The sequence below is a fragment of the Solanum stenotomum genome, chromosome 7 (genome assembly GCF_019186545.1).
Source record: "Solanum stenotomum isolate F172 chromosome 7, ASM1918654v1, whole genome shotgun sequence".
Taxonomy (NCBI): Eukaryota; Viridiplantae; Streptophyta; class Magnoliopsida; order Solanales; family Solanaceae; genus Solanum; species Solanum stenotomum.
In genome coordinates this window covers 53,526,168-53,586,606 of record NC_064288.1, presented here as the reverse complement: position 1 = coordinate 53,586,606, position 60,439 = coordinate 53,526,168, and the positions used below count along the sequence as shown (strand labels likewise).

The 60,439-nt window shown below is 32.9% G+C and overlaps 7 protein-coding genes across 10 annotated transcripts; 3 read left to right on the top strand and 4 right to left on the bottom strand.

Annotated features, from left to right (window-relative positions):
- The first annotated feature begins 2,261 nt into the window (after positions 1-2,261).
- LOC125870944 (uncharacterized) lies at positions 2,262-3,178 on the top strand. Its single transcript, XM_049551492.1, has one exon. It carries the CDS (start codon positions 2,280-2,282, stop codon positions 2,943-2,945), a length of 666 nt encoding a protein of 221 aa, XP_049407449.1. The 5' UTR covers positions 2,262-2,279; the 3' UTR covers positions 2,946-3,178.
- Positions 3,179-7,304: 4,126 nt separating this feature from the next.
- LOC125871698 (GTP-binding protein At2g22870) lies at positions 7,305-12,522 on the bottom strand. 3 transcript variants are annotated; one of them, XM_049552346.1, is made up of 5 exons: positions 11,989-12,522; positions 10,864-10,933; positions 8,507-8,669; positions 8,084-8,327; positions 7,305-7,764 (listed from the first exon to the last, which is right to left on the bottom strand). In XM_049552346.1, the coding sequence occupies exons 1-4, from the start codon at positions 12,443-12,445 to the stop codon at positions 8,115-8,117; spliced, it is 903 nt and encodes a 300-aa protein (XP_049408303.1). In that variant the 5' UTR covers positions 12,446-12,522; the 3' UTR covers positions 7,305-7,764; positions 8,084-8,114. The 3 variants fall into 3 exon arrangements, with proteins under 3 accessions (XP_049408303.1, XP_049408302.1, XP_049408301.1); XM_049552345.1 differs by having other exon boundaries at positions 7,305-7,767; positions 11,989-12,521; XM_049552344.1 differs by having other exon boundaries at positions 7,314-7,732; positions 11,989-12,521.
- Positions 12,523-16,146: 3,624 nt separating this feature from the next.
- On the bottom strand, positions 16,147-20,229 carry LOC125871782 (probable glycosyltransferase At5g03795). The gene is made up of 5 exons (XM_049552450.1): positions 19,944-20,229; positions 19,684-19,859; positions 18,630-18,883; positions 17,175-17,523; positions 16,147-17,071 (listed from the first exon to the last, which is right to left on the bottom strand). Exons 1-5 carry the CDS (start codon positions 20,089-20,091, stop codon positions 16,397-16,399), a joined length of 1,602 nt encoding a protein of 533 aa, XP_049408407.1. The 5' UTR covers positions 20,092-20,229; the 3' UTR covers positions 16,147-16,396.
- Positions 20,230-26,968: 6,739 nt separating this feature from the next.
- On the top strand, positions 26,969-46,978 carry LOC125870039 (E3 ubiquitin-protein ligase UPL7-like). The gene is made up of 18 exons (XM_049550405.1): positions 26,969-27,073; positions 27,220-27,378; positions 29,965-30,031; positions 32,480-32,671; positions 33,676-33,758; positions 33,857-34,368; positions 35,691-35,988; positions 37,061-38,032; positions 38,160-38,494; positions 39,451-39,729; positions 39,827-40,079; positions 41,967-42,137; positions 42,218-42,310; positions 43,191-43,298; positions 43,548-43,664; positions 45,203-45,292; positions 45,452-45,546; positions 46,506-46,978. The coding sequence occupies exons 1-17, from the start codon at positions 27,050-27,052 to the stop codon at positions 45,533-45,535; spliced, it is 3,837 nt and encodes a 1,278-aa protein (XP_049406362.1). The 5' UTR covers positions 26,969-27,049; the 3' UTR covers positions 45,536-45,546; positions 46,506-46,978.
- Positions 46,004-48,026, bottom strand: LOC125870500 (GDSL esterase/lipase At5g03820-like). The gene is made up of 5 exons (XM_049550946.1): positions 47,762-48,026; positions 47,540-47,670; positions 47,224-47,457; positions 46,494-46,749; positions 46,004-46,225 (listed from the first exon to the last, which is right to left on the bottom strand). Exons 1-5 carry the CDS (start codon positions 47,997-47,999, stop codon positions 46,032-46,034), a joined length of 1,053 nt encoding a protein of 350 aa, XP_049406903.1. The 5' UTR covers positions 48,000-48,026; the 3' UTR covers positions 46,004-46,031.
- Positions 48,027-49,489: 1,463 nt separating this feature from the next.
- On the top strand, positions 49,490-53,482 carry LOC125870872 (uncharacterized). Of its 2 annotated transcripts, XM_049551421.1 has the most exons (7): positions 49,490-49,705; positions 50,161-50,228; positions 50,331-50,471; positions 51,453-51,494; positions 52,584-52,723; positions 52,914-53,015; positions 53,088-53,482. In XM_049551421.1, the coding sequence occupies exons 1-7, from the start codon at positions 49,629-49,631 to the stop codon at positions 53,214-53,216; spliced, it is 699 nt and encodes a 232-aa protein (XP_049407378.1). In that variant the 5' UTR covers positions 49,490-49,628; the 3' UTR covers positions 53,217-53,482. The 2 variants fall into 2 exon arrangements, with proteins under 2 accessions (XP_049407378.1, XP_049407379.1); XM_049551422.1 differs by lacking the exon at positions 50,331-50,471 and having other exon boundaries at positions 51,450-51,494.
- An 873-nt stretch (positions 53,483-54,355) lies between these two features.
- Positions 54,356-59,589, bottom strand: LOC125871259 (threonine dehydratase biosynthetic, chloroplastic). The gene is made up of 9 exons (XM_049551855.1): positions 59,137-59,589; positions 58,366-58,545; positions 58,066-58,213; positions 57,322-57,647; positions 56,397-56,645; positions 55,549-55,622; positions 55,328-55,445; positions 55,075-55,209; positions 54,356-54,654 (listed from the first exon to the last, which is right to left on the bottom strand). Exons 1-9 carry the CDS (start codon positions 59,551-59,553, stop codon positions 54,511-54,513), a joined length of 1,791 nt encoding a protein of 596 aa, XP_049407812.1. The 5' UTR covers positions 59,554-59,589; the 3' UTR covers positions 54,356-54,510.
- Positions 59,590-60,439: the final 850 nt, after the last annotated feature.

The following is a 60,439-nucleotide window of genomic DNA, read 5'->3' as shown; positions in this document are numbered from 1 at the left end:
GGCTGGGGAGGGGGATTGGTGGTCGAGGATCACGATGAAAAAATAAAAATTTGAAGTTGAAAATATTTTTTAAAAACAAACTTGAATTTTTTTCTTTTTGAAAGGGGTTGGGAGGTAAAAAATAAAAAATTGAAATTAGAAACATCTTTTAAAAACAACTTTTAATTTTTTTTTGGGAGGGGGTGGTGGTACGGGGTGGGGGTGAGGGGGGGGTAATAAAATTAAATTTAAAAACAAGCTTTAAATTATTTTAATTTTTTGGAGGTGGTTGGGGGGGCTGGTTTGAGGGTAGGGACAAAATAAATTATTTTTTTCAACAAAAAAATAATTGTAATTTGAAGTTGGAAGAGAGTTTTGGAAAATATTTTCCTTAAGTTTTGAAGGTAAGTCATTTTCCTTAAGTTTGAGGAAAATGAGTTGATTTGAAAAACATTTTCCAAAACATTTAACCCAACCAAACATGAGAAAATTGGAAAACATTTTCCGAAAAATGTTTTCCTTCATACCAAACACACCCTAAGGGTATAAGTTGGTTAAACTAGATTATATGCATTTTTTTAAAACTTATTTATGTGTTTTATAAACATAAAAAATGTTTAAAAGTGAAGGGTATATAAACTAAGTCAAAAGTCATAAGTTGGTCTCATCAATCACTGTTCTTCGGATGAGCACTCTGCGGTTGAGGACTTTGTGCGCACTGGCTAAATCCCCGTTGTGTAATAGCTTGCGAACCACATATGAGATGTAAACTGCACTAGGCAAGCCCTATGCGATAGACTCGACTCAAAAGATATTGAGGGGGGATCAATCCCGAATCATCCATATGGATAATCACCCTCCAAATCAACTAAGCCATTCGAAGGACAACATTTCTATTTATTGATTTCAACACTTTTATTCAAATACGTAATTGATATTTATAAATCAACTTCAGCACCTACGAGTATTTTTGAGGACTTCATGCTTATTATGTTTAATTAGCTCATTTAAACAAGCTCTAAATATGCATATGTATGAACCAAAGCACACATCACCAACAAGAAAAGTGGTAAAATGAATGTGATCACTTTGTTTTTTAATCATAAGTCTTTGATTTGAACTTCGAAACTAAATTTTTAAAAAATAATTAATGAGCATTTCTCTCTAAAATAAGTCCAACGTAACATAATTTTAAATTAGTCGATCAGTGAATTTGATTATCGTATGACATTTAAAAAAAAAAGGGGGGGGGGGGGGGGGGGAGGGAGGTAGAAGATAGCTATTCAAAGGGACTATAAATGTAAGAAATAAACAATAATGGAGGCAATTTTATAATAGAAGTCAAATATGAACAATAGTACCAGACAAACATGGCAAGTTGTAATGTAATATTTAATTATGTAACCTTAACATACTCTTTTAATACAGATCACAGATATATGGAACAAAGCACCAACAAGGGATGATGTGGGATGGACGTGATCATTTTAATTTGTCCTTAATTAGAGATATCATATTTAAATTTCGGAAATAAAAATCTCCTATTAACATTAGAGACTAATTACCCTTAAATAAGCTTCACACCATACAAATACCATATGGGACGGAACATAGCTATAATTTTGCATAGCTATTAAATTCAATAAAATGAAGTCTTGAAGCAATGATAAAATTATTTTCATGTGACCTATAAATCATCGATTTGAATCGTAAAAACAGTCATTTATACTTGCAGACTATCTACACACACCTATGCGAGTGCGAACCTTTTCTCAAACTCTGCATAAACACGAAATATTTTGTGCATCGATCTGTCTATATTCAAAGGGACTATGGGCCTGTTTGGATTGGCTCTTGGCTTATGACTTATAAGCCAAAGCCATAAGTTAGAAATAACTTAGCCATTTTTGTTATTTTGGCTTTTAAATAAGTACTTATAAGCACTTTTTAATTTTACCCAAACACTTCAAAACTATTTAAAAGTTATTTTGACTTAAAAACATCTAAAATAAGTCAATCTAAACGGACACTATATGTATGTAAAAAACAATAATGGAGGCAATTTTAAATAGAGGTCAAATATATATATGTGTGTTCAATTATCTTATATATATTCAACCAAAGCCGACGCTAAAAGACAAATTCTTTAATTATTTTAATCACTTCCATCTTTTTCAAGTTTCCTTTTAATAATTAATCTCCTTTCTCTCTATATATAACCAAAATGCAAAAGCAACAAAAATGTACATTCTTACTAAAGTTTCTTGCTAAGACGTATTAACTTACAACAAAAAATTAATATGGATATTTTTTCATATGCTATTTCTTCTTCATCTTCCTCCTCTAATTCTTCTTCAACATATCCACAACAAGAACAAAAGAAAAATAAAAAATTAGCCTCTTATCATTCCTCACTTCATGGAGTTAGAAAACTCCCAACAAAACCAATGACTAAACTACCAATTGCACCTATGCCACCAACACCTCCTAAAATATATAGAGTTGAACCTAATAATTTCAAGGATGTTGTCCAAATGCTCACTTCATCTCCCGAGTTTCAATCTGTCTCCAATAATTCTACCACTAGCTCTGATATTGGTTCTGGCTCTGGCTCTAGTTCTTTCAACTCAAGGCGTTTACAAGATATTGCTCCTCCACCACTTGATCTCTCACCGATTTCTTTAGAAAGAAGTAATGATAATATTGTTGCACAATGGTGCGAGTTCCTTCGTCCTTCTTTTTCCTCTAACATTAACCAAGTAGTTGAATCAATTGAAACATGCATTGACTCAACAAATAATGAAGCACAAGAAAGATCACATGTAACGCCTCGGATTCCATCAGAAAATTATTTTGGATCGTGTAGTCCATTGGCTAATTTCCCTCTATCGCCGGCTTCTTTTGCATGGTGTTCTTCTATTCTTCTAAGCCCGGGTACTCTTACTTCACCAAGCGCGGTTCTTTAGTTCCCGTTGTCATTGCCTCAACCAAGAAAAACAGGATTTTCACTGAAGAGGATTCAACATCTACTATATATATACATAAGACAAAAATTCTAGCTCCGTCGCTAGCCTCAACTCATTTGAGAGTTTGTAACTTATCACAATTCAAACACTTGAAGTTTGTTTTTTTTTTTCATTTTCACTTTTACTTAATTTCTACTGCAAAATATCAAATATTTGGTATTATTATTCCACAAGTATGGTCTTTAATTTGTAGCATTGACATTTTACTATTTATTGCTTACCAAAAATAGTCAAACTCATAACAGAGTTTTTAAGCAAAAAACGTATAGAGAAATTCGGACAAAAATTATTCGATAATTTTATGTTATCTCTAAAGTAACATATGAAGTAGTCGTCATATGTAGATTGTCGATGTTATAATAGGTAAAACTATATTATGGCATAATTGGTTATTTGAGCAAACAACCTTCCTTCAAGAAGAATTGTGACTCCCACCCCTATCTCGATCAATCTTTATAGAGCGAAAGAGCTGCAAGGTAATTCCTATGTTTCTAGCACGTCTAGTCGTTAATTCTTATACCTGATTACAATTTTATTTTGAGTTAAGGATTTAAAAAACACACTTAAAACTATCTCACTTTATTGAGTTTTATACCTGAACTATTGGGAGTGAGTTTCCTACCTAAAACGCTAAACTATCAGCCAAAGGTTAGCGAAACACCTCTAGACGTTGCCTAGACCAAACATTTGTCTTGAAATGTTTATAGGCGCATTTTTTCATAAAATATCCGTCCACCTGACATATATAACGACTCTATTAGCTAACACGTTAACTTTTTAAATATATTTTTAATTGATTTTTTTAAAATCCTAAACTCTCTCCTTCCAAGTCGGAGATATCAACGCCGCAACAGAGATGAGGTCACGGCTAAGAAGGTGGAGAAGAGGATAGTGAATGTCACGATCGGAATAAATTAATTTATACGATAATAGTTTTAACCTTTAGCCTAATATTAATTTATTTAGATTTGTCATGTGGAATTGTTTTTCCACATGGAGTGTTACATGACAAAAAATTTAAATAAAAGAGAGTGTAGTACACACATCATAAAAAATTAGTCAAGTTATGTTTCGCTAACTAAGAAACTCAGGCTTTCAATAATATAGGTATGAAACTCAAAAAACTGAAATAATTTAAAAGCGTTTTGACCTTTTTAACTCATCTATTTTACACTAATAAATAGGTTTGAAGTTTCAATATACTACTAAAATCAATTTCCTCTTACAATACAAATTTTTGTCCTACAACTCAAAGACAATCTCTGGCCCAAAAGAAATTTAAAAAGAAAATTAATGTCTTGCCAACACACAAAACCATTTGTTTAATTTATCATCAATATTCAACTAATTTGAATGAAGAACTATTTTTAATTAAACATCCATATATATATATATATATATTCAACTTTGAATCAAGAAGCAAAACAAGGAACATTATATGACTTATTCTTTAAAAGAGAACAAAATTTGTCCTTGTGTTATAGAGTTAGTGAGGTGTTTGCTCTTGATTTCTAACCTATAGACTCTAGTTATTTTTGCCTCTACCCTACAGAAAGGTAGAATAAAATTTGTGTATATTTTATCTTTCTCAAGCCTCAGTATTTGTAAAACTATATTGAATATGTTATTGTTGTTTACTGTTTCTCCAATGAGGAAAATATATGAAAAAATAATTGTCAACTAACTAGTTGCAAAGTTAGGTATTTTATTTATGTCAAGAGTAATTTTGACGTCACAATTAGAATATCGATAAAATTAAAGTATTTCGTAAGGGGACAAATCATCTCAACCTCAACTAATGTGGGATTCAAACATTTCCACCATCAAGAATCGATTCCTCCGTCCTTAATTAAAAAATTTAACTTCGGGCTTTGAAAGTAAAGAAAACCTCAATAAAAAATGATTTCCCCTTCAATATATCCTACGTAAGCACGAATGTGAATAATTTGAACTAACGGAATTTCAAATATCGAATGATTATATTGAAAAAAGGGCACAAGACTTCCATTTTTATAAATTATAATCTTCAATATCCAGTTGTCATTTGAAAGTTGAAAGTCTTGTGGGCGTGCACACCATATACAATAGTCTAAAAATGACTTTTGAATAAATCCTACGTGATGGTGTCGTATTATTAATTAACAAGCCATATCATTTGACCGACCGATCAAGGTTACGATAGAGTAGTAACTAATTTTTTATTTTTTATTAAAGGTTTCAAAGTTGAATCTCGAGTGCAAAATCATTTTTGCTAGGAAATAATTTACTCTAATATAAGATTTTCCAGAATGTCAAACCTCAATACGAGTATCAGATATCGAACCATCAGAAAAAAAATCGTTTGACTGCAATAGTATACTATATGGTTTGAGCATGTCTTAAGGTTGGAAAGTAATTAGTATAATGTATATCATAATTACCAATTCTGAAGGTCCTATTATTCCTTTTCCACTCCTCCTACCTTTTATGATTATTTTTTAAAAGAAAGGAAAGAACTTCTATTTATAAACTGGTTGCAAAATTCTCAAAAATGGGGTTTAGTATATATTAATGAAGTTTGTTGACATAATTATTTAAGTAATTTCATTAGGTAAATAGTTTCTCTGCTATAAGCAAAGATGAAAAAAAATATTCCAAATTAGGAGAACCATCAATATTTATATTGGACGAGAGGGAGTTGCTCGGATGGTAAGCACCCTCACTTTCAACCCGAAGGTTGCGAGTTCGAGTCACCAAGGGAGCAGAAGGGGTGGGAGCTCCTAGGGAAGGGTAAAAAAAAAATTATATTGAGACATATTTGGCATCTATCACTTTCTCATCATCTCTGGTAAAATCAAGTCCATCGCGAAAATATAAATTTTATTAAAAATAGATACAACAAAGAAACTAAGGGACAAACCAATAACCTCTTGATCTGGTCGCGAAGTTATTCATAAACAACTCTATCACAATTTAATAGTACATTCAAAAGAGACCTAGATCACCCGTCAATGGTCTAAGACGATCGCTCATTGATGAAGGAGGTAGTGGTATAGAGACACCACTTCACTTGTAACTATGTGTTTAGTGCATCAAGATAAGTTAGAAGATTAATTATCTAGACAAACCCTATGTATTAAAAAGTTAATTAAATACGTAGAAATATTAAATTTAAAATTTGATATTATTATCCTAAAGTATTGAATCTATAAAGTTTAAATCCTTATTTTGCATATGCAAGCATTACAACAATATGATGTATTTCATAATGGAAACATATTATTTCAGGACAAAAGAAGAGTCCCAAAGAAGACAAATTTTAAAAAGGATAATGACCCCCCACCCCACCCCACCCCACCCCACCCCCAGGCTGGCAAGTCCATCTATATTCAGGTCAATCTGGGACAACAGAATACAAACCAAATATAGATCATGCACCAGAAGTAGGCCCATTTCATGTTTTGACCAGACAAAACAGGTAACAACTTCACCTGCAACATAGCCTGAGCTCGAAGTCGTTTTTGTTAGAGAATACTTTATCCATTCCAAAACACAATGTGGAACTTTTTCAACTTGAATTCGAATTTAATTAGGCCCCAAATGCCTAAGACTGAGTTGGAAACCAAAATGAAAAAACTCTCCCAACTTCCATATTAACCACATAACAACTCTTCCAATTTATACATCATGAACGTCTCGAGAAACACTTGGTAATTTCTTTTCATCGATTCAAGTTTTGATGGAAAAATTACATGATAGTTGTTGGTAGTGAGAGGTGACAAATATCTCGTTGAATTAATAGTTGTTTGTAGTAGGTGGCGGCAAATACCTCATGAAGTCTAAATGCGTGAATTGGCTCAGACAACACGATTATAAAAAATAAAAAAGTTTTGACTTTATTCCACTAATAATTTTATTTATACAATTTTCAAGAATTTAAATACATGTTTAACATTTTGGTATGACATTTGTCAAACCAACTTCTCATTTGTTACTTTGATGTGTTTTTTCCCCTACTACAACAATAGTCAAATCAAATTAGCATCTTTACTCCTCCAATCAAAAGGTGTCGATGGAAGAAAAGTGCTCCATCGGTTTTTACTTATATTGCACAGTTTGATTTGACACAACTTTTTAAAAAAGAAACTTTTAAAAGTTGTGAATCCAAAATACTCCTTCGACCACATGTGTGATTATAAATCTTTAATTTCAAGATTAAATTTGTTTCTAATTATAAATATGTGACATTTTCTTTATGACAAACTAGAAAGAAAAGTGTCACATAAATTGAAATAGATGAAATAATACTTAATAGAAACACGCTAAGATATACTCGTGTGAAGATAGACTATCTACATTACATGCCCTCGAGCTCGAGTTGCTTTGTGCACCAAGCTACCTTCTTTGTCTTTATCCACAAATCAGGTATCATCATTAGAACATCACACAAGTACTGTTTTGGCCTTCTATTCCCAAGTGTTGAATAATAACAAAAAGTAGCTATGCTTTAACTGACCAAATTACTCCACAAAGGCAATTTAACAAATGACTAGGTATGAACCAATTTCATCATCAAACAGATATTTAAGATAAATTTTCAAAATCTATACCCAAACGCTAGCTAAATATTTGCAAAAACTCCTTTGTGGATTCTACTTGTAATGTTTCCAGCATCTTCTCTAGAGTATCCTTCCTTCCACGTTTTCATTTTTGGAGATAATCGTTGTGTTTGGACCAGGTTGAATATCCTTCCATCGAGGAGTACGAAAACTTAACCCGTCTTCTGAAATGAATAGAAGAAACTATCAGAATGTTCTATATAGCACACCATTACATTATGTTGCACTAGGTTCAACATCATAGGCAACATTGACAACTAAAGGAACGACCATAAAATCAGGCACGAAAATTATAAAAAGTTCTTTTTTTTGAGAAGGTAACAAGCAAGGCTGGTAATACATTTTATCATTATGCATGGGAGAATTTACGTTCCATCATGAAGTAGCGTTACGAGTTCTATGTGGCTATGTTCATCACCTCTAAGGGGCCAAAAAGATCAATATCATGGTAAATATCAAGATCCCAGATAAGGGGCTTACCTCATAAAATAAGACTGATGTTTTAGTTGAGCTACTCATTGTTCCAATAGTTTCGCAACTGTGACATATGTAGAAGTAGCTCATCCCTGCCCAAACCAGAGACACTACTAGTCATTATCCATGGAGGTTGATGATTGTAATTCTGCCTGATTAGCTCTTGGAAATCTCTAATATTCTGATCGGGCCTTTTTGCCTTCCCTCCCTTCATTTTGTCACACTTCGTGAAAACGAATGTAATTGGTATCTGCAAATGTGTTGCATGAAAGTCAGTTATCAGGAAAAAAGAGAAACATGTCGTATGAAAGTCCACCATGGTACGAAATGACTTACTTATAAGGAGTAAACGGCATAAATGATAATAACCACGTGAAAAGAACGAAAATACTAACAAAGACCACGAAGATCAGCAAATCAGAAGCATACCGTATTGCGTCCAAGCCAATTAGCACAATCAAGGTCAATCTTCTGAGGGGGTACACTAGCATCAATTAAAAGCAGAACCGACACCAAGGTATCTCGATTCAAAAAGTAACCTTTAGTGAAGGAGGACCAATCCATTCTAGCAGCTTCAGATGCATTAGCAAAACTGAAACAAGTTACAAGAAATAACTTAGAAGTAGTCAAAATAGTCGATTTCCGCATTAATGCAAAATGTACAAAGAACTATCAATAAGTGATGGAAAAGCATAGCTAAAAAACTAGCGAACAGAGCAAATATAAGAGAATACAAACTCACTACAAAAGGAGAGCTTCTACAACTATGCTTAAGTCAGGGAAGGGGAAGATAAAGGAGAAGGAATCAGATTCAATTACTTTGATGAATGATACACTTCTGGCTATTTTATAGAAGTTGAAATTGAATAAGGTCAGGTTCTATAGACTTGTAATTCATAAACAGTGGGAAGCCTATCGAGATCTATAAAAGAACAAAAAATGAAGCAAATATAGCCTTGGTCAACATTTGGCTGGTAGATTTGTAACTTCACACAACATTTTATTTTACTCCAATACATCTTCAAATAAACATCACAACAGAATAATCTAGACTGTTTTATCAAGATGTGCACAAGAATGGACATGTCTGATTTATGGTTTAGCATTTACAACACTTCCACTGAATTAGGTTGAAGCCAGGTGAACTGATTTGTCTAGCCTACTGTATACTAACTGTAAACTGAGTTCTGCTCTTTGGATCTTATCAAATATGCTAATTTCTCCCTGAGGCACTGTCTGCAACCATCTATTTCTGCGGTCTAGAGGCAGTAGACGTTATGTTTGACAGCAGTTTCCTCCTTCCTTTTACATATTTAGAGTTGTTTCTGATAGCAATTTATGTGTGGTTCCTGCTCTTGAAAATGTGAAAAGCTATCGGAAGTGAAAGAAGCCATGCCTCTCACAAAGGTAACGAGGGAAAGTTATTTGAATGACCAGGTTTTTTGCTGCAGCAACAAGGTATACTCAATGGTTTAGTGGAATAATATCACATGGTCCGAGAGAAGACATTACAGCTTCTTGAATTGAAAACTTTAAGAAAACGTAATTGGGCATTCGCACTGTGACGCTTTTATTGGGAAGAATGAAGGATACTATTTCCAGGTAAGGTTGGAACCGTGATGCTTTTATTTGGAACAGTAGTAAAAGCAGTAACATTCAAATAATAGTAGCATGTAAGCAATGCAAAAGAGAAGAACGTGGATCTTCTTTGGATTGCAAATCTATTTTTCATCTTGGAGAAGGCTGCAATGTGCTTTATGAGTGCCAGAACAGGTATATCTGAAAGTAAAGATATGACATTCAATGTTTGACCACAGTAAGTTTTCTGAAATTTTAATAGTTTGTGGTTGTAACTCCAAGATGATGGCAAACACAAAATTAGATGACTGTGATCAAGATGAGGTGTTTTCTCATTTGAAGCTTTTTATAAAGATTCTCAAATTGAAAAAAAAAAAGGACAGCCCTATGCACTAGAGCTCCCTCTATGTGCAGGGTACGGGCAACGGTCCATTGTACGCAGCCTTACCCTGCATTTCTGCAAGAGGCTGTTTCCATGGCTTGAGACAAAGATTCTCAAATTCCTGGTGGAAAACACTCTCTTTTCAAAATCCATCAAGGTAGTTCTGTTGTAGGAAAAGTAGTTGTTTCTCTTCCCTCTTTTTCTTTTAATGTGCTGCCTGTAATATCATCACCCTGCTCCCCATACAAACTAAAAGTTCATTAAAAACACAGTTTAGTTGCTAGGAATGACAAATTGAAAGTAGCAGGACCAAACGAGCACAATTTCTTTTACTTAACATGGTAAATCATGTAGTTTACCCCAATTAGTTTGGTTTTGAGGTGCACTTTATTGCATAATGTAACAAACCAGTAGCCATTTATCATACCAATTGAAGTCGTGTTACTTCGTTCGAATAGAAGCATCAAGTACGGTAAGCATTTAGTTGAGATTACCGCTATAGCCTACTGGCAGGGACGGAGGTTATCACACCCATACACTGTTCGGCCGAACCAAGAGCTTTTGCTTAAAAAGAGTATGTATTTTAAAAAATTATTAAATAGATACACATATTACTTTTAGAACCCGGTTATTAGCAGTGAAATCATTGTTCAAAATCCAGAACCTATAAAGTTGAAACCTTGGCTCCACCTCAGCCTATTAGTCCCCAACCAGGTAATGCTAACACTTTCTAAAATAGCTTTACCCAACACATTTCATTGTAATGGTAAAACAGCTCAACCTATCAAAGGGTACTGTAACAAAAGAAAAATCAAGAAAGGCTTACCCATAACCAGGCAAATCCACAATGTACCAACTCTTGTTCACCAAAAAATGATTAATCAGCTGAGTCTTCCCTGTACAGTTAAACATACTAACATCAGAATCCACCTCTAATCCATAGAAGTACCAATTAACTACCAAAATCCAGCTACAACACTCAAAGCTAGCCATCCATTCCTACTTTGATGGCTATGTAAATCCAACACCCATACTTGTAGACTATAATCAGGGGAGCTAGCAGGCGGGAGCTACAAGCCGCAGAACTCAATAGCTTTGGCCTAGACCGTGTATCTGTGTTTAAAAATCCACTTGATATATATAAAGAAAATTATCCAAAACCTTATCAGTTGTCTCAAAATCCTAGCTTCACCTTGGGGAGCTAGGTTGGTACCGCAAGGATTCGCCCAAACCCCCTTGGCCTAAAAATTACAGTGATTTACATTTACTTATTATATTTTGAATCTCTCTAGTGAAAATCCTAGCTCCGCTAGCTATAACAAGCTCAATAATTAAACCAACAGCAAGATACACCATGAAATCCCAAAAGGTGCAAAAAGACACTCAGCTCAAGTGCAGCACAAATCAAAGTATTTATGAACAAAGGGAATACGACAGTAAAGAAAACATGCCAATTATTAAGTAAAGTTATACAGAGCATTCAATAATGCAGTAACTGAAACACAATATACAACAACTGGTAACATATATCAAAAGCAAGTAACTACATGTATAAGACTAATACTGCGACAGACACAATGCTCCCAGACTCACACCAAGCCTAATCTCACCGAAAAGTGAGTCAAAACTCAACTACCTAATAACCTTCTATCCTAATCCGCTACATTCATACCCTCTTATTTAAAGTCATGTACTCGATAAACTGAAGTTACCTCATGTCATATCTAATCATGTCTCTCCAATACTTCTTCACTCAACCTCTACCTCTCCTCATAACCACCATATTCAACTAGTTTTCAGGCACCTCGACTAATTCCACATTCTCCCACTATATTCAACCTCTCACACCTCGATATTGTGAGCATTTGCGCATAACCACTATATCCAAGCTCGATAATCATAAGATACATAAAAACATAAATAAAAGAATAGAGTTGCAAATTATTCAAACCTGGTTTCTTAGAAGTAAGAGCAACTTCTTTCTTCTTAACCAAAGCATTAATAAGGGATGATTTCCCAACATTAGACCGACCCAACATAGCAAACTCGGGTCTTTCATCTTTAGGACAATCCTTAGGCTTATTACTACTCTTCACAAACTCAACCTCCTTAATCTTCGCATCACCCGCATAGGGTCCGACAACTATATTGGAACCGGGTAAAATCATTTCTTCCTTAATGTCTTCCGGTTCAACTCCAGGAGCCATAAAAAGTACTTTCCTGGCCAATATTGAAGCTGAAGAAGAAGAAGAAGAAGAAGAGTTGAAGGTTCTTGAAGATGATGCATAAATACTGAATTGGGGATTTTTTGGGATTTTGGGAGAAAAGGGGATTTTGGGTTTGATGGATTGAGGGAAAATGGAGAAGAAATGGGAATTGAAGAGACGGCATTTTGATGCTATTTGCATTTTCTTGTTGATGATTTTTGAGCTTTACTTCAATGGCTGCTCTGGTTCGAGACTACTTTATCACTCCCTATATATTTTTAGCTTAATTCTAAAATTGTATTTTGTTATTATTTTTAGTCTCTGCCGCTATGCCCCTTAATAAATCGAATGGTCCTTTGACCTTTGTTTAATTTCGATGATTGATATAGATCTCATGAAACTGGTTCACTATTATTATGAAAAAAGCTCTGTGCCAATACCTTAACTGGTTCCGTCGAGTAAGGCCAAGAGCTGGTTTGGGAAATCATAGGGCCTTACTTATCATGTAAGCCCAGAATCTATAATTGCGTGAATCGAATCAAAGTGTTCTCCAATAAGGGTATCAAAAGATATAGTGGTATCTCTCCTCAGTCTATGATCTTGATTGTGGGTGGAAAAATGAATGTTACACATCATTTCTATCTTTCTAGAGTACAAATAAGAATTGGCAAAATATGTTGGTGTAATATATCACAAATAATATAAATTACAGTTGAAAATAAAATGACAAAAATGAATAAATAATCTTTAGGCTGAGGCGCAGATATTTCGCTCTCTTTAAAGAGATTCAAGCCCACTGCGCATACCACTGCGCATAATCTACACTGATCCAGCAGTATCACTCTTGACTTGTCCCCTCTAGGATACAACAGCCAAACAACATCGTACAACTCAAGCAACTCCGGATTAGTTGAAGAGTCCAAAGCCCCACAAAAAGAACACATTCCTTCAACATATAATACTCTATTTTGTATTGTCAATATAGTTGAAGACTTGGAATGTTTTCTTTGTCTCAACTCTCTCTTTCACTACACTAACCTCAAAATAAACTTCTCATCTTTGCTTACATTATTTTTCTCCATATATTTCAACCCAAAGGAAGAGCACTATTTATAGGTGAAAAAGTCTTTCATATAATCAATGGGTAGAATGAGGGGTAGTAATATGGGTAGATGAATGTGATAAATGTCACATAAGTTACAAGAAACAAATGGACATATAAATTACAAGAACTAATGGTCATATAGGTTATAAAAACCAATAGTCATCTTTTATCACAATTTATACCCACTAACATATGCACTTAATATTTTATTTTAATAATAAAATGCATATACACCAACAAAATATATTATCTATGGCAATTTTGAAATTAAAAAATTGAAACTTTATATTTGTATTTGTGAAATTATAAGTCTTAAAATTTAAAATCGTGTTCAATATGTATTTTACTATTAAAAAGTGAAGTTTTGTGTGTATTTTTGGGAAGTTGAAAATGTAATGACCAGGATTTCTCAACAAAAACATTAAGGTATTATATATTATATTGATTTCAATATTGAAAGGATTATAACTATGAAATGTTAACAATAAAAGTGAAACTATAGAACGACAGAAGAATTAGGATGCGTAATTGGAAAGGGAATGAGAGACACATTCACGAGAGGGTTGAGACGAACAGACTAAGCCAAAGCTATACATGAAATTCTTCTTTCTAACCTACAATCCTTTTTAATCAATTTATAATTGGATCTGGATCTCATAAAAAACTCTCCAATATTTTACTCGACCTGATAATCTCAACTAAATCAGTCTCCTTCATCAATTCTAGCCCATAAGCCCTTACGGATTCAACTCGATTCACAACAGAAAATCTAATAAAATTTTAAAAATCTAATTTGAGTTTTATGGTTAAATGTTAGCTCATTCAAACACTCGAAAACGTTATATTGAAAGTTATATGAAATGATTATTGTTAAACACTTTTAAGTAATATTTAGAAAAAGTGGTACGCATACTCTCAATCGTTCATTATATAGGTAAGTTAATCTCTTAATACGTTTCACAACATTTAACTCTTGAGGAAAAATTAGTACTGTATTAATTAAGTAAAAATATGTCTTCTCATTTGTCTCGAATATATGTGATATATATAATTTTTTTGAATAAGGCTAGCTTATTAATAATAAATGTGAATTTATTTTTCTTTAAATTCAAATCAAACGCAAATATTCACCAAATGAGATGGGGGAGAAGGAGAGTGAAAAAAAAAAATATACTATTAACCAAAAATATGTCCTTTCGTGCTTTTTGAATATGTGTGCTTCTCTAATAAAGCGAGTTTGTTGATAATAAATGTAAATATTTTTTTTAAAATAATAAATATTCAAAAAAAAAATATTAATCTAGTCAAAACATCCTCCTAAGTCATAACAGTCTCGTTTGCTATGATATTCTTTTTTTCTATTATAGTAATTGATTGTTATACGCATATAATATAATATGATTCTATTTTTCATTTTTCGTGTTTTAATTTATGTTTTTTTACTAAAAATAGCAAGATATATACGACCACCTTCTACGTTATGACAATCATTCAATCTACATGCACAAAGCCACTTGGCCAATGTGACATAACCTTGTACACCTTTTTTTTTTATTTATTATTATTATTACTAGTAAAATTATTCGCACTTCGCGCTAAAATTTAATATCACGGAATTTATAAAATAAACTTAAAATCTACCGGTCATTAAAACTAAAACACTATATTGTCTTACATACAAGATTACGTAGTAACAAACATTAATAATGTAAAGGAAAATGAAAATTATTACATCTTATCATTTATCCTTAATAACATAAGCATAAATTAATGACTGTAAAAATACATATCAGGATCTGTAACATAAGCAATGGTGTCAGTGAACCACTCAGCAGGAGCAAAGTACACAAATATTTAATTGTGAAGAAGAAGAAGAATAGGTTCAGAATTTTCGTTGTTTTAAAATGAGAGGAAATCCCTCTATTAATAGACAACAAAGGATAGTGTGAACAAATGTTTATTGTGCCTTATCGGAAAGGTTACAACTATTTGGAAAAGTTGCAACCCTTCGGAAAGGTCGCAACTTTCATAAAAGTCACAAATTTTTATAAAAGTCGCAACTCTTCATTAAAGTCGCAACTCTTCATAAAAGTCACAATTTTTCATAAAAGTCGCAATTCTTTATAAAAGTCACAATTTTTCATAAATGTCACAACTTTTCATGAAAGAGGAAGGCTAGTTTTAGAAATAAATAAATTAAAAGTGAATTCTTGTTTGTGGTGATGCCACGTAGGTGGAGGTTCTCTTTTATATGATATATGATATATTATTATTATTATTATTATTATTATTATTATTATTATATGAGTAGTATATTATTAGTATTATTATTATTGAAATGTACAACTCTTCACAGAATTCCTCAATTTGTTGGCCTCCAAATCCGTGATGCAATGACCATTGACCAACACTAAATTGGAATTTGTAATTTTAAAGTATAGTAATTTTCACATGATATATTGCAATGCTGATTATAGGCTTTGATCTTTGATCTAACTATAACCAATTAATGAAGGTCACCATTTCATACATAATCCAAAAAAAATTACAAAATATAAACATTAACTTAAATTAGAATGACACGTCATTATCAATATGATGGAGTAATACGTACTTCTTATCTTCTTATCTGATCCAGATCAAAGTACAAAATCATCCTCAAAAAACTTATTATACCATAATGTGAAACTTCTCTGAACTAATTCAAATTTAATCAAACCACAATATCAATTTAGAACAAATATCAAAGGGGAAATTTAGAAGAAAAAACCAAAAACACTTCATTATAACCCATTGGCCTACTAAACTTTGATATATAATGAAACTTACATTAATCGCTTAAAAAAACAAATTATTACACTAAATTAATCAAAAAGTAGATTTCTAAAGTCTACACAATTACATTGTAACACAAAACGTGGTACACATAAACACAAAAAGAAGATACATACAAACTAATAAAAGGCAGCCGATGCACTAAGCTTTTGCTATGCACCAGGTTCGGAAAAAGCCGGACCACGAGGATATTGTACATGAAAACTCATAGGTCACAAATATTCAAGACCATGAAGCCTCATATTCAATCTTCTAAGCCAAACAGAATGAAGTATCATGTGAAAAACATCATATCTTTGTGGAATCATATTAACTTCAAAATGTCTCCTAACTTGTTTACCTCTTCTTTGCAACCTTATATATTGCCTTGTTGAAATCCCAGCCAGAATTTTCTTCAAGTCGGGAATTCGATCAACGGGGACTTCAACGGAGAACGATTTCCAGTTCAAAACATCGCTAAATGGTGGCACGTAATGGTCCTTAAGGAGGACCGGGACACATCCCGTGTAGAGTGCCTCAACCATTCGTGGACTCGCAACTTCATAACCACTAGGACAAAGGCAAAACTTGCTATTCCTTAGCATGCCATAGTACGAGATGCCTTTTGGTAGGTACCTATGGACTTGGATGTCATCGTCTTTGTTTTCCCAATGCTCGAGAAGTATAGGCCGTATAGGTCCATGAAGCCCTCCAGCAAAAAACGCCAAGATTGATCTACGTGATGGAGATGGACCACCGATCAGGCCATTCATCGTACCTCCTGGGAGGAGGATCTCTGGGAAGGATACATCTTTAGAAGGCTTGAATCCTTCTGAGGTATTAGCATTGCATAACACACGAATTGAGTTCTTGAATAGCTCTGGAACAGCCTTTGAAATTTCAGGCCCCTACAAGATCAACACATTTCAAAACAATCATTAACTCTTGACAACATATTTTACCAAGTTGCTAATTATGATACACGAAAGACGGTTCATGTAAGATTCTTACCCAATCATGGCAAGCGAGCATGAAATGATCTGCGCCTAGGCTTCGATTCCAATAAGGATATTTCCCAGAAACAAGATTAATGTAATCTGTAACCGTTTGTTTCATCGGATTCCAATGTTCTCTGGAGTTTCTATCATATATGAAGTGCACTATCGATGTCACGCTGATAGGTAGGAAGAACACATGAGCTTTCTCGGGGTCTCTAGTTCGGAATTTGCTCGTCTCCATTTGATAAATAAAGTTTCCCTCCATCGCGTATATACTTTTGCACGGACCATTGTGAAAAATAGGCTGCTCTCCTTCTTCGTACACGAATACCTTGAATTCCTTTTCCATTTCCAAGTAACTCCTGAAATTAGAACCAAAAACATAGCTTCATAAATTTGCTTCAATTGGAAGCAATCTCAAAAATTTACTATTGCATTAACATGTCTCCCTTGAAAGAATTATCTATCATAAAGAGAGAAAAAAATATAGGACGAAACGATCATCATATCAGACATAATCAAAATAGACTTATCGATAATGAGGTATCGATTAGATGACCAAAAACATTCATGTTATAGTGATAATGATCGAAAAACAGAGCCATACCTATGAATAGCATTAACAACATCTCGACCAAACATATTTTCAGCAATGTTATCGCAATGACTAGAATACTATTCCATTCACATGTCTTCCTCAACAGCATATCATTACACATATCACAATGATGGAACGATCATATCGGGACCAAAAAAAGTAGAAGATTTATTGACAACTAATAAAAGTCATGTTATATTGATAATGATCGGAAAAAAAGTGCCACACCTACCAAAAGCATTGGCATTCTAATAGATTGGACCAGTTGGAACATCTCAACCAAACATAATATTTCAGCAATGTTATGACAACGACTAGAATACTATTCCATTAACATGTCTACCTCAACAGAATTATCTAAATGCATATCACAACAACGGTCATCTCGGACCAAAAAAGAGAGTGAGAGACTTCTCGACAACCAATAAAAACAGAGTCATACCTATGAAATGCTTTTAAATTATCTAAATGCATATCACAACAACGGTCATCTCGGACCAAACAAGAGAGTGGGAGACTTCTCGACAACCAATAAAAACAGAGTCATACCTATGAAAAGCTTTTGAATTATCTAAATGCATATCACAACAACGGTCATCTCGGACCAAAAAAGAGAATGGAAGACTTCTCGACAACCAATAAAAACAGAGTCATACCTATGAAAAGCTTTTGAATTATCTAAATGCATATCACAACAACGGTCATCTCGGTCCAAAAAAGAGAGTGGAAGACTTCTCGACAACCGATAAAAACAGAGTCATACCTATGAAAAGTTTTTGAATTATCTAAATGCATATCACAACAACAGTCATCTCGGTCCAAAAAAGAGAGTGGAAGACTTCTTGACAACCAATAAAATCAGAGTCATACCTATGAAAAGCTTTGGCATTCCAATACATTGGACCGGATGGAACATAGTCCGAATCATCCGTTTGATTTCCAGACGTAACAGCTTCTTTGATGGCAGCTCGAGCTTTCCCCAATTTGACTTCTAACTTCTCCAAATTAGTAAACTTTTTCTTGATTTTGGGTTCAATTGGAAGAGCATGAGTTTCATTCAAAGATGGCAACTCATGTGGTTTCTCCAATGAAATGTTAAAAGTTTCATTCTTTTGTGTAATAATCTGCTTAAAAAAACACATATAAATTAAATCAATCGATCTTCGATCCAAAAAAAAAAGGGAAGATTCATCCACGACATTCGCTACAAAATTACCAAATCACAGAGATTGAACTAGCTCATCAAATATGTAACGATAATTGGTTTGTACATGCAAATTATTTCCATACTAATAATAACTACTATTATTAATATCAATATTTGCTTTAAATTATGAAATCACTTCAAAATAAGGTAAAGTCAAAACAAAAACATAAAAACAAAAGTCATCTTTTCTTCTTTTCTTTTCCCCTATCATTGGATAAAAAGTACAACTTCTAAGTGCCTATTTGGATGGGCTCAAGTCAAAAGCTCTAAGTTAGAATTATTATAAAAACACTCGAAAAAACTTAAAAACACCTAAATAAGTCAATTCAAACCGGCTCTAAGTTCTAACCTCTCAATGAAATAGTAAAAAGTACATATTACCCTCTTCAGATGCCACTCGTGAGACTAGACTGAGTATGTTATCGTTGTTTAAGTAAAACTCGTTTCAAGCTCTACCTTTAAGAAAAAAAATAAAAAAATCATAGTGAAACCAAAAAATTCCTCTAAAACATTAAAAATGGAAAAAGTAGAGGGAAAAAAAAAGTACTACATGCATAATACAAGAAAAAACACAATTCTTCTAGAACATTAAAAACAAGAAGAAAAAAAAATTAAAAAAATCATCACACAAAAAAAATGACACATGCATAAATCACAAATTCTTCTAAAACACTAAAAAACATCAAAATAATTTATTTTAGAAAAAAAAAAACTTACTGGTTTTTGATTTTCTTGAAATTCTTGATCAGCTTCAGCAGTAAGTGGAGAAAAACTATTACTACTATTAAAACTATAATCTTCCAAAATAGCTTCTTCACGGTCAGCGCCACCGTTGACCGCCACCGCCACCAACTCCGGCCTCTCACCGCCGCCGTGGCCGGAAATATTTTTTCCTGTTTAGAAAAAACAGAAATAATTACCAAAATACCCTTTAAAACATTATTATTATTATACCACTAAAAATCATCAATATTAACCTGAACTGAAAAACCAAGTTGAAGTTGAAAAAGATGAATTCTTTGAATTCCCAAATGCAAAATAAATAGAAATTAAAATAAATGGAATCATAATACATAAAAGTTTTGTTGATGCTGATTTAGTACACCATGATGAACAAATCTTCATATTAGTTTTTTAGGCCACAAAAAAAATAATTACTAACTAGGAAACTATATAGTACTAATAAATAATGATTACAATCTTCCTTATATATATATTCAAATTAAAATTATATATTTATTTTTTTGAGGGAAAAGTGAAGGGAAAAGTTTTTTTTTTTATTTTGAGGAAAGAGAAGAAGCAATTGGTGAAAAATGGTTGCAATATTCTCTGCCAAGCGTCTTATATAATTTTTTTAAAAACCTTTATTTTCGAGTTCTTCATGCAAAAATACATTAATTTTCTTTTATTTTCGTTTTTTTTGTCCTTTTCGTATTTATTTCCCAGAAAATAATGCATACTAATGGGCTTTGATGTATTTACAAACAAACTTCTAAGCTCATCACCGTCCCTCTCGTATTAAAATCAATTTTTAAAGTTATAGATTCATATTCATCGCAATAATGATATATTTAGTGTAATTTTATCTGAATTTCAAAAGAATAATGTGTTTGTAGACCTTAGTTTTGTCTCATACATATTGAGATATTGTTATTGATAGATCTTAAATTCAAATAAGGATTATACTATACGTGACACTCAAAAAGAATGTCAAACTTGGCATAATTTGAAACAATTCAACTTTAAGATTTTCTTTTTATCAATAACGAAATGACTTACAATCACTCAAGTATCTGATAATTATTTTAAAAGTTTCAAAAGTCTTACTCTTTTTTTAAATGTCATATCAAATTAAATGATGTCACATAAAATAAAATTAAAAAATATTATTTTTATTAAAAAAATTTTATATAAATTTATGTTTCACGTCATAGAAATTGAGACGGAATGAAATTGGTACATTCATGACTTTGAATGCGTGTATGATTGTACTACATCATTTTACGATCTCTCTTACTATACTATAGTTTAGTGTTTTAAGTTCTATTTATAATATTTATTATATAATTAAATCACTTAAGGTAAATATAATTAAAAATATTTAGCAATATTGATTAGTAAATCTAAAATGAGTAGAATGGTAAGTTGTAATCTAAAAGGAGTCCCAAAAGATTCACTTATTTTGCCATACCATTATTTAATTAATAGAGGTTAGTGAAGGGATGGATGTGAAGTTATTTAATGAGTATAATTTTGAATTTTTGAAAATTAAGTTAATGGAGGTAATTAATAGATTCGTTTTTTTTTTACTTTGGAACCTGAAATTTGTATTAGATCTCCATAATTGCAATTAATTGTTGTCATTAATTAGGTTATGGCAAGGAATTTATTTAGGATGGGGCTATACTCATATGACTAGGAAAGTAGTTTTAGTTTTCAAAATTTGCATTGACATATTTTGTCAAAGTAAGAAAAATGCAATTACTACTAAAATTTTATAGGACATGCATCATGACATTTTTTGCCATTGACTTTTTTATTTTCCTTTTTCATACAAGGCATACATGCCATTTTGTGTCCTCTATAATATGGTTCTACTTCACTTCTCAAATCTCTTCAAAAATTGTTTTTTTTTTCAAGAAGAGAAAGTTAAGTGGTTTGGTTGTACTCCCTCTCTCCCTAATTATTTGTCCAAATTTTCAAGAAGTTCTATTTTTTTCAACGTAATTAATTAAGAATATAATAGGTAAAAATATTTTGTTCGTTCTTGATTTATCAAAATGGACAAGTAATTAAGGATAACTAAAAAAGGAAAAGTGGACAAGTAATTAGGGACAGAGAGAGTATTTTGTAAATTTAAGGAGTAATCATACCTTCTTTTTAATTAGCATAATTTTTTTCCAGATAATTAAAATTTTATCAAAAGCATTTGACTCTTATCGAAAAATAACGTAACCGTTAGCCCCCACAAACATTTGTTGATAGAAGTTGTTAAAGCATATAGTGTCCTGCTCAAGCTAAATGTAGCTAGATGATCAACAACTATATTATTGGGTTTTAAAAGGTGTGAATAGAAAAAAAAGAGTTGTGATTTTTATAAAAGGTTGTGACATTTTCGAAAGATTGTAACTTTCCAAAGGGTTGTGACCTTTTTGATAAGGAACAATAAGCATTTCGTTCACATACCTTTTGTTGTCTATAAATAGAGGGATTTTCTCTCATTTTGAAACAACCAATTTTCTGGGAGGATATATTTTCTTAAGGGGACAATGTGTATTCAGTGGACTCGATTTTCTTCCTTGAGAAAAATATTTTGTATATTATTTCTAATCTGTTTCTGATTCAATTCTCTCTACTAGTTTTAATTTTCTATTTTGAAAATATTCTTTAAACTTTTTTATTTCTTATCAAGTTCTTCAAAGTTTTTGTTCTAAGTATCTTAGGAAAACAAGATGAACAACACTTATTGGCATCTCAAAAACAGTGTTTAATCTTGACATTAGCTTGTAATTAATTCAGCTACTGTTAAATTTCCTTAATGATCAATATGTCTTTTTCATTCTGTTAAAATTGAAAAAGTTCCTTAATATTTAGTTAGCATTTAAATTATTGCGTAAATTAAGTTTTAGCGAATGTTACAATTAATTATCTTTTTTTTATCAGCATAAGTTATACATGAACGTAGGAATTTATTATTATGTGTATAGAAGATAAAATAAGAATATGGAGATCAATATTACATGTTATCATTGTGTGAACTTAGCTTTGTGTTTTTTTTTAAGAGATATGATATGATGTTTATTTAAAAAGGAACAGTTGTATTGGTTATTTATATCATTATTATTTTTAGTTAGTTATAACAAATGTGAATATTATTTTAAATTTATTTACTCTTTTGGTTTGGTTAATTGTTAACTACATGTTTATGACGTTATTGAGAGGACTTGTCGAAGATAGGAATGGGGTCTTAATCACCATACACCATATAATTCTGTTAGTTAAATAATTGCTATCAAGATTTCAAATATACTCCCACGTTCATTTTTATTTGTCATTTTTTTAACTTGCAATATTTATTAAGAAAACAATTATTAATATAGGCATATATTTTACTATATTAATTATCTTTATTTATTGTCTTTTCTTGATATGTCAAAAGTGACAAGTAAAAATGAAAAATCTATTTTAGAAATAAGTGACAAGTAAAAGTGAACGGAGAGAGTAATATTTTTGTTAAAAATAATTATATCCGAATATAGTTAAACAAAAAAAACAAAACACTAAAAGTACGATGAAGACTTGTATTAACGAGTTAATGAGAGAACTTTAAATAGTATTATCGGTATAGTCAAATCTACTATAACATGTGATTTAAACGATTTTTTTAGTAATCAAACTAATGATTTGCTGATTTAAACGTAAGAAACTCTTTTCTTCTCATTTTAACATTGTTCTAACATAAAGAAGTTGTCTTAATATAATTGTTTTTTTTTAGAAAATCAAGACTATACAAAATTAATAATATAATTATTTTCATCTATACGATTGACATTATAGAAGTATATATGCACAATATTTAAGAAAAAAATAATCAATCTTTATTAAATAGAAATAATTTAATAAAAATTGCTATTAGCTATTATATTTTGTGGTTATTATTTCTTCTTAATAAATATATAAAAAAAAAAAACAAACTAAAACAACAGTTAAAATGAGATGATTTAAAAGAGCTTAAATGACATTAATAATAAGAAATTAATACTCCAATATTGACCAAAATACTCGATAATCATAAGTCATAATCACTTCAATTTGTAACAAGTCATATTCGAAATAATCTTAATCAAATAATTCAAAACGAGTCATATACTGTCTTACCCAACTCATGTGGTTCTGTTCAAATTTTGAAAGTTAATTTTTTTTTTTAGTTTTGATAGTAATTGAGATATCAAATTTTTTAAAAATTTAAAATATATATTTTGAATTATAATATATAATTAATATACTTAAAACATATGAAAAATATAATTAAAATAGACTAATAAACTTTCAAAAAATCAAACAATATCACATACATTAAAATGAAGGACATTTAAAATTATAGTTAATAGTAATAATTAATAAATATTTAAAAATACTTTAAAGAAACATATGAGAAAATATGATTCATTTATCTGTCCTAACTTTGATGAATAAAGTTACTTAATAATAATACATGTTACTGATAAAAGCTGATAAATATTTTTTGAAATTAATCGAAGTACCAGATACTTCAATTAAAAAAATTAAGAAAAAAATAACTTTTAAAATTCAAACATGAAACGAAAGAAGTATTTTGTGTATATATTATTTATGGACAAATTACTTAACTACACTCATTTACTTACCTTAATATCCATTTATCCCTACTTATTTCAAAAATTTCAAAAATCTCTTATTTACCTATGTATCCCGCATGTATCCCGTGCACAACGCTATGTATCCCCGCTATGTGAAATGTATCAAACGCTATGTATCCCGTGCACAACACTATGTATCCCGTGCACAACGCTATGTATCCCGCTATGTGGAATGTATCAAATCTAATGTATCCCGTGCACAACGCTATGTATCTCTCTATGTGGAATGTATCAAACCTAATATATCCCGTGCATAACGCTATGTATCCTGCAAACATCATTTTTAAGAAATTTTTGGTAAATAGAAAACTAGAAGGGATAGGATGTTATTTATTACTTATAATATGTGGTTCCTATAATTTATACATTATTTATTATATGCCTCTTCATTAAAATCCAAAGAAACGTTGTCTTATTATTTAATTATTATTTTTAACATTCTAAATATTTATCGGTGGCATTAAAAAACAAAACCGTCCATAGAATAATAGAATTCTTACCGAAGCAGTCATATTACGTGTCAAATTTTAGTTCTTCTTTGGTTGCTAGTTGCCACATATCACTTCCAAACCTTTATAAAAAACAAAAAATAATATTCCCTCTAATTTTTTCTTAAAAAATAAAAATTGAATCTTATAATATGTAGCCTTAAATAAAATACGTGAAAAATTAAAATTAAATTTTATCAAAAAGAAAATTCTTGTTAAAGTAAATTTGAAAAAAAAAAAATTAAAACAGAAATAATAATAATGTGAATTTGTTTTAAAAAATTGAGATAATCGAAAAAAGATAGGACAAATCAAGTGCTTTCTTTTATTTTTATTTCTCGCCCGATGTTCACTATCTACAGTAAAGCCTAATTATTCTGAATTCGCTCTCCATAATCGGTACGACCCATTCAAAATTATCAAAAAAAAAATTCATACCTAGGATTCAAACACATCCATGGTGGTAAGTGCTATCTTTATTACTACTGTAGTTGTTATGTCTTTTATTTTTTGCTTTATACGTTTTCTGTCACCACTAAAAAAGGAAGGAAATAAAGTTGAGAATTTTAATTTTAAAAATAATAAATGTCAAGTCTTAAAACATTATGAATTTGCCTGAATTTCGATTATTATTTTTTGAGAAAAAAACGTCAAAGTGTAACCTTGAACTTGGACCGAAGTAAATATGACCGATGATTTTATATACGAGATTCGAATTAAAATTTCGAAGTGTTTAGTTATTTAGCTATGTGTAAATTGAGTTTTTGAAATGAGTCTTTGTAATTTTTTATTTTATATTTCAATTTTCAATCATGAAAATTACTCATTTAAATTAAAACGGTAAAAAATGCCAAATATACCCCTGTACTATATGAAATAGTTAAAATATATCTCTAGTTATACTTTTGGGCTAAATATACCCCTTCCATTATATTTTGGGGCTAAATATACCCTTATGATTAACTAATGACACATGGACGGCCAGGATTAAAACAACTATTCAATTTAATATAAATCAAATTCGAATATAACCCGCCCCGCCCCACCCAATAATTTAACCCGACCTAACTTAATGTCCGATTGAGTTCTCTCCGGAAAACCTTCTTCAACTTTAACTTCTTAAATTGCTGCACTTTTTCACGCCGCAACAAACGCTAGCGTTTTTTATGGAAAAATTACAGAAATCCCACCTTTTAATTTACTTATTACTATTATCCCCTATGAGTTTTACAAATCTCCAAAATCCCTCATTTTCGCGCATCAGATTAGTGTATCTCGCGCATCAGATTAGTGTATCATGTATAAAATGTAATGTATCTTACTTAACGATTAATGTATCTCGCGCATCAGATTAATGTATCAGCGCTTATATTATTGTATCCGTTTGAGGGATTTCTGTAATTATAAACTTTTAAGGGATAAATTATAATTTTGCCTTAAAAGTATGTGATTTTTGTAATTTACCCGTTTTTTTATTGCAACAGTCCACTTGCTCTTTGGAATCCATAGTTGGTGTACGAAGTCTTGTAGATGAGCCTACTGATGAAGATGGTGAAAGGAGCAAGCGGAAAACAGGCCACCACATATCCTTAGACTTATTTTGTATACTAAGATATTTGTGTATAATTTATGACTTGTGTTTGTGGTTTATGAATTCTGGAGAGAACTCAATCGGATGTTAAGTTTTTTGGTTGAAAAATAAATTGGGTGGGTCAATAGATTAAATCGGGTTAAATTATTGAGTGGAGTGGGGCGGGTCATATTCGAATTTGATTTATTTTAATTGAATGGTTCTTTTAATTTTGGCCATCCACATGTCGTCAGTTAATCATAAGGATATATTTAGCCCCAAAGTACAACGGGAAGGTATATTTAGCCCAAAAGTATGACTAGGGGTATATTTAAACTATTTCCTATAGTACAAGGGTATATTTAGCCCTTTATCGAAATTAAAAGGGATAAGGGTCTGAAAAATACCTTAACTTTGATCGAATTTGTTGTTGCGATACTAAACTTTCACGAGGACCTATTACCTCCCTAGACTATTTATTACCTCCGGTAGAAATTGCATTTTCGGTTAGGAGTCGGGTCAAAAAACAAACCCGTTCAACCAATTGTCATATCCCCATATTCTCAAATCTCAATTCATTTCACGCTTTTGCATCAAAAGTCATTTTTTTTTCCTGTTAATCCGCCATGAGCGAACCTCGAAAGAACCAGGTTCGTCTATATATGCATAATAATCATCATTGTTGTTGTTAATTGTTTTCCTTTCCGGCGAATTTGATCAAATTGATTATTTTTTTTGTTTGCATGATTTTGAATTCCAGTAATTTGTTGAATTTTTGTTTATCCGTTTGGATCAGGTTTCATTGCGAGGCTCAAGTGCGAAGGAGATTTCGAGGGATGTGCTTTTGGAAAAAGTTTCACAAGAGAGAGCGTTGAGGAATTTTACTCGGCGAGCTACTGCTGCCGCGCGGTTAATTCAGGTCAGTGAATCGGGATTTATTAGCTTAAAAATAGCCGTGAGCCAATGTTTGATTTGATCGTGAAGTATGACTTTATTTTAGCTTGTAAAGTGCTCACGACATGTTTTGAAAAGTTGGAGATGATCATATAATTATAAGCTGAAGTTAGTGGCTTTTTCATTGTCTCAATAGTAAAATTACTGTGTCAGAAGCACCTTAAAACCTCGAATAAGTTGGAGATGATTATATAATTATAAGCTAAACTTGGTGGATTTTCATTGTAACAATAGTTAAATTACTGTGTCAAAAGTACCTTCAAAACCTCAAATAAGTTGGAGATGATCATATAATTATAAGCTGAACTTAATGGCTTTTCATTGTCACAATAGTAAAATTACTATGTCAAAAGCACCTTAAAACCTCAAATGACAGGCTGTGGATGACCTTAGATTAACTAGGAATATTATTTATGCTTGTGATGTTAGAGCACCAAAGGGTGCAAAGGATGTAGTGCAGTCATGACTTTTGTTAAGTAATGGCTCCTAGTTGTATTTAGTTTGGTGAGGTTGATGGTAGGAAGCATTTGGATAGGGAGTTATTAGCAGTGAGACTAAGCTAATAGTGGTAAGTAGCTTGCTTTGTAATTTTGATTCAGGTGATTAATGAAAAAAATAAGTTACCTAAAAATGAAAAGACCTCAAATAAGTTGGAGGTGAGGCTTATGAGTTGAGATCTTTTAAGGCAAGTACACACAGTTATGGTCTTGTTACTTTATGTTTCAGGGTCAATTAATCCTAGTCCTAACTAGAAATATCTTAAGAGACCATGTTCTGTGTTAAAGAATGACAAAAGTCCCACATCGGTGGTTAATGAGATGGGTGAACTCCTTATATGGCTTGTGCAATCCTCCTCCCTTTGAGCTAGCTTTTGGGGTGTGAGTTAGGCCTAACACCTAATTTAACATGGTATCAGAGCAGGGCCCGTCTCACCCGATATTGGGGCCCCCAAAATCAAAATTGCCCACGCACCAGATGCTAAGCACTGGGCGTGAGGTGGGGTGTTAAATATATGACAAAAGTCCCACATCGGTGGTTAATGAGATGGGTGGACTCCTTATAAGGCNTGGCATTAAAAAACAAAACCGTCCATAGAATAATAGAATTCTTACCGAAGCAGTCATATTACGTGTCAAATTTTAGTTCTTCTTTGATTGCTAGTTGCCACATATCACGTCCAAACCTTTATAAAAAACAAAAAATAATATTCCTTCTAATATTTTCTTAAAAAATAAAAATTGAATCTTATAATATGTAGCCTTAAATATAATACGTGAAAAATTAAAATTAAATTTTATCAAAAAAAAAAGTACTTGTTAAAGTAAATTTGAAAAAAAAAAACAAATTAAAACAGAAATAATAATAATGTGAATTTGTTTTAAAAAATTGAGATAATCGAAAAAAGATAGGACAAATCAAGTGCTTTCTTTTATTTTTATTTCTCGCCCGATGTTCACTATCTACAGTAAAGCCTAATTATTCTGAATTCGCTCTCCATAATCGGTACGACCCATTCAAAATTATCAAAAAAAAAATTCATACCTAGGATTCAAACACATCCATGGTGGTAAGTGCTATCTTTATTACTACTGTAGTTGTTATATCTTTTATTTTTTGCTTTATACGTTTTCTGTCACCACTAAAAAAAGGAAGGAAATAAAGTTGAGAATTTTAATTTTTAAAAGAATAAATGTCAGTCTTAAAACATTATGAATTTGCCTGAATTTCGATTATTATTTTTTGAGAAAAAAACGTCAAGTGTAACCTTGAACTTGGACCGAAGTAAATATGACCGATGATTTTATATACGAGATTCGAATTAAAATTTCGAAGTGTTTAGTTATTTAGCTATGTGTAAATTGAGTTTTTGAAATGAGTCTTTGTAATTTTTTATTTTATATTTCAATTTTCAATCATGAAAATTACTCATTTAAATTAAAACGGTAAAAAATGCCAAATATACCCCTGTACTATATGAAATAGTTAAAATATATCTCTAGTTATACTTTTGGGCTAAATATACCCCTTCCATTATATTTTGGGGCTAAATATACCCTTATGATTAACTAATGACACATGGACGGCCAGGATTAAAACAACTATTCAATTTAATATAAATCAAATTCGAATATAACCCGCCCCGCCCCACCCAATAATTTAACCCGACCTAACTTAATGTCCGATTGAGTTCTCTCCGGAAAACCTTCTTCAACTTTAACTTCTTAAATTGCTGCACTTTTTCACGCCGCAACAAACGCTAGCGTTTTTTATGGAAAAATTACAGAAATCCCACCTTTTAATTTACTTATTACTATTATCCCCTATGAGTTTTACAAATCTCCAAAATCCCTCATTTTCGCGCATCAGATTAGTGTATCTCGCGCATCAGATTAGTGTATCATGTATAAAATGTAATGTATCTTACTTAACGATTAATGTATCTCGCGCATCAGATTAATGTATCAGCGCTTATATTATTGTATCCGTTTGAGGGATTTCTGTAATTATAAACTTTTAAGGGATAAATTATAATTTTGCCTTAAAAGTATGTGATTTTTGTAATTTACCCGTTTTTTTATTGCAACAGTCCACTTGCTCTTTGGAATCCATAGTTGGTGTACGAAGTCTTGTAGATGAGCCTACTGATGAAGATGGTGAAAGGAGCAAGCGGAAAACAGGCCACCACATATCCTTAGACTTATTTTGTATACTAAGATATTTGTGTATAATTTATGACTTGTGTTTGTGGTTTATGAATTCTGGAGAGAACTCAATCGGATGTTAAGTTTTTTGGTTGAAAAATAAATTGGGTGGGTCAATAGATTAAATCGGGTTAAATTATTGGGCGGGGTGGGGCGGGTCATATTCGAATTTGATTTATTTTAATTGAATGGTTCTTTTAATTTTGGCCATCCACATGTCGTCAGTTAATCATAAGGATATATTTAGCCCCAAAGTACAACGGGAAGGTATATTTAGCCCAAAAGTATGACTAGGGGTATATTTAAACTATTTCCTATAGTACAAGGGTATATTTGGCCCTTTACCGAAATTAAAAAGGATAAGGGTCTGAAAAATACCCTAACTTTGGTCGAATTTGCTGTTGTGATACTAAACTTTCATGAGGACCTATTACCTCACTAGACTATTTAATACCGTATTTTAAACATATATATTTGCCCACGTGGACATAAAAATAATGCAAAATTATAAATAGTAATGTGTTCACGTGAGCACATATATACCTTTAAAATACACTATTAAATAGTTCATGGGGTAAAAAATGCGGTATTAAATAGTCTAGGGAGGTAATAGATCTTCATGAAAATTTAGTATCGCAACAACAAATTCGACTAAAGTTGGGATATTTTTTAGGCCCTTATCCCAAAATAAATTAACACAAGTTATTAAGGACTCGTTAATGTATTTTTATACTGGAAGTGATAGGTTTGAGGAATAATGTCTTATGAGTAGTTATAATTTGAATCTTTGTTTTCTTCTTTTTAACAAAAAAAACTCTTTTATATTTTATTAACAAATCTCTTGTGCGGAAAAAGATATAAATTTAAAAAATGTTTCATAAGTATTTAATAATTGAAGAGGAATTTTCACATATAGCCACTCAAAAATAGTCTATTTACTCTCCATATCTATAGTTTGATAATTACAATTCGTAGCTACATGTTATAGGGAGGAGAGAGGGGAGAGAGAGGAGAGAGGAGAGTAAGAGAGGGCAAAGAGTGGGAGAGAGGTGAATTGTATATGTATATCGGTTAGATAATTGTATATTATACATATGGATTTGTATTTATGGCAAGCGAGATTGAGAGAGGGAGGAGAGAGGCGAGCGAGAGAGGGCAAAGAGTGGGAGAGAGGTGAATTGTATATGTATATCGGTTAGATAATTGTATATTATATATATGCATTTGTATATATGGCAGGGGCGGAGCTATGACATGGCGAGGGTGGTCAGATGAACAACCTTCGTCGGAAATTTTTTACGGGTATATATACTAAATATCGAGTTTTTTTGGATATATACTAACTGTTGAACAACCTTGACACAATAAAGGTTGACAGCCCAGCGGTTAAGGTTGTGCAAAGATGCATCAACGTTCTGAGTTTGAGCCCAAGTGTTGGCGTTTTCTTTAAATTTTTTCATTATTCCGTTTGTTCTCTTAGAAAAGGCAAAACTCAGCCTGGGTTCGATCCCAAGGGCTTGAACATTTCATTTATTTAATATTTGTTCCGTTTTTCTCTTAAGAAAAAGTACAAAAGTTACCTTTTTTAAGTTAAGAAAAATAAAAGGTCTATTTTTTACTTTTCTTAATTTAAAAAAAGTATAGATTCATAGTTGTCTTTTCCTTTTAGTTTTTTGACTTCTTCTTCTCCCAAAAACCCTTTACAACTTTACTCTTTACCTTTCTCTCTTCTCAACTTTCATACATATTTGCAAGTTTTAAGAAATTGGAAGCTTTAATCATTGTATATTTCTTCCTCAACCGCCATTGAAGTGTGAAAATGTATTTCTTAATTCTTTTTTTTCTTTAGTTTAGTTTTTTCTAATCATGTGTTGAAAGACTTGAATATCTTATTTTTTATGTTAAAAGTTACTTTATTTATTTGAGTATCGATCAACTATTTGGTGTATTGTGGATAATTTTTAATGAGTTTGGTATACTTGAACTTGATTACTATTTCAGTTTGGTGTTCAATGAGTTTGGAGAAATATTTTTTTAGAGTACCCAAAACAAGTTTGGCGCCTCAAAATCAAAATCAACTATGCCGAGATGAAAATGTCAATCAAATAGAAATATCATCTCACTCTTCCCAAAGACAAGAATTTGATGTAAATGATTTAAAGGTTGATCCGACTGAAAGAACTCCAATTTTGAATTATCATCCAAATCTTCGTGATGAGATAAGGAGGGCATATATCATTAAAGGTCTTTGTCAACCTCAAAATCATCAGTTTACTCAAACCGATTTTTTTGGAACACCACGTCGTTTTGTTTATACGTGGTTTGATGAATATCGTGATTGGTTGGAATACAATATTAGTGTGGATACTTCTTATTGTTTACCTTGTTATTTGTTTCAAGGAGAAAACATTAATCAAGGTGGTGGTAATGTATTTTCGACTAAGGGATTTACAAATTGGCATAGCAAGGATAGTTTTGCTACACATATTGGTCCACCGAATAGCGTTCATAATCAATCCAAAAGAAAGTGTGAAGATATCATGCGAGAACAACAATCCATTCAAGCCGCATTTTACAAGTTGGATGATAAAAGTAAGCATGAAAATATCAGATTCGATTAAACACTTCAATCGATGTGGTAAGACTTCTCTTGGATCAAGGTTTTGCATTTCGTGGTCATGACGAGAGTGAATCGTCATTGAACAAGGGTAATTTTCTTGAAGTTCTTTCTTGGTTAACTACTAGATGTGATGCAATTAAACCTTTTGTGTTAGAAAAAGCTCCAAAAAATAATAAAATGATTTCTCATGACATCCAAAAAGATATTGTGACTGCATGTAAGATTGAAACAATTAAGGCTATAATAGAGGATATAAATAGTGACTACTTTCCTTTATTGGTTGATGAATCTAGAGACGTGTCACACAAATAACAATTGGCTATTTGTCTAAGATATGTTGACAAAATGGGGTTTGTGATAGAGGCATTTATTGGACTTATTCACATTAAGGATACTGTGCTTTATCTCTAAAGAAAGCAATTGTAGATGTACTTGCTCACCATTCTTTGACTTTATCTAATGTACATGGGCAATGTTACGATGGGGCAAGTAATATGCAAGGTGAGCTAGGTGGTCTTAAAACGTTGATTAGACAAGAAAGTAGATCGGTTCATTATGTTCATTGGTTTGCTCATCAACTTCAATTGACTCTTGTTACGGTTTCTAAAAAGTGTGTTCAAGTAGGTGAACTTGTATTATTAATTTCAAATATTTTGAATGTGTTGGGAGTTTCTTAAACGTGTGGATAATTTTCAAGAATCTAAAAAAAAACATCTCCAAATGGCATTGGATATAGGTGAACTAGAAACGGGTAGAGGGTTGAATCAAAAACTTGGTCTTGTTTAAGCCGATGATACTCGTTGGGGATCTCACTACAAGTCATTTGAAAACTTTATTAGTAGCTTTGACTCTATTGTTGATGTACTTGATACTCTTGTTGAAAATGCAAGTACTTTGGAAGAAAGAGCAAGCGCAACGGGATTTCTCAGAAGTTGTCAAACATTTGAGACTATTTTCTTGTTGCATTTGATGACAGATGTTTTAGGAATCACAAATGATCTTAATGCTTCATTACAGAAAAAGGAGCAAGGCATTGCAAATGCCATGATTCTTGTAAAGGTAGTAAAGAGAAGGTTGCAAGCTTTAAGGGATAAATGGATAATGAATGGGATCCTTTCTTAAAAAAAAATATTAGATGAGATTCACTTAAAAAAAAGGTAGAAGCATTTTATATCAAGCATGTCATTTCATTACCCAATTTTGATGATCCATATGCTAATTCTGAGAGATCACGACGTAAAGTAGTTATTTGTACTACTTTGCATCATTATCGTGTGGATGTGTTTTATAAAATCATTGATTGGCAACTACAAGAACTTAATGATCGTTTTAATGAGGTGACAAGTGATTTGCTTAATGGAGTATCTTGCTTGAATCCAATTGATTCATTTTCTAGTTTTGACATAAAGAAGATAATGAGAATGGCTGAAATATATCCTGATGATTTTGATGGCTCCAACATGAGAGCTCTTGAGAATCAACTTGTTAATTATATTATTGATGTTTGTGATATTGATGAAAGGTTCTCCAATTTGAGAGGACTTGGAGAACTTTCAAGAAAGTTGGTTGAGACAAAGAAGCATTTAACTTATTCTCTCGTATTTCTTTTAGTGAAGTTTGCTTTACTTCTAGTTGTTGCCACTGCTACAGTTGAAAGAGCTTTTCGACAGTGAAGATTATCAAGAATGACTTGCGAAATCGAATGGATGATGAATTCTTAGATGGTTGCATAGTGTCTTATGTAGAGAAAAAAGTATTTAAAGATGTTTCTAATGAGTGTATTATGAAAACATTTCAAGAGATGAAGTGTCGTCGAGTGCAATTGTAGTTACCACTTTACAATTTACATATTTTGGTGTGTATGAAACTATTCGTCAATATATTTGTCCTACTTCATCTTCCTTAGTTTATCCATTGATATTTTGTAAGTTTCCGTTTTAAGAATTTTCATTTTGGATAGTTGGTTAATTTGATATTGAGGTATGAATATTTTGAAGCCAATCTTTATAATCTGACTAGCAAGGTTTATTTTTTTACTTGTCCTAAAGTATAAACACCCTTGACGAAAATCCTGGCTCCACCACTGATATATGGCAAGTGAGATTGGGAGAGGGAGGAGAGAGGCGAGCGAGATTGGGAGAGGGAGGATAGAGGCGAGCGAGATTGGGAGAGGGATGAGAGAGGCGAGAGAGGGCAGAGAGTGGGAGAGAGGTGAATTCTATATGTATATCGGTTAGATAATTGTATATTATACATATGTATTTGTATATTCTGGCGAATTATATCTATACAAATGTGGCTAATTATACAAACTCGAAGTCAGCCATCATAATTATTGTATAATATTTGTCGCGAGTGGTCATTTTAGCAAACTATAGCTATGATGAGTAATTAAATAGTATAAGTTTGCCTAACCGTATAATTTTCCCTAAAATTAATTATATAATAATTAAAAAAGATAATGATTCATGGATCAAACGCATGAAAAAGCTTAAAAGAAGATTCAATTATGTATAAATATTTTTTTTATTGAAGTGGTTCAGATAAACCTCTAGAGTCTAGGCCTTATTGATTCCATTCATAAAAGTAATATAGGAAAATTATCAAGTATTTTATTTATTGATTGGATTTGTAGGGTAAACATTAACAAATAAAAAGAGAATTTTTTTTACCCTCCCCTAGGAGCTCCCATCCCTTTTGCTCCCTTGGTGACTCGAACTTGTAACCTTTGGGTTGGAAGTGAGGGGTGCTTACCATCCGAACAATTCCCTCTTGTCAAATAAAAAGAGAAGTAATATTTGTTCTGAGTTCTTAAATTCAATTTCTAGTAGAAATTAAATACTAGGTAATTTCTTCAATTCGTTCTAGCGTTTACTGATAAAATTACTTGTTACAGTATTCATTGTTTGTAGAAAATAATCAGTATCTCGTAAAATTAATTAAACTGTTTACGAAATGACAACACCACAAGGATATTGCATTTTCGGTTAGGAGTCGGGTCAAAAAACAAACCCGCTCAACCAATTGTCATATCCCCATATTCTCAAATCTCAATTCATTTCACGCTTTTGNGACAACTGCAAGTGCAATTACTTTAGCACTACGGCCATTTCATGTCATGAATCTAGTTGCGGATAATAAAAATGACTTGCTAGAAGTTCAGAGTGCTGCGGAGCAATACTGTATTTATCTACTCACAATACCCTGGTTTGCTCAACGGTTACCAGTGGTGTTGATTCCTCCTTTGAAACACAAGTCTGTGTTAACACCTTGCTTGAGGATACTATTGGTAAGTTTGTCAAAGTAAAGGGAATTGTTGCAACTAATTATACGAGTGTATATGCCCGTACCTACATAATTTTAAGGCAGTGTGTCTATGGGACGATATTATTGTCAGTTTGGGCTAGAAAATCTACCAGACAACCACAAGAATAAGCTGATTAGATCCACTTCATTGTAAACATATGGAAATACTTCTCTCCTGAACAAACTTTGAACAAACATATACACACACACACACACACACATATATATAAACTTTTTTTTTTTGAAATTCACTGATAATTTATTTTTGGAATTTCGGTATAGTACTTGGCTCTATTTGCAACTTATTCGCCTAAATTATGAGGCACTTTTATTACAGCCTTGAACTTCCTTCTTTTTTTTCACACTCTAACCATGTGGACTTTTTAAACATGTGGCATTTTATGAATAAATTGTTTGTTTAACTAAAGCAGTTTATGGAATCCATTTTCCCCCATCACATCTGTGAAAAGCTTGGATCTGGTCCTATTTCATTTGGATCAGATCCAACATTCTAAACAAAGAAAATAAATAAATGAGAGAAGTAAACAAGAAAAAGCAAGAAAAAAGATACAGAGTTGGAACAAATAGTTGTTACCAATGACATTTAGTCGTTTGGAAAACAAAAAGTCAATATAGTTTCTTTTTATTATACTTCTTTCTTTGCTCTCGTGCACCATACAAGAGTTGAAACTACTCTATGCCACTTGGCACTTCAAGGTGTTAATAGATAGGTAAAAAGGAAGTTCAGGGGGTAATATAATCACTTCATAGTTTAGGTGTGTAAGTTGCAAATGGAGCCAAATTTAGAGAAGCGTTTGTGTATTATTCCTTGAATTTATGATGACTCACATTATCTAAATTGCTGAGGCAGCCTGCAATACCACTTACCAATTTCATTTTGGTGATCATCTCTGTATCTACAGTTTGTTTGTGCAAATTACTATACTGATACCTTTCCAGAGTTCAAATTAGCATCCATATTTTGCGTTATTTCTGATGCAGTTATGGATATTAGAATGCGAAGGGACTGATCAAACTGTGACAGGTGATGGCAGATGTCAAAGGAGCAAATTCTAAAGGATATGTCAGATATGGATCAGATGACAAGTTCTTCTCACAACAGGGTGATGCCACCAGTTGGTTGGGCTCTTGGAAATTTTATATACCTTGCTGCAGGCAGTGAAAGCAATAACTTAGATTCTGGAAAGTTAGTGTCTGGTTTAGACCGTCAATCCTATGTCCGTGTAGTGATTATGCTGATGGAGAAATTATTGTCTCAGATTGAAAGGGCTGGATGGGTGAGAAAGGAGAACCAAGAAGTTCAAGGTGACGGAAATTCTGTTGAAGTCGAGACAACTTTTGGATCCTTAAAGATGTCGTATATGAGCCTCTTTAAGCCTGTTTGGCTGCAGAGGCATCTGATGGAACTTTTAGTGTTGGAGAAAGATGGTCTCATTCAGAAAGCTGAAAGTTTACCCTTATGCAGAGCAGAATCTTCGGGGAGCTGTGAATTGCTCGATGTTGCTTACTACTATTCATGGATGCTCAGAATATTTTCTATTTTGAATCCGGTGCTAGGGGCAATGCCAGTCCTCAACATGCTGTCTTTTACTCCCGGGTTTCTTTCCAACCTGTGGGGAACCCTCAATGAATCACTTTTTCAAGGAAAGAATCTTGTCAGTAAGGGCAAATATTTGGATGAAAGTACAATTTCTGAAAACAAGATTCTTGAAGCTTCTGAGAGAAAGCAAAAACATTCTTCTAAAGATATAGGCAGCAAATGGGCTAGCGTATTTCAAAAGATAACTGGGAAATCACAAACTGAGTTCAAAAGTGTGGATCCAGTTGATGGAAAATCAAAAGCAGTGCACATTGACAAGCATTATCCTGATATGTGGGACATTGAATTGCTAAGGCAGGGTCCTGATGGCCTATCAAAAGATTTGTCTTGTCTACTACATCTGTTTTGCGCTAGTTATTCACACCTGTTGTTAGTTCTTGATGACCTAGAGTTTTATGAGAAACAGGTCAGATTTCTTTTTAATTTAAATATTTCAAGCTATATTTGATTTCCCAATGTCATTAGAATGATATTAATATGTCCTAAAAGTAAGTTTCAAAAATGTCCTAAAAGTAAGAGTTACGTGAATGTAGGTCCCCTTTACATTGGAGCAGCAGCAGAAAATTGTGTCGGTGCTGAATACATTGGTTTATAATACAATGTCTCACAGTACTGGTCCTAAAACTAGACCTCTGACAGATTCTGCTATCAAATGTCTTCATTTATTGTATGAAAGGGATTGCAGGCACCAATTTTGCCCTCCCACTTTGTGGCTTTCACCAGGTAGAAATAATCGGCCACCCATTGCTGTAGCTGCTAGGACTCATGAAGTTTTGTCAGCTACTTCAAACGGTGATGATGCCTCAACCACTTTGAGCATGGGCTCCATCATTACTGTTATCCCACACATCTTCCCATTTGAAGAAAGGTAGTTTCGACATGAAAAACTCATCATAAACTGTCATCATTCATTTACCTTTAAGTTTATTCTGACAGTTTTTAATGTCTAGAGTTTGTCCAAATGCTCCTTTCCTGTGCTTGACATTGACAGCGCACGGGTTTTGTCTGCGATGCTCTGTGCTTTTCATCTTTTGTTGTTTGGGTGTATTAGTTAAGATTCTTATCTGTTTGTTCATATTTTTGTTTTAGTCTTGCTTGTCCAAGTTAAGATATATGGTACTCCAGCCGTCCCAATTTATGTTAGTAGGCACGTAATTTTTAAACATTTGAACGTCATCATCATGTGATTAAGGTATCTTCTTGAAGCCCCTGCTGGAGTGAGGAAGTCAATGACACCAACACCACCAAATTGATTTGGGACGGTAGTATTTTTTAATGCCGACTGCTATTGCCTTTAGCACCCTGGAGTGTAAAATTTCTAATCATGAATTGAGTTAGTTTACTCTTCATTTTTTTTGGTTGGGGTTTTGGTTCGACCCTTTGTCTACAGTAAAAATACATTAACCTCCTTTTTGTGTTGCCAATAAGAAGCTTTATGGACTTATGCTCCGTCCTTTTAATATTTGACTGGAATAAATACATGTGCAACATGGTTGTGTGAATTTTCCGTGTATTTCCTTAATAATTTGGAATTATACTTATATTTTGGTCACCACTGTATATGATGATGTTGCATGTTGTGGCTTAAACCACTGAGGTCAGTCTCGTAGGTGCAATGTAATCATAAAAAGAATAATTTGCTTTTGATTTCTAGACAAAGAGATGTTGCTATGTCGACTTACATGAATTCAAATGTGTAGTTCTTGCATCAAGGGTATAATTTGGAATCACACATGCAACTGTTTGTAGCCTTTTCAAATCAAAGGGTCCCAGTTGTTTTCTCCTGGTCTAGCAATGATCTAAATCATTTCTGGTCCTTGGCAGGGTTGAGATGTTTAGAGAATTCATCAACATGGATAAGGCATCGAGAAAAATGGCTGGTGAAGTTCTTGGACCTGGTGGACGTTCCGTCGAGATAGTAATTCGTCGTGGTCATATTATTGAAGATGGATTTCAGCAACTAAATAACTTAGGATCAAGGTTAAAGTCCGGCATCCATGTCTCTTTCGTGAATGAGTCTGGTCTTCCAGAGGCTGGCCTGGACTATGGTGGGTTATCCAAGGAATTCTTGACAGAAATAGCCAAAGCAGCCTTCTCACCTGAGTGAGTTGCCTTTGCTCATGTATTTATCAAGTTTGCCATCTCTTTTTTTGCTCTCTGAAATGACTTGAGATCTTTGTAATTGGTTCTATTTTGTAAGGTATGGGCTATTCACACAGACCTTCACTTCAGATAGACATCTAATTCCTAATACAGCTGCAAGATTTTTGGACAATGGAATTCAGATGATCGAGTTTCTGGGGAGAATCGTTGGCAAAGCACTCTATGAAGGAATATTGCTAGATTATTCCTTTTCACATGTTTTTGTCCAAAAGCTGTTGGGCCGCTATAGCTTTCTTGATGAATTGTCTACACTTGATCCTGAGCTATACAGGAATCTTATGTATGTTAAGGTAAATGCTGCTAATCAATTCCAGAAATTTCATTCTTAAGAGTTACAGATGACTAAACGACAAGCAAAAATGAATAGCTAATTACTCCTTGTGATGGCACCTTGATGTGCTTTAAAAGAGCTGTTGAAAGGGTAGGAAACTCTATCTACCCAAAATCAACATTGGTAGAAGAAAACATTTTTCTATTTGCATATAACAGAATGTTCTGAAAACTCTTTAAGCACTTTATCACTTCAAAAAATAACTCTTTAAACACTTTATCTCTACTATATTTAAGCAAATAGTCCACAAAGAATTTTAGCTTAGGGGTGAGAAGTAAGTTGATTTCAACATTCATTTCCAATTTATTTTGTTCTTAAGTGCCTTTTCAGCGCTTAATAATCTCTTTCTTCCTTCCTGTTAAGTTTTCAAATTAAAGCGCCTTGAGATTTTGGAGGTTCGAGTTTCACCGTCACTGGTCAGGAAATATTTTCATGTGTTTGGGTGAAGAAAAAAGAATTAACCCTGCATGTGATGGAACATGTTGGAAACCTAAAATGATAAAATAAATGTGCCCAGTTTTGTAATTGTGTAAATTGTCTCTACCTACTCTGATGCCATATTGATTTATTGATGAAGAAATAGCATAGAAAAAAGTGATTACCAGAGACTTGTCAAGAAAAAAAGAATTGTTACCAGAAAGGTGATAGTAAGCTCCTGAGTTAATGATTTTAGGTCAGAGTGGAGGACTGGGAAACACAAGAAATATATTACTGATTTGAATGTCATATAATAATTGTGGAGACGATTGTTTAAGTGTTTGAAACTGATGGAATCAGGGGCACAAACTGGACCATGCCACAAAAGGCAAGTCAGACTATAGAAAGCTGGAACAATGAAGGCAGTGGCAGTACAGAACAAAGCAGATGGAGGATTGTCCCAGCAGTGATTTGGTGGACCATATGGAAGGAGAGAAATATGAGATGCTTTGAGAGTAGTAGTAGTCCTTTACACAGGATTAAAATGAACTGCATAATCACTTTTTGCTATTGGTGTAGTTTGGAGTATGTAGATGATCCTATAGCGGTTAGAGATATCCTAGGTCCTTTGTAAGATGAAGTAGGATCTAGTTTAGTTTTGTTTTAAGCACATGCAATTGTATGTAGCTCCATGATGTAAATTTGGGATCCCAGCCTTTAGTGCTAAATATTAATACACAAAACTGTTACCTTTGTCAAAAAAAAAACAAAACTGAAGGAACTTAGTGTAATTTGCTACATAAGCTGTCAATCTTTCAATAAGTGAATTCCATGTTTTCGAGAATTGCCTAAAGAAAAGTTGCAAAAAGGTTCTGGCTATCAGAAAATTACAACAGTTGCTTAATATATTGGCGAAATAATGGGTGGAAAGAGGTGACACTGCAGGGCTCGTAACTGATAAGAGGAGTGGTGTTTCCAGAACACTCGTTGAAGAAGGCATTTGAATTTAAGATGAATGGTGCTGCTGGAACTATATCGGGAAGTAAGAGGGCTGCAGTAGATAGCTGAAGTTACTTGGGTCTCTTATAAGATCATTACCAATCAAAGAAGTCGTCTCTTCTAAGATCGTTATGGCTCCAATAATTTATGAAAAATAAGGATAAAAATATATTAGTGATTTGATTAATATGGAATATAGACACACCTATTTGTACTTATATTAGTGATAATTATCTAACTAGGACAGTAATGTTACCATTCATAAAAAAAGAAGAAGTTATGACCATTATCAAAAACAAAAGAAGCTATCTAATGAGGACAGTAATAAAGTTTCAATCTTACATAATCAACAACCCCAAGCCTCTATATATCCATATCCAATTTTAATGGAATTATGCAAAAGACTTATATTTGGTTTCGGTCTATGCAGCACTATGATGGTGATGTCAAGGACCTCGCATTGGATTTTACAGTTACTGAGGAGTCATTGGGGAAACACATTGTTATTGAGCTTAAACCTGGTGGCAAGGATATTTCTGTAACAAAAGAAAACATGTTGCAATATGTTCATGCAATGGCAGATTTTAAATTAAATCGGCAGGTATCGATACTTGTGCTCCTACTTTGAGATCCCCATTTTGCTGGTATTGGTGACTTATTGTTTCCCGCTCTTAATGGCAGATACTTCCTTTCTCAAATGCATTTTATAGAGGACTGACGGACCTTATATCCCCTTCCTGGTTAAAGTTGTTTAATGCAAGTGAATTTAATCAGGTAATTCCGTCTGTGCATATTTTAGCAGAATTTTGTGTTTCAGTTTTAGTAGCTCTGTGTCCAATTTTCTTTCCCTATTGTTCCACACATACTGTAGCAGGTTATAGCCTGAGTTTTCATGTAAAGCTTGACCTAGGAGGTGGTTAGTAGATCAAAATCTATGTTACATGGACTCTTCATTTGACTTAATTTAATTACATCAAACAGGTCTGATATGTGTATGAGTTTGGATCCTTCAAAACACAAATAAAACCTGTTAATTGAAATCCACCTGTAAGGAATAGTCCTGAAGTTGTATTGGATGCATAACCATGTCTCTGCTAATGTAACATAGATTTTGATTGCATACCCTGTGATTTTATTGTTTCTTGCAAAATAGAGGCAGATGCCTCTCTATTTCGACTTGTGCTTTATTACAGATGCATATATACTTGCATGTGCATGTAGTTGCTATGTGTGTGGGCAAAGGAGAGTTATGTATGCTCTTACTCTGTCATCCTACCATCAATCCATAGAATGTTACTGTATTCCGCATGGGGTATGAGATTCTACCATCAACTGATCTTTCCTTGTTCTTTCCATGCTAGTTTTAGACTTCCTTATCTCTTTGCTTATTCGAATCAACGATTGGCTTGTAAATGCTGAATGTATCAGCAATACCTCTGCAATTTTTGTTTTATCTTATCTGGTTCTCCACATTTCTTTAAAATTAAGGAACTGACATGACATGCTGACAATAGAATGGAAGGCATAAATAAATTAGATAGAATGCATATGCTTTTATGTGGTATGAGAATAAGTTGAAAGCCACATGAATTACAAAGGCTTTTCTTTGCTGGACTGCATGCTTTCATTTCTGCTAATCTAAAGTTTTATCCAGTTGCTTTCAGGGGGAAACCATGATATTGACATTGATGATTTAAGGAAGAATACACGCTATACTGGAGGTTACACCGAAGGAAGTCGGACAGTTAAACTCTTTTGGGAGGTATGCATGAATTATCCCTCTCCTTCTCTTTTTCTTTTTATGTTAAGAAACTTCAAATGTGATATCCATCATTGTCTACTTGAACCGTCTCAAACAAACATCTCTCGACAGAAGGAACTTGGTCTAAGCAAAGATCTTTTTATTGTTTGGTGTTATCTAGTCATGTGTATGTGGTGTCAAGTGTTAGAGTAGGAGAATAAACCATTGAAGACAATTAAGCATTTCTAACTAATTGTTCTTGTGGTTTAGGTATTTGCGAGTTTTGAACCAAAAGAACGGTGTTTGCTGCTTAAGTTTGTGACAAGTTGTTCGCGAGCTCCTTTGCTTGGATTCAAATATCTGCAGCCAACCTTCACCATTCACAAGGTATGCCCTTTCTTGTCCCCTCCCCCCAAATCACGAAACCACCTAGCAGTAGCACACATGAAGATGATAAACAGATAAGAAGGCTTTTATTACCAGATTTTGTGCTCTAAAGGTTAATAATGAGCACCGTATTTTTTTTTTTCTGGATGTTGGGTGAAGTGGTAAATAGGCAGTGTTAATTCAAAATGGTCAACCGACAATGGTGAAAGTATAACAAGGGGGTAAAATTATTGAGAGTTAAGCTGCCGAAAGAACCCAGAAATAGGAGCACAGGGAAAGTTTCTATTGGTTGGTGAGCTGATGTGAAACTGGCATCTCATTTATTGGTAAACCGGCTTCAGTGTTTCACTTCGGATGGAAAATGCAGGATAGACAATTCTTATCAATTTTGCGTCTTTTAAAAAAATTCTGCAAAATCCTCATAAAGAAACAGGAATTTGGGGCAAACAACCAGATTTTATCTTCTCCGTAGATTGGAAATTTGTGTGGAACTGAACAGGACCCATGTCTCCTAATCGAGTTCAACCCTAATGTGTTACTGCTGGGATACAAACTTTCGCCTGCAAGCCACTGGCTGACAGTGACAGTGTTGCAGAGGTGCAAATGTAGCTGAGGTTTGAAGCTTTAAATAGTGCATCATCATATGTAGATGTCTGGATGAGTTCAGACTCATTCAGTATTTCGGTATCTTATGCCTTATGGAGGCTGAAAGGAGGCAGTCTTGATTTTGGTGAAGTATGGATACAATCTGTCATTTTCTTGCAGAAATGCAGGGTAAGGCTGCGTTCAATATACCCTTGTGGTCTTGCTCTTCTCAGGACCCTGCACTTAGCAGGAGCTTAGTGCACCAGGCTGTCTTTTTTTGTTTACAATCTTTTATTTCGATGTTCCTCAGTTGTTTGAGGAGGTTATGCAGAGAAAACTCTTCTAGATTGTCCCACTCTAATAAGAACAAACTAAAACTAATCAGAAATGCCCTTCCCTAACAAGAAACCAAATTTTATAAAATAATCAAATTATAAAAGGAAACAAATGCTTCACTTGATATGGCCACATTATGTGTCATGCTGTTTTCTTTAAACTAACAATGGCAAGAATATTCCTTTTTTCTTAAATTAATATCCTAAACAACTTAATTAACACATTTTCAGTAACTTTCTGGCATATATCGGCATGATGTGCTTGTTCTTGTGTGTGAGTTTTCTAAAGTGGCTCCTCGTACATACTTTTATTGATTACATGCTGTTTTTGCTTCTCGTCTTCCCAGTAATCACTTAACACCAGCATTGTTAAAAATCTTACTCTTCTGGCTACCTGATGTTGTTGCACTTCTTTATGTTCTAAAGGCCTGTTTTTTATCTTGTTGTTTTTCATTTTTAGGGTGAAGAGGGAGGGGGGAGATGGCCATGAAAACAAATAAAATACCAAAAAGTTTTGAAAGAAAGGGAAAGGAAAACTAGATAAAATGTACAGACCAAAATTTAAACGGAATACCTTGATAACCAGTGGTTAATAGTAATGAAATTTTGTAAATATAGGTTTCTTGTGATTTGCCTCTATTGGCGACATTCGGGGGACAGGATGTTGATCGGCTTCCTTCAGCGTCTACTTGCTACAACACCCTCAAGGTACAGTTAAATTAAACTACGTTAAGTTTGAGGCATTGAATGGACCCTAATCCAACTCATATTTTGTCAAATTGAAAATCATGGTAGCTTTCAACAACAAGATCTCTTTTAACTCGAACATATTCCAATAATCTGTAGTTTTCCTTCTGCCTTTGACAGCTTCCAACATACAAACGCCAGAATACCTTGAGAGCAAAGCTTCTGTATGCTATCAATTCCAATGCTGGTTTCGAACTTTCATAACTATTGCGCAGGTAACATGGTTTTCTCTTTGTTTGTGAACACCAGAGCTAGCAAAAGATCAACTCCCTCTCCTTCCCCGCCGCCAAAAGAAAGAAGATACCAGAAGATTGTTTTTTAATTTTTTTTTATGACAAATGGAAATACTTATAACTTACTTTAGTTTAAACAGGTCTTCCTTTTTTAAAAATAAATAAATAAATTATGGGTAGGAAATCAAGTAGAATATTTAGTGTTGAATAGAGCTCATCTCATGGGATGACTCAAAAGACTTACAGAATACTGTTCTTTCAGTTGACTTTCATTTGACAGTACATCAAATACCGAAAAACATATTCCCAAGCTGGGAAAGCTGTCAGACATTTTGTACTTGCTGTAACTGCTATCATATGAAATATACTTAAGCCCTTGTATGAACTAAGACTGACTAAAGCCTCTTTCAAGTTCGAAAGTAATAAACATTATCATACAAAGTCGACCATTCTGCAGCGTTGAGGCTTTAAGATATGAGGTCAAAACCCTGTTCCAACAGACTTTGAGCTAACTTCTCATTTGCCGATTGTGAGGGATGAAATCCATCCCAGAAGACATAATTTGTAGCATTGGAGCATGTTCCAATGGACCTGGCATTACAAAGGAATGATGTTTCTAGTGTACCAGTCCCGCAGCATGCCTTTCTTGATTCGAAAAATCCTGGAAAATAGGAATATTATCAGCAAAAATGGATCAAGAAGGGGACATTTCCTAATTCACCATTTTGATCTTAGTACAGTAACAGGAAACCCATTTTAGAAATTTACATTTCTTCCTATGTCAAGTTTCAAGATATGAGACATTTTTTTTAATAAAAATTGACAATAAAATTCTGTACATGTTTGTGCTTTCAATACTTTTGAAGGATAAGCGAGTTTGAGAAAAAAAGGTAGGAAAGGAGAAGGAAGAAAAAGTCTCAGCATGTTACCACTTTCTGCAGGTTTTGTGATCAGATCAAAGAGAGGTTGGTAGATGTCGAAGACTACAAGCTTGATGCCAGGAAGCTTGCTCTTTAACTTTTGAGATGTACTGTTTAGCTTCTTGTTGAAAGAGATAGCATCTTTGTTCAGTTTTGCAACACACTCATTGGTTCCTCTGCCGAACAAAGTGATGGCAGCTGGCAAACAACCAGTTGGTGGCAGAGTTGTAACCCCAATCCTCCTTGCTCCCAGATCATAGAGGTTCTGTACATTGATCGCTGCTGATATTAACATACTGATTGGCTTGTGTAAATGAATACACATAATATTTCTTAGTTTGTGATATATAAATACAGCTTGATCTTATTTCTTAGTTTCAGGATAAGTCTACCTGGTGGTCAAGTGTATGTCATCCTTGTACATCCTGTAACAATCCTAATTTTCTGTAATTTGATAAGTGCTTATTATGATTCGTGCATGTGCTTGCTTGCTCCCGTTTGTCAAATTAGAGTTGGAACTTAAATTTATTTTCCAGGGCTCTTACTATCGTACGTAGTAAATTTTAGTCCAATGATCTTGAGTTAGGACATTATAAAAGGTTAGTCCTAATTGCATTTTCATTTGATAATGTTCTTGTTATGCAAAGTAATTCCCTGCAGGTTGCTCGGATTTAAGAATTAGTTTATGGTAACAGTTGAAGAAGCGGTAACAATTAGTACACAGAAGAGGAAGTTGGACCTGAACGAATGTAGAGTAAGACTTCATGAGGATATCTGAGAACTGATCAGGTGAGTAGACTCTGTTGAGTAGTGGATTTATATAGTAGTTTTGCATGAAATCACTGCTTCCTGCACTTATAAGATGTATTCCTCTTGAGAAAATGTTAGTAGCGTTGGTCCTCCCTACCAGATTCACTACTTTCCTTTGCCACAACTTGTAATATTTTAGTTGATGTTTCAACGTCAGAGCACGCTGCAAAAACCATGACATTTCCAAGTTAGTCATCCTCTAAAAATCGACTGATTTCTATTCTCAGACATATTCGAGTACTTACAAACAGTCGAGCAGTCCTTTCATAATAACCAGAAGCAGCAGAGGCAAAGTTGACACCAGCAAGAACTCTTTTCCCTCTAGCTTCTCGGCTCAGGTAAGCCGGTGGGTATGAAGTGAACCCAAGATATTCAGCTGTGGATAAAACACATGCATGCATGAGAAACAATAGAGGGCAATTACTTTTCTTTTGCGGAGGCAATTATTGAAATGTTTTAGACATTACCAGTGAAGTCTGTGGCAAGCTTTCCATTGCAGAACCTTCCGGTGGGTTTATGGGTAACAAAATCTCTTCCATAAGGTGGAAAATTTGCCTTGATGAGAGTGCTTAAGTTGTTATTGTTTCCAACATCAACTACAGAGTCACCAAATATGCACAATGCTGGAACTAAAGGGTCTCCATTAGATACAGAAAATACCATTGCGAGAAGAAAACCGCATAAGAGAGACGTCAAGAAACCCATTGCTCTTTTTTCTATAGTAAATCTCTTCTTTCTTTTCTTATTGGTATGATAATTTTGATGACATTTCAATTTAAAGGTTGAAGTGAAATGACTGTTGGATAGAAAGTTGCTCATTTCCAGGTGAGGAAGCATCTTTGGCACCTCCTAAAGGTAATGGTAAAGTAAGATTATTGGGGATAAAGTATATTATTAGGAGTATGGCCATTGGCCAGGTGTTAGTATAAAAGCTTTAGCTTACTTAGCAGAACTTGAAGCAAAAATGGCGTGAACCATTCCTCGTGCAACTTCATATTGGTTTATTCTGATCCAACCACAAGTTATACAAGTTACAAGACAACAATAACACACCCAGTGTAACTTCATAAGTGGGGTCTGAAGAGGTGTGGTGTACGCAACTTACTCTTGTGAAGGTAGAAAGATTGTTTCTAGTAGATCTTCAGCCATAGTAATGAATATCAAAAATCAAGTATGTAAGGTAAATATTGTAGTAAAGAAGTCATATTGGAAAACAATAGCAATAACAAATAATATGAAAATTGAGTTGAGACCCCAATTCGCACCAATAACAGAGTTGAGACCCCAATTTGCTTGAATCGTACCAAACTTTCAACAACACCTAAAGTATAGAATTATTTGCGCAACTGAAAATTTTATTACACTTGAGTTCAATTTCAATACCGGCCGTAGTTTTCGCCACTAAATCTTATTGTTCAACTTCATGTATATGCAAAAATGGTAAAAATCAGTGTATAAAATCGTAATTCATTCGATCTGTTTAAATTTTGATTGATTATAATTTATAAATTAGCTTATTTCAATCTATTAAACTTTGGGCCCATATCTAGCACTCATAAGAAATTTTGTCAAAATAGTTTCAGTTTTCTTTTTTTTTTATTTAATATGCTATATATAGTTATAATAATAAAAGATAATAGTTTTACAAGATATTAAAAAGATTATAAAAAAAACTAAATAGAACAATTAAAACTTAATGAGAGTTAGATAAGTTGAGTTATGAATGCATAGTACATTTAGTCCAAATAATTTTGAACAATTTAATAACTCGCTAACTTATTAACTCAATCTATCTTAATCCGTCTAAATTTAACTCAATCTACATATTTGTCACCTATAGTTATACGTGTGTTGGTTTTCAAGAAAACACCATAAATGGTTCTTGAATTATTGGAGTAGGTCTAAATAGTCTTTTAACTATATACTTATCGAATTTAGCCCTTTAAACTATCCTAAACCTTATCAGATAATTCGACCATTTAACTATACACTTACAATTTTAGTTACGGGGCTAAAAATCAATAAGTGTATTAGTTAAAGATCTAAAATCAATAAGTGTATCATTTAAAGACCAAACCTTATTAGATTTTAAATAGTTAAAAAGACTAAATTCGATAAGTGTATAATTAAGGGGCTATTTCAATAGTTATGGACCATTTATGACGTTTCCAAATTAGTTTACTGAGGGAAGTGAGTATTTTTTGTTACTTTGGACTAAATGTGCTAAAATTTTGGTTAAAAACTCCTTAAAGAGGTAAACAGAACAAAATCGCCGCCGAAAACTTTCAGGCGGAAGCCATTGCCGGTGAAAGAGTGTTTTCCATTCACTTCGCCATGGAAATAGAAGATGGCGGTACCTTGTATAAATCCAAAGAGAAGATTTTTCATACTTTTTCAGATTTTATGCTTAGGTACACAACTCTGACTACCGTGATTTTGTTTCTGTTTTTTTTCTTAGTCAAGAAATTATTTGCTTCGTTCTTCCTTACTTTTATACTTTATTTCAATTCAATTTACACAAGCAAACAACATTTGTATGTATTTTGATTCGAATTTTGTGATGGATAAATGTCCGATTTGAACTTTCTGTGAATTTTAAAAAATGTAGTTTTTGCAGAATTCTCAGCTAACGGGTTCATCCATCTGCTATATATACAATTAAAAAAAATTAATGAATGTGATTTTCGGGTTTAAACAGATAGTAAAGAATTCACACTGTTAACATGGGTTGGCATGTAGGATTTGTTTGAAAATTGTTCCACGAAGTAGTGGTAAGGTCTGGATACACGGGGTTTTTTGTTGTAATTTGAAAATGGTGAACAATTCTGCAAAGTATTACACTAAGTTAGTTCTCTCTATATTTCAGGATTACAAAGTTTGATGAATTAGTGGAAGTGGGAAGTAGATTACTAGTTGGATTTCAGCAAGGACTTGGTGAGTGTTGTAGCATCCATTTGAATGAATCTACTACTAGAGTAAAATTAATGTTTTGTGTGCTCTATAATGAATATAGCTTATTTTGCCTGCTTTTGTCAGAGTATCTTCGGCGTCAACCAATTGAAAAGAATTCTGAATTGGTCGAGCGTATCATTAGAGATAATGAAAGCAAGAGGCTTTCCTCCTATATAGAAGCTGGATGTTTGAATGCTCATGATTCTGTACACAATATGTCCAAGTGTAAGTGTTTCGTAAATCTTGAATCTATCTATATAAAAGAACAGTTAATGTGAAGGAATTATATGAGGTGGTGCTTTTCAGAGTAAGTTTACAAGATGCTGTAGAATTTTTTTCTCTTGTTTTTTACGATAATTTGAGTTATTTGCATTGATACGTATTGCATACCTGATTAGTAGCATAACAAAAAAGCCTTCCTCGTCATTAATATCTTTGCTCGCAGCAATTGTGACCTCTCGGGAGAATCGATGACCCTCTTCCACTGCTGACTATGAATAGTTGACAGCTAATGATTTCTACTTTACTAAGCCAGTTCGGTAAGTTAAGGTCCATGCTTGAAACGAAAAAAAAAAGAGGAAGGGGAGGGGGTTCGTCATTTCTTTTTGGCATAATACATAAACACACTCAAACTTGGCCTCAACGGGCAAGTAAGTAGTAGTTCAACTTTGAGATTGCATATCTAGACACCTTAACTTGGTGGCAATTGGCAACTAAACACTTCAACTCGTCTCCATTGTGTCGTGAACACTTGACGCCGATGTGGCACATAAATTTTGGAGGTTTCTAGATGATCATCTTATCAGATGGAGTGTTCAATTGACACAGTGGAGACGAGTTGAGGTGTCAAGATATATACACTCAAAGTTGAAATACTTACCAGCCAGTTGAGGGAAAGTTTGAGTGTTTAGTAATGTATTATATCTTTATTTTTCGCTTCCAGCGTTTAGGTTTTATAATTATGTTTCGCTTATATCATTTCCATATAGTAGACTGTTTAAACATCTTGGTACAAATCTTTCACATATCTATATTGTATATATTAACAAGATGCGTGGAAAATTGTCTTAATGATTTAATTTATGTTGCTGTTACTGTCTTCACATTTAGTCCAGTCGAATTTCCCCTTTTTGTTTCCAATTTCTTTCCTTGGATTTGTTTTGGTGTTATTTCTCTTCACAACTTGGGTTTTCTTCTGCACAGAAGTACATACAAGCCACCTTGGACTTCAGAATCACGTAAATGAAGGTATTCCCTGTCTTGAATTAATTTTTTCCTATATCTTCTTTATGTTGTTACTTTACCTGGACGTAGCAAGAAATTTCACTACCAGAGTATATCCATTCTATGCTCTTAAGTCATGGAGCTAACAGAATCCAAAATGTAGTCAGCGCTATTAACATGGGTGAGGTAGTTCCAACTATAGGCTTTCTAAGCATCTAATTTTGAGGGAGTAGGTTGAAGTTGTGATGCCATGAAAACGCTTACGGTCCCTTTCCGACCACATACACACCACAAGATAGTTGCTGGGACATAGCTAGTTTAGGAGAAGTTTCTGGTACGTTTGCTTTTATGGCTTTATCTTGCTAATTCTTCATCCGAGAATTTTGATGGGATTGTAGGATAGGTGGGGAAGTCTGAATTGTACTAAGCTAACTAGCAAAGAAGTGATAGGAAAAACTTCTGATCCAACGCACCAAGTTAATTATAGATGCTAATGCACGGTTAATTTTGCCTGTGAGACTAGAATGTCATCTATGTATGGCCAGTGGCGGAGCCACCTTACAATGAGAAACCCCTTTGGCGGAAAATTATATTATTTATACATGGTTAAAATATTTTTTTAGGTATATAGTAGATGTCGAACCCCCTTTGGCTACTTCGTGTGTCTATTTTTCCAGATTTCGACCCCCTTATTAAAAATTCTGGCTCTGCCACTGTGTATGGCTAATAGAAGTATGTTAAGCGGTGTCTTCTTCAGCAGCACATGCCACACACATTGGCTTGCGTTAAGATTAACATGTTAGGAATAGAAAGGTTGATTCAACTTATGAAACCAAATAAAGTCTCTTGATTTGGAACACATATGGGGCTTCATACATTTGGTTTTAGAGAAGGTTGTATAAGAGTGTGACCACAGTCACATTACTTCTATATGCAAAGATGTTAATCTGGGTTTTCCTCAGAACTTATATGGCGCTACTATTGGTTTGTTTGTTATTCGAATTACCCTGCATAGAATAATTTCATTTACAGTTTTTACGATAAATGAACAATTAGGTGATTTTCAAATTGGATTTGGAGTTCAGATCTTGAAATGCTGATATTTAATTGCAGCAAAGGTTGTAGTTGATGAGCTTGCATGTCTTTTAAAGGAAGCGGAAGCTGTAGTGCAATCGATAAATTGCAGTTTGGCTCAAGTGGGGGAACTAAATGTTGACAACAGAACAAACCCGTTGGAAACCTGTCATGATGAAGTAAGATCCATTTATCCTTTTAACTCGTAATGTTCACTCAAATTCCCAATTTAAGTTACTAATACAGACATGGTTCATTCATGTGTGCTTATTTCTTAAAGGAAAAAAATATCTAAAGCGATCATGATCTTTAGGCTGATCTTTCACGTATATATGCTTCCCGAGTAACTGAACTTTTATAATAATGTAGGCAGAAGCGTCGTCTGTTGATCCTCTGGAACATGAAATCACTGATATTGCAATAATGATGGCAGTGGTATACTCCATGGTAAAAAGTGACTACACAATGCAGGTAATAATCTTTTTCCGTTGGCTTAGAATTAGCTAAGCGCGTAATTTTAATCCTTTTTTTTGCCTGTATCAGGAAAAGATTGTTTCTTCCCTTAACCTCACTTCACCTTCTGGAGAACTGGAGAGCTACTCCAGCATGTGGTCATTGCGCCCCTACATAGACGATGAAATCATGCACAAAGTTTGGAAGTTTGTGCGTTAACTCGTTCTCTCTTACTGTTTCTTATTGGTGAAAGATCATCAAATAGCTTTATCAGTAGATTGCCATTTGCGATACGATAAAGGGACAGAAGAAAGGGGAGAAGTACTGGAAATTATATGAGTCTGGGAAGGTGAAGAAGATGATGATATTTTAGATTAGTAATATTTATTATTGGCTCAAGTTATATGATAGTTAAATTCTGCTATGACATTGAATCAAGTGGATGTACACATTTCTTTCTTTCTTTTAGAATTTACACTTACTTTTTGCTTTCACTTTCAAATACCTTTTGCTTGCCAGTCTTTTTTTTTGATAATGATCATGTTCACTATGAGTAAGGCTCGATAGAATTTGATCAATCTTATATCCTATGATAGTCTGATCGAAGAATTTAATGATCATTATGAGTTAAACTTGATAAAATTTGATCAATCTTATATTATGATGTTAAGGGTAGAATGGATCCGAGAGTTGTATGATCACTATGAGTCAGACTCGATAGAATTTAATCAATCTTATATTCTATCATTTAGGGGTTGAACTACACAAGAATTTTATGATCACTATATGAGTCAAACTCGATAGAATTTGATCAATCTTATATTCTGTCTTTAAGGGATAGAAATGATCCAAGAATTTTATGTTCACTATGAGTCAGACTTGATAGAATTTGATCACCCTTATATATGTCGTTAAGGGGTAGAACTAATCCAAGAAATTTATAATCACTATGAGTTGAGTCTATAGAATTCAATCGATTTCATATTATGTTGTTAAGGGGGAACTTTAATCAAGAATTCTTGTTCTTCATCCTCAATCGAATCATTGCTTCTTCCCATGTGAGTGGAACAATCTTTAAAGCTTCCTAGTTCCTTGCATTGAAATGTTTGTAGTCCCAACTTTTTTACACCATCAATGTCCATTTTTCGAGTTTCGAATTTCAAAAGTAAAATTTTATGATAATGACAATTTTTATTTCATAAATATGTGATCGAAAAGAAAAAGTGATCAGTGAATACTATTTCCATGGCCACATTAGAAAATGTCACTTCAACTTAATAGTAATAATTGAGAAAAGTAATTGACAATAATAAATTATTTCTTAAAGGAACTTAAAAGGCCATTACATTGGATACATGCATCTTATTATTCATACAATATGAAATTAACTTATAACAAGTTAATTCATCAATTATTCCTTAATAAGTTGATCCGTACAACACGGTTATTTTTTTTTATAAAAAAAGTATGGATTTGCAATAATTGCAACTTAGAACAACAATTTATTTTTTCTTCACTCAGCTACTACAATGTTAAAAGCCTCATTGGAATTGTCAAGGTTATATGGATAACCAAGTCCATCAGCTTGACTTTTGAACTCATCCATCTCACTTTGAGGGACTTGGAATCCCACTAACACATTTCCACTTATATCTCCCTGTCATGGCAATAAAATAAAATAAATAAAGTTATAATAAATCTTCCCAAGTTATTATTATATAATACAAAAAAGTTTACTTTCTATATATATCGACAGGTGCAAAACAAAAAAATCGCATTGTAAACGAATCACCTGAGATAAAAGTGTGAGTTTTATGTAGAGATGGTGTTAGGAATATTTATATAATCAAATCAGAGTCCGATATAATATTGCAACACTAAATTTATATGAACCTAATACTTTCGAAATGATGGGTAATGCATATGTGTAGAAACCTATTAAAATTGCAACAAGTACTAGGTTGAATTCACAAAACTTAAATAATGGATTCGTTTCTAAGTCGGGCCATTTTTATAAGATGATCGCACATTAATAATAATGTAATATAAATTTATACTGTCAGTATATATAACTTACCTGATCACGGTAACGGCATAAAGTTATATTCCAACGAGGGGAGAAAGCTTCTAAGAATGTGCTTAAACTTCCAGCCTTCTCAGGAAAAATAAATTCACCGAAAATTTCATCACTGATACTTGCTGAGCCACCAACCTATTAAAAAAGAAAATAGAAATAAAATAATATAATATAATATAATAATTGATTATTTAAAATATTTAAAATAAATTTGATAAATAATAATAATATTTTTTTAAAAAAAGGACATTACCAAATGTTTTATATGTTCTGCAACCAATTCATTATGTGAGAAATTAAAAGTCTTCATAGTTGATGAATTCAATTTCTTAATCATTTCTTCAAGATCTGATTTTTCATCAACATCAACTCTGCAAATTCAATAAATAAATAAATAAATAATCTAAAAATATTATAGAATATAATCGTAAATAATAAATAAAATTTAAAATTGAAGAAAATTAATTTAATTACCTGTACAAAATTAGAGCTTCTTTTCTTTCAGAAGTGAATCTGTATGTCACTTCAGTAATATTCATAGAGCCCACCTGTAATCCAAGTTAAAATTTCAGTTTTTATCCCCAAATAAAAAAAAATTGTAAAATTGTTAAATGAAAGTTAATTTTTTTAAAAACTTATTATTATTATATATAGATTTTGCATACTATATTTTTATTTTTCGAACCTTCTTAGTGAAATCATAAATTCGTCATTAGATCGACTATCAGATGATATTTTTAAAGAGTTTGAACAACAATGTATCAAGTAAATTTTTCTAACCCCTTTAGTGAAAACATTCACCACTGGTACTATACAATATCTTTAAAGAGTTTGAACAACAATGTAACAAGTAAATTCAAACTCCCTCAATAAAAATTCTAAATTCACTATTGATATTTTTAAAGAATTCAAACAACAATGCAACACGTATCCTTTTTTTTTCAACTCTTTTAGTGAAAATTCTATATTCATGTTTGGTAGTTGGTACCTGATGATATTTTTAATGAGTTCAAACAACACAACAAGTAAATTTTTCTATTTGACCCCCTTAATGAAAATTCTGGATTTTTCACTGCAGATACCAAACTATATTTTTAAAGAGTTTAAACAACAACGCATCAAGCTAGTATAATTTTTTCTCAACCCTCTTAGTGAAAATCCTAAACTTATGTTTGGCAGTTGACACCAAACGATATTTTTAATGAATTCAAACAACGATGCAACAAGTAAATTTTTCTTTACAACCCCACTTAATGATGATTCTTGATTTGTCACTATAGAGACCAAACGATATTTTTAAAGAGTTCGAGCAAGAAACTTACAAGTTTAGCAAATGTCTTGAAGCTTCCTGGTTGTTCTATCATAAAAGTAGCTAACAAAGCTTCTTTGCCTGAACCTAACTCTGCTAACTCTGTAACTTTGTGTAGTTTGCTGAAATCCATATTAGCTCCACTTGCAATTGCTACAATATTTTCATTTTTAATTTTATAGAATTCACAATAGGCTGCAGCTCCAGCTATGGCAACTGCACCTGATGTCTCTAATATGTTCCTTCCTTCATCATACACATCCTATTTGAAAAAAAAATAAAAAAAAATTGAATTCCGATTTGAAATGACTGAACTTCACGTGTTCAAATTCTTCAAGAAAATTTGTCTAACCTTTAGAAGTGTACTCAAAAAGGTTCAGATATACCTTTGTACTAGTCGAAATTGCTCGATTTTTTTTTTGTTACACTTTTGGTTCGTTCGTGCATTTACTTTATTGTTCGTGAAACTCTGTCTTGAAATGATTGGATTTCACGTGTTCAAATCCTTTTAAAAATAAAGGTTCAATTTCTGATACTAGGTAGGTAAATTTGATTATTTTCCCTTTTTAAAAAAAGAGATACCATTTTATAAGAAGAGGTGATAAATTTTGAGAAGTGTTTTTTCAACTTCTAAAATCAGCTTATTTTGAAAAGTATTTCTAGTGAGAAGCAATTTGTGTTTGACCAAAAAATTTAAAAAAATACTTTTGAGTAGTAATTAGTGCTTGACTAATTTGATCTCCGCCAAACAGACTATAGGTAGACGTCTAAAATTCAAGCCCAACAAATGAAAAAAAAAAAGATATACCTAAAAGGAAGTGATTCCTCCATCAATAGGTCATACTCGATGCTAATTCAGATTTTTCACAGTTCCAAAATAGATACCAAATATCGAACGTGAAACATAAAAAGGACAAAAGATGATGTGTCTAGCTAACCTTTATTGCAGCACTAATACCATCATTTCCAACAAGTACCATTCCATCAATTAACTCTTGGCATTTTGCAAAAGTGTATTCACCAACAAGTGCAACAGCTACACCATCAGCAAAAGTATCAACATTTTCCAATTTTACTCTATGTCCTTCATACAATGACAATGTCATTGAAGCTGCACCATATGGCTCAACTCCAATAATTTTTGTATTTGGGGCAATTTGTTTGAAAAAGGCAGCAACACCAGATATTAGACCCCCACCACCAACAGGTACAAACACTGCATGAATGTCCTTAAGTTGACGGTTTATCTCCGTTCCAATTGTACCTGACGTACACATAATTTTTCGTAAATAATGATCATATTTAAACAAGTAGATAAATAAACAGCTTGAAAACGAAAAATTTTAATAGCTCAATTAGTTGACTACCTGAACTGAACTTTCACCTTGTTGATGCCCAATCCCCCCCCCCCCCCCCCAATTTTTTTTTTTTAAAAAATCTTGATAGCTCAGTTGGTTGACTACTTGAACTTTTACTTATAGGTAAATGCTTGATTACCCTCCTTATTATCAACTTTATAGGCAATTTTAGATCTTTATTTGAAAAAAAAATAAAAAATTTAAAAACTTTTTCCTTGTTAAAACATGAGAAAAATAATTCTTTTATTTTATTTGTAAATGATAAAATTTTCGATCACTAAATACCATATAATCTAAGCTGGACCCCCCCCCCCCCATTAGTACCTTGGCCTTTGATGACTCCTGGAGCATCGAATGGTGGGATGTATTTGAGCCTGTCTTTTTCACTCAGTTCCAGTGCATATGTTTGAGCTTCATCAAATGTTTGACCATGAAGAACTACAGTACCTCCCAGGGCTTTAACCGCATCAACCTGTAGAAAATAAATATATGATTGTTAGAAAATATTTAATTTCACAATAATTTATTTTTTTTCGTTTTAGTTAACATGGCACTATTTTAAGAAAAATTTGAAATATCATAACTTTACGGTATCCAATCAAATCGATTCACATAAATTATTACCTTGATTTGTGGGGTGGTTTCAGGCATGACAATTGTAGATTTACAATTAAGTCTTTGACCAGCTAATGCAACACCTTGTGCATGATTTCCAGCTGATGCTGTTATAACCCCTTTAGCTAATTCCTCCTTTGAGAGGTTACTCATCATGTTGTAAGCTCCTCTAAGCTTGAATGAAAACACCTATATATATACCAAAATGCAACATTGCAACGTGAGATTCATCTGAATTCAGTACTTTCAACACAGAGTATATAAGAATTAATCTACTGAATTGAAACAAAAGAATGACTTAGTTTGACTTGACACGAAGTTTATGAAAATAAAGAATACTTTCAATGTTGTGGTGCTGAATTAAAGTTATGTCAAATATATCAAATTGTCATTTAATCTTGGGGTATTTTAACATGTCACGTGAAGGGGTCATTCTTTTTTAGACACGCTGAAAAGAAAAGTAAGGAAATAGTAGTAAATTTAAACCTATAACTTTCAAAATACATGTCTAACATAAATTTTTTCTTTAATAATTCGTTACTTTTATTGTTTAGTTACAGAAGTTAGTCGTCACTAATTCCTATTTTAAATAGGAAGTTCAAGTTATTATTAAAAAAATAAAAAAGATATCAAACTTCTTTATGAAACTTGATAAGGGGCTAGCACTTTCCCCATATTGGTCTCACATGACACAAATCCAAATGTGTCGATCTTTACTAAAAATATCAGATACCTGATAAAAAAAATAACTAAAATTAATAGAGCGTAGAGAAAACTTACTTTCTGCTTATCCTCTCTTTTGATATAAAAGTTAACTCCAAGCCTAGTCGAAAGCTTCGTTGCGAGCTCTAATGGGGACTCAATCGCTACATCGTACACTGGCGATGCCAAAATGTCAACCAAATATTGAAACAATTCATCGGGATCGCCCCCCGTTGGTTTATTCACTACCAACTCCCCGGAGTCGACTTTTGGCAAGATTGCAGGAGCACTCACCACTGGAGCTGAAATATCCGGAAGAGTAACTATTCGTGACATTTTTAACGGCAATGCCGATGGTCTTACCGTTGAGCCCCGCATGTTTTGGTACATTTTCATGATACGACCCGTGGTACTAATACGGTCAATAGAAATAATTTTTGTGGATTTGGGATTGGTGGAAAAACTATGTGTTGGGGCTAAACAAAGAAACTCCATTTTATTGTAACTTATAATACTAGATCGAAAACTTTATTCAATATTATAGTAGAGAGAAATATTTTTTTTATGATATGATCACTTGCACTAAATTGAAGGGGTATATATAGGTGTAAAATATGAAGAAGGAGAGTTACGTGAACTTCATGCACACTTAATTATGACTCGCCTAAAATTGATGTAACATGTAAATTACTAACATGTGCAAAACGCCCTTGTTAGTTTATGTGAAGGGAGGGGGGCTACAAGAAAATAATAAATTAGCGGGAGACGAAATTTTGCAGCTAAATAATAAAATTTTAATGTTAATTTTATTTAATTATGAATTAATTAGTGATTGATCATATAAAAATTTAATTAGCTAGAAGGTACGTAGCGATGGATTAGTTAGAAATTAATGATAAATTTTATAGTTAATTTCATATTTTTTAGTGACTAGTTACGTACGCATGGGGATAGGAGGAGGAGGGTGTTCGACATCAATTATATGATCATGAGTTGTAGGTAGAAACAGACATGTTGAGAATTAATATAATAAAGTAAGAGAAAAGACATAAAATCATCATTTAAGTTGTCTCGAATTTTCAAAAAGATACCTTAACTTTTCAACCATCCTATTACCTCACTAAACAATATTGAACTGATATTATTATATCATTTTTCGATCAGTCCCAGATTTAAAGAAGCAAGTGTGTTCACACATCAATCATTACATGACACGTATTAATTTAATTAAAAATATATTTTTTTCATTTAAATTTTTTCTTTTATCTTTTTTTTTCTTTATTTCTGTCTCTCTTACTTTTTGACTTATTTTAATTTTTGATTTCATCTTAAATTTTCACTTCATCTCCATCCCCCTCCCCCCCACCCCCCCTCTAACAAG

Coding starts and splice junctions, on each gene's coding strand:
- LOC125870944 (XM_049551492.1), top strand. CDS start 2,280: ATGGATATTTTTTCATATGCTATTTCTTCTTCATCTTCCTCCTCTAAT.
- LOC125871698 (XM_049552346.1), bottom strand. CDS start 12,445: ATGCAAATAGCATCAAAATGCCGTCTCTTCAATTCCCATTTCTTCTCC. Junction 10,934..11,988: donor TCTTACTTCTAAGAAACCAG/GTTTGAATAATT, acceptor TTAACTGTACAG/GGAAGACTCAGCTGATTAAT. Junction 8,328..8,506: donor ATTGGCTTGGACGCAATACG/GTATGCTTCTGA, acceptor ACACATTTGCAG/ATACCAATTACATTCGTTTT.
- LOC125871782 (XM_049552450.1), bottom strand. CDS start 20,091: ATGAAGATTTGTTCATCATGGTGTACTAAATCAGCATCAACAAAACTT. Junction 18,884..19,683: donor TTCAAGAAAATCAAAAACCA/GTAAGTTTTTTT, acceptor TTTTTTAAGCAG/ATTATTACACAAAAGAATGA. Junction 17,072..17,174: donor TGCTCGCTTGCCATGATTGG/GTAAGAATCTTA, acceptor TTGATCTTGTAG/GGGCCTGAAATTTCAAAGGC.
- LOC125870500 (XM_049550946.1), bottom strand. CDS start 47,999: ATGGGTTTCTTGACGTCTCTCTTATGCGGTTTTCTTCTCGCAATGGTA. Junction 46,750..47,223: donor CTTACTCTACATTCGTTCAG/GTCCAACTTCCT, acceptor ATCAATGTACAG/AACCTCTATGATCTGGGAGC. Junction 46,226..46,493: donor CACAAAACCTGCAGAAAGTG/GTAACATGCTGA, acceptor CCTATTTTCCAG/GATTTTTCGAATCAAGAAAG.
- LOC125870872 (XM_049551421.1), top strand. CDS start 49,629: ATGGAAATAGAAGATGGCGGTACCTTGTATAAATCCAAAGAGAAGATT. Junction 50,229..50,330: donor TGGATTTCAGCAAGGACTTG/GTGAGTGTTGTA, acceptor TGCTTTTGTCAG/AGTATCTTCGGCGTCAACCA. Junction 51,495..52,583: donor TCAGAATCACGTAAATGAAG/GTATTCCCTGTC, acceptor ATTTAATTGCAG/CAAAGGTTGTAGTTGATGAG.
- LOC125871259 (XM_049551855.1), bottom strand. CDS start 59,553: ATGGAGTTTCTTTGTTTAGCCCCAACACATAGTTTTTCCACCAATCCC. Junction 55,623..56,396: donor TCAAGACATTTGCTAAACTT/GTAAGTTTCTTG, acceptor CTTGGATTACAG/GTGGGCTCTATGAATATTAC. Junction 55,210..55,327: donor CAGAACATATAAAACATTTG/GTAATGTCCTTT, acceptor CTTTTTTAATAG/GTTGGTGGCTCAGCAAGTAT.